This window comes from Bradysia coprophila (assembly GCF_014529535.1).
Source record: "Bradysia coprophila strain Holo2 chromosome X unlocalized genomic scaffold, BU_Bcop_v1 contig_20, whole genome shotgun sequence".
Taxonomy (NCBI): Eukaryota; Metazoa; Arthropoda; class Insecta; order Diptera; family Sciaridae; genus Bradysia; species Bradysia coprophila.
The window spans coordinates 5554640-5626728 of NW_023503307.1; the positions used below are offsets into that span (position 1 = coordinate 5554640).

The window sequence follows — 72089 nt, forward strand, 5'->3', positions numbered from 1 at the left end:
GTACTTCCGAGTAGCCAGATAAGAGCTCACTCCAAGAGACCTAGCTCACGCTCCGGAGAACATAATTTCATAAAAAAATTTTCCCTGATTGGTACGGTCAATACCTATCTAATAAAGCTAAAACAGACGAAATATGTTCAAATGTGCACGACCTACAAGCAAAAACTGCTTGCCGCCCTGTGCCTGTTACACACCAAGGGGTCTAACTCACGAGTCGGTCATCCGATTTCAATAAACTTTTTTTTTGTCGATCGGTATTGTAAATACCTTTTATTTGACGTATCACTTACAAGTTTAACGTTTAAATGTCCGGAGATATCTTCGAAAAACCGTAAAGCACTTATTGGGCCACAGCTCGGGAGGGGTCGATCCAAAATCACTCATCTTCGAACTTAGCCTGTCTTTTGACATTACCAAACGGGAAAAAAAAGAATTTTCAAAATCGGATGCGTTTTACTCAAGTTATCGTGCAGACGGACAGACGGACAGACGGACAGACGGACAGACAGACAGACGGACAGACGGACATTTTTTTTTCGCGGATTTGGCATCTCTAGACAACCACAATAGGTTTCCCCTTACTCAGGGAGTCCAATTCGACGTGTTACAAACGTATGCGTAAACCTATAAGACCTCAGTACTTCGTACGGGTCTAAAAATATGGAATTATCCAACTCACTTGAAAAAAATGCAAAAACTTCATACAATATAACGGCGGTCAAAATCTGTGGGTCCAGATACATCAGATCCTAAATAATACAAAAATGTGATAATTCCAAATTTTTTGAAATTACAAATCGATTGAATAAATCAAAAAAGTCTCAAATTAGCTGGAATTATCCGTATAGTGGCGAGGGGATATAAAATTTGTAAATTTTCACGTCAAACGTAATTTGTGAATGGCCTCATACCAATTTTCGTACATTTTCTTGGCCAAATATCTTCATTTTCTTAATTCCAAAACAAAACTGAAACTCAGAAACATGCACATTCCGGTGAGAAGAGCAACCGAACGAAGAACGAAATATTTGTGAATATTCCATGGACAAGGAAAAATGTATATTTACGAGATTTACTGTTTTTAAAGTTATATCGTTCTTATATTCCGAAAGAGGTTGTCGTCGATGTTGAATGACCACGAAGGGATGATTATACAATCTTTAACATATGAGGGCCCATCCATAAAGTACGTACGGTATTTAAGGTGGGAACTGGAACTGTCTGGGTTTTTAAAATGTTTTCCAACACATTTTTGTCTACGCATGGAGGGTCTACAAATTGCCGTTTTTAGCGTACGTAATTTTTAGATGTCCCCAAAAATGCTGTCTTAAAGCTGATGAAACAAAAATAATTCGTTATAGCCCACCAGAACAAGTAAGGTTTTGACGGAAGACGTTCTGCCGCTGAGCGCCGTTTTTCAGACGTGAAGCGAAACTGTTAATGATATGTATTCCGTATAATGAAATATACCACCGCCACATAAATAACGGTGTACTTCCTACCTTTCCGAATTTATAATTCAAATCTCATCGCTGTGTGCTGTTCTCATTTTTTTAAATATTTAATTAATGAAAATATTTTAAGAATTCATATTTCCCAAATATTTATCAAAAACAATGTTTATAGCCCCCGAACAGCTCCATATATGATAATATATGTACATTTTATCTAACCAAGAGAATTTCTACACGTACCCAACAGCAAACACGTAGCAAGGCTCTGGGTATGATAAAACACACTATATTGTATGTATCTGTATATATACTGTAATATGAACGGAGCATATAACAAATGTACATAACCATAAACATCCACTCTCATTCTTAATGCTTAAAATAAATTCCCTGCTTCCCAACACTTGGCCGTATATAAATTCTATGGATGCATATCATAAAGCACAACCCATATATTCATATATCAACATCCCCTTAACCTTACATCCGACGTTCTTTGTGCTAGTAATTATTAATTAACGCAGCTTTTATGATTTCATTCAGGAAGTCAGAGATCTGTGCATGTTAAAAAGGAAAACATAGCGACGAGATACACACACAAAAAAAATATGCAAAAAACTTGCTCTTTAAATGTTTCAAATTATTAGTAAAATGAGGGATGTTGTAGATGCCGACCAGAAAACCAAAAGAATGGGAAATGGTTTTCTATTATATGGTCTGGGTCGATATCGTATAATATAGAACCAGCTTCTACAAGAATTCCATGATAAAGGCGCAACAAAATTAAATTTTTTGTATTAAACTTTATACAGATTCTAATTAAAATCTCCTACCAAGCAGCTCCCATCTCCGTTTAGCTATAAAATATCCTCACAATTCTTATGTATATTTTCTCAACACACAAAGTGACAACATCTTATCTTTTTAACCATAAGGGTGCAGTTTTCATAATTGAATAACCTAAAACCACTTTCTTCGTCCTCCTTTTCGCATTGTTCCGTTGTGTCGGTATTAATGTGTACGTATGGCTGTATTTATTTGGAAAACACCAACATCGACTCAACCATCAAGAACGACACAGCCACCCTTATCATATTAAATTTTATGTACATTAAGATGCGAGGGCTGTTTTAATTGCGACCCCGAAAACAACCCAAAGTTGGCTTGGCCCAATTAACCACCGTCTTAATGAACACCTTATGAAACTACCCTCTCGTTAGTAACCCTCACCAGAAGGTAAAATTGAATGGTATATATCGTGCAGTGTATACGTTTATGTACTGTACAACAGTTTCCATTTCATTATTTTTCGGTATACTGTGTCGTCTTGTAGGTTAGACGCTTGTTCGTGTATAATTATAAAATATTTTTCTTTAGCTAACCTGCAAAGAAACAGCAGGTCTTTTTCATTTTGACTGGTGGGACCAAGTCTGATGGGAGACTGACTCTATTAATTTTTATGTTCGGCAAAAATTTCTGTCTAATTTTTATATTTCTTCTGCTTATGTGAATTTTCTAATTCGATTGAGAGAGAAAGAATAGCGACCGACGACCGAACAGAAAAATGTAGAAAATTTCTTTGTCTCATTCAAAAATGTTAAGGTTTACAGTTTTCGATTCAGTGCGTTATGTCTCGTTTATTAATTCAGTTAGACTTTATTAGGTGTAGCTAGCATCACGCAACGCAGAGTCTATTTGACTATTCACTATTTGAGTAGATTTTCGAATTCTTCTTCAATATAATATTGCACCCAGTGGGTTCTACGCACACCAATCACAAACACAACATATGAGGCATCAATGGAACGCTTAACTGGAAATACTTAACCGACAATTACTTAAATGTGCGTGCACCTTTTTTTATCGATATTGAAGTAACGTTGGGTGATGAAGACCAATTTTCTATTTGAAGCAGGTCTCCAGGAGTAATGGTAACTAATGTAGGCTTTGTACTCATGTTTTCCCTCTCCGCTGGGAGCATATGGCAACAACAAAATGTCGACATCGATCACGATTCTGTGGTTCCTTTGACCTCGTTGCGAGGCTTGGTTTCTACAACTATCGTCTTTTTCTCGGAATTTTGGACATCTTTCCTTTCTGTTTAACTGCGGGAAAACGGAAAATTTCAGAGTTTTAAAAGTCATGCATTAAAAGCTTTCCAGTCCATGCTATTGTGGAGGAAAATTTGAATTCGCTAATGCGTTCTTGGGAACATCGATGACATTTAAAACTCTTTAAAAACCGTTAAATGTGTTTTTTTTAGAATGAACCAACTGTAAATTTAAAAATGGATGTAAAAAAACAATACATTTGAATGAATGGATTAGGAGAGATAATACAGCAGGAAGTGTGAAAATGATCGATATTTTTTACCGCTCTATGAGAAGATTATGAGAAAATACCACACGAAATTCAGTCAGTCCCTTGATTATCATATGCGTTGTTGAGATTTTCACTCTAGTGAAAACAACTGTAGAGCGCAAATCTCAACATAAGTCAAGATCAAGACAATAATTTCTAGAACACGGAACATTTCCATGGATTCCTATACTGATGAAAGTTTGAAGAGATCCAGGGATTTTGGGCTACGACTTTTTGATTGTTAATTGTCTTGGGTTTAGTGAATGTATTGGGTAACGGCTATATTACTGTTTGCCGGTAAATAAAATTTTGGCCACCGTAGGCCATTATGAATGATCGAAATCTAACGAATTTAACTTCAAGATTACATTTTCCGCAAATTAAGGAATGACGTGTGTTGTCGATAGATCAATGCGTCAACTTATGCCATATCTATCGTCAAACTTAGGTATGGTTTTCACTCCACAAAAATTACTCTGTGTGAGAGCAAGCTGGCAAGTAAACAAAGCAAAAATTGAAAAAAATCAATTTTGTCCCCCGCACGGAGTACTTTTTTGGTAAATGGAAAGCAAGCATTAAGGCGGCCTCACAGTCATCCTTTTTCATTCCGATTTGCTCTATTTACAGTTATAGACAATGAAATTTCAGTATGAATTTGTTTCAGCTGATCCACACAAACAATCAAAACTGTTTATACGTCTTTACACGGTTTTACCACTACCACGCGCGTGCGTGTAGCAGTATCAACTGTATAAACAAGTATAAATAGTTTTGATTGTGTGTGGATCAGCTGAAAAGCATCTGAATCAAATTCACGCTGAAATTTCATTGAATCTGACTGTAATGAACCGATGGAAATTTTCATGAACCTCGTTGAACTTTAGACAAAGAAAATTTTTTGACTTCAGTCATTAAAAAGTTGACCATAGTTGACCAATTTCTATGCAAAATAGATTACCAGTAATTTACCGGTAAATTAAAACTAAAAAAATTCAGTTAAAATTTTATCGGTTCTCAAAAAGGAGACGGCAATTGCATCACTACTTGGGTTTCGTATCGATTTCAAACTTTTTCTAAAGAATACAGCAGCGTCTGGTTTTGATTCTTATTCTTAAAAATCCTATCCTGACATCATATAGTAGAAATTACAACCACCATTAATTTCCTTGTGTTGAAATTAAGCTCTCTACGATTTTGATTAATTGATCAACAAAATGTGACCTCGACAGCAAAATCCGTAACGGAATATAGATAATCTTCCACGAAGAGTTCGAAAAATTGACTGTATTTGGGTATTCAATTTAGTTATATGCATGAAGGCATCACGCAGCTAAATACTTAAACAGAAAGAAATGGCAAAGAAATACCTCGGAAATGTCGCAACAAAATAAATTGTTTCACGTGAAAAATCAATTTTACAGTAACATTACCATAATGACATCCGAAAAGCCAACTATAGAAAGAGATGGTATACATACACAATACCACGTTACACAGATCTATATATTTATGAAATGAACGTTCCCAAAAGAACGTTGCCCGTATCCAAAGCATGTATAACCTCTCTTCGCTCCGTTTCTCACCAAAAACCATGTCTTCTGAGTAAAACACCAATGCAAGATTTAATTAAAACCAAGACTTGATTTATTATCGTCGCAACGCCATGCTTTGTACCCTTTTTTCCCAATCTATGTTGTAAAATGAGAATATAAAAGAAGGGTATACACACAGCATACCATGTATTATTTCGCCCATGTTAAGTATACTTTTGGCTACAATTATGTATATTGCGCTCACATATAGCTCAGAAAATGTATACAATTTTGCCCAAACAGAACTGCAGCCAACTCTTCTATTATAGAGTAAAACGATGGGAATAAAATCTGAAAAACATTTTTAGTTTTCCTTTTCTGGGTGTAAAACAATATAAGGAAGACAACAATGTGGATTGGAACAATGTGCACGTTTGATTATAGGACATTAATGGTTTGTGATGTTTTGCTATTTGGTTTGGTGTAGAAAATTCAGGCAACCAGAAAGCCCTTTACGGTTCAAATATTATTGAACGAACGAATAAATGTGGGTTTAATATTGATAGTGTTTTGGCTGTGTTCATATTATCAAATAAATATCTGAATGCGGCATAAATGCAAAATACTTTTAATGATGTGGCCTAGTCTGTCTGTGTGTGCATTCGCCATCTCCATGTGTATGTAGAGCTTCTTCAGTGTACCAATTAATTTGATATTCATTAAGCGGTAGCAACTCTATTGCATCGGTTGAGGTGTCTGTCGTGCACAGTTGCAATGGAAATCATTTTTATAGTAACTGCTTGCATGGCAACCAATACGACACCGACGCTTCCCGAGGAGTTTAAACTTATATCGAGCTAGGAATCCGTGGGAAGATATAAATCTTCTAGTGTTACGAAACTCCTAAAGGTACGGAAACTAGAGAGTTACGCCTGGTTAAAGAAATTTACAAATTTATAAATTTTATGGAATTAAGAGAACATCGGTCTAAATTTCCTATTCAAATGCGGTTTCAGTTATAAGCTGCCCGACCAGATATCTTTTCTAATTACAGGGTCGGAAAAACCTAGTTGGAAAACGAATCAATATGAGAATTTTAACAATAAATGGAAATACGAATTTGGGGTTGCCCGATTTCACCATATGGTCAGTACGACCCTGCCTTATTACGTGTACTAGTACGGTCGAATATGTAAATCTACAATCATGCGCATCTTCTTGTAAGAATCACATTCAGATTTTTTCCAGACATGAAAGCAGTTGATGGTTAGAGCATCACCACGGCAAGGTGAAAATTGTGGGCTTGTGTCCCACCTGTGCATCAATTTTTCATTTTATATTACATGTCCACAAGCACACCACATACCACAACACTTACTCATATGATTCTCTGATGGTCCGTTGTCAAAGCGAATGTCCTATGATCACGTTTGCACATATCGACTGCACTATACTCAGTAGGAGAAAAAGCCATTGTGAACATTGCATGCAGCAGCATTTTAATTCTGTTTGATGAAATAATACCGTTGTACCTGATTCTTACCCTTTTTCACATTGCTACTGTACAATGATCGTCTCCTTGATTACCTTACGAAAATGATGAGAAAATTGGATTTTTTTTTCTGGTAATAATTATACGGCACCACATATTATTCACATGCATGTCAACTGAAAACACCAAAATATTGCAAATCTAATAGCATTGTGTGTACATTTGAAAACCCCCCATCCTCCTGTACGCAAGGTCTAGCACTCCTCCACATACAGAATGTGTTATGCCATACAACCTAGCTATACAAATTAAATTGCCTCCATACACAAAACGGAGTTTATATATCTATAATATAACCGTAGTACTGCTGGTTGTTATCTATGAACATACACATGTAGTTGGCGGGCTCTCTTGGCTTGTGTCAACATAATATTCCCGACCGGATTCAACGCCTAGAGGTGTTTGCTTGCATTATACACATATATTTGTATCCATCTCTCCGTATGCCTATACATACGCCATGGAGTTCATATATTATATGTTGTTTTCACATATAACCAGGGAGTATGGTATGTACCATATAAACTCGAATATTTGTTTAAATAAGTGCTTCTCTATAGTGGATACTTGAAATGCCTTTGTGTTTAAACATTTTGGGGAATATTTGTCATCAAAGTATGAAGGATTTAAAAGTTAAGCAATTATTTGTACAATAGGAGAATATAATTTTTAATTGCGCTTAGTCGAAGTGATTTATTAAGCACATTTTTTGTTGTTGGTTGTTAAACGATTGACACACTGCTCGGCTCGAGAGCGGTGCAGTGGTGTGCACAATATTAATAGTTGTAACCGTTTCAAAACGACCGACGACGATAGTAATATCACTTGAGAATTGAATTGAATTGAATTATATTATCAACACTTTGAGCTTCTGTCCCACACGGACACGACATGTTCTTCAGCGGAAGTGTCATATCGACGTACTGGCCAAATGATTTGCTGACCAATGTATACCGATTTAATAACTTCCTGTTACATTAAATGTTGGTCATTTTCAGTGCAAATATTGATATCCGATTGAAAGTCGAACCATAAAATGGCATTTAACGTCAATGGTAAAACCACGAAATTAATCACTTTTTGATGCAAGTAATTCTATCCATCGGAAAGTTGACAACAGGCATTTAACGAAAATTAAATGTCAGATGTTAGGGTCAACGCGGATCTGAAATTTTTACCCATTTTCCCACATTTCATTGTCTTGTGTCGTGACAAAGGGGTGTGTGACGAAAGTTTCTCTGCATACTTCCACATCAACTGACATCATATTCAAAAGTTGCGTCACAAGTGGCCTTCTTCCGTTTGAATGTAACACGATTTGAGTCAACGGCTACGTGGGAACCAACCATTTACCTCCATAATAATCCTAAATCTCCAGAAAGAACCCACAAGAATCTAGAAAAGTCAATGAAGATGCTGAAGTTCTAGAACTGGGTGGACCATGTGGAGTGATGAAATCGTACGAACCAACACGTCACCCCTAGCGATATCAGATATTTTAAAAATTTAGATATAAGGACTTGTGTCACCTACACCTTTTAAAGGTATTTTCGTATTTTGACATATATCTCATACCAGTTTTTAAAAGTACGGCTCGAAATCTCAAAAGTTTATAAAAAAAAATCAAGAAAAGTGATTCATCTGAATCTGAAGCAACCTACTATTACCTCAATAATCACAAAAATCCCGAAATGAAATATAATCTGAAAAATCCCTGAAAACCCTGAGTTCCAAACTGGGAAGATAGTGGTCTCTGTGAGTATGGAGTTGTAGGAACCAGCCTACTACCACCTCAATAATTAAAAACGAACCCAAAAAAGTCAGTCAAAGTTATAGAGTTTTATATTTGGAAGTGGTGAGGGAGGAAATATTTTTTCCCTTCAACGCGTACCAGAATGATGAGCTAGAAACCCATTCCCTTCGGTGTTCTCATCACAAACTGTAGATTTTACAGTGTAGAACACATACCTGGAAGAATTTCATCTGAAATATCAGAATTTTGGGGACAATCAAACTCCACGTTTCATAAGGTTCTTTATCTGAATCTGAAATAAAACATTTTTGAATCCTTCACTCTCCTTTCGCCACCCACCTCCTACCAATCGATACAGCTCATTACACTCTACCATTCCTATATCAATTTCTAACTGAAATTAATAGTAGCAGTAACAAACCACATAAAATCGACTACAGCCAACTCAAAGGTCCGACATACAAGTTAAGAAAGATAATAAACGAACGACCAGAAATATTTGTGACCTATGAAGAAAAGAAAAGAACAATCCAGAAAACCAGAAGGAAAAATCGAATAAGCATTGACGGACGAGCCTAAACGCCACTACTATGCAATTGTCAGAATCTGTGAGAAACTCGCATCACAATGAAGCACCATCATAAAACTGAGAGAAAATGGTAAACTGAACATCCCATATTGCCATTTCGATGGAACTAACACACTTCAAGCAAAAGTACTTCGAGTGTGCCAAATAAAGTACTACTTTATTTTCATATTTTCCATATCTTTTACAATGCCAAAGCTTGTTTGATACACTGTCCAGTTTTAGTACCTCTCATGCTTGCAGTGCGTTGAGAATAACGAAAAATTATTTACTCCTTAAAACACGCACATGAAACTTAAACTAAATCCTCGATGTATGCGCTGCAGCGCTTGCGCATCTAGACGATGGAAAAGCGAGTCAAAACGAACACCACTGACTCTTGCGACAGTTTAATTCCAATCAACTCACATTAAAGTCGTAGAACCAACGCACTTCAAGCATGAGTGGTACTCTCAATAGGGTACTAAGACTTGACAGTGTGTCAAACAACTGTATAACACTGTAAAAAATCATACAAAATAGTACTATATTTGGCAGCTGTCAACTATGATCACTTTTGCTTGAAGTGCGTTGGTAGAACAAATGTTTTTTTTATTGGATAGTGTAACAATATGGCACAGTTTTCAAGCCGTGGACTTATGAGGAACCCAATTTTCCGTGGGACAGTGGTCTGTAGCTTTTTAGAGATAAAATTTGAATACCGAGGGGGAAACTACGCTAGCAAACTCTGTTCCACCTATTTCCATTGGCATCTGTTGGTGTACTATTTCCTTCTATTGGTCACCGATAACAAAAAACACTCTCCCAGTATTTGTTCACGTAGCTTCCCCCTCAGATTATACATAGGATCACATCATCCGGAGGTCATTCTTTATATTTTTGATTTATAACAGATGACAATGGTAAAAGTCTGACATGTGAAGTTACTTACAATGCTGCCGTAATTTGGATAAAAACAATTTCCAGTGGAAATAACAAAAGGTTTTTCAATAATTCTTTTGTTATTTCATTGGAAATTGTTTTTCTTCTGAATTACGGCACTATGTATTGTGCAGCAAGAAGAAAACATTCCCCAATTTAAAACATTAACCATCTTCATTGACAAAAATCGACAAATAAAATAGCTGAAGAACAAAATCCTAATTTGTGTAACGTCGTATCACCGAAAGCAAAGGTTTCTAAACATAAAGCAACAATATGATTCGTGGGTAGTTTATGCGGTTCAATTGGGCGGAGTTTGCGGTTTATCTATTCTTAAATTGAGGGTGATATTTATTGTGTGGTAGCCAATCTCAACTGTTTGTTATATTGAATTTGTGAGGTGACGACTCGCTTTGTATGATTGTTCTTAAGGTTGTTTTAATTGGGTTGTGAATGAAATATTAATTATAGTTGATTAGTAAATAAGAAATTGATAATGCATAAGTGTCTTTGTTATATCGAGACTAATTTACTGAGGTTTTATGGGCTTATTAAAACGAAGAAATTTTTTTTGACAATGGCTAGCTAGACAATCAGCTCGGCTAATTGTAATGCGAAATTACCAAATTCAAATTATCCGACTTTTCTTCGTAAAAAAAGCTATGGTGATGCCGTCTACAAAAAGCTCAAAAACTTTATGAATTTCTCAGTCGAAATCCAATCCAAGACACTCGAAGAAAAAACATAACAAGAAAATGCAGAAAGAAAATTTTAAGAAAGTTTTCTTTTAAATGTTACGCAGTAGCAGTCACACAACATATATACTCGAACGTTTCCAACTTTCCCAGCAATATAACGTAGAAGGAAAGAAATGGAATGTGTCTCGCACACACATACAGTCACACCCGCGCTCACACACCACCCTCAATAAAAGTTCTTTCTTAGCTTTTTACCATTCTTATTCTTTGAAATATTTTTCTTCGCCAATGGGTTGGAGGGAAAAATGAAAAACATTTTATGATTTTAGCTTTTTTTACAAACTTTCTGTTTTGCAATAGATGTCACTGCCATGAACGATTTGAACGAATTTCAATTTTATATGTGATTTGAATTCAAAATAAAACCCGAAATTAATATACGAAACGATTGTTTTGTGAATGTTTACGACCTGCTTTTTTTGTTTTGCTTTGTGGACGTTCTGTTTTCACACATTGACAATGCATTACAGAGGGTAGGCAGGTAGGCTGTGATTTTTTCATTATTATATTCATTTTTGTTTTCGATGAAAAACATTTTAATGAAATTGATTGATAAAAACCATGGCATATAATTATGGCCAGGAGGTAATTTTTTTCATGAATTATATATTTTGCAGTCTAACAAAATGATTTTATTGACAAAATTTCTCCGAAAATATGAAGTACACAGTTTGGGACATTTAATTTGGTACTATCATTAAAATGACAATATACTGGAGCATTTTTGTGTGGTAAAAATTTTCATTTATTTTCGTTCTTTTCAATATAAATAGACAACCAATACCAAATTAGCTTTTAAAATATTTCACAACATTTAACTTGTATTGTTCTGGAATCTCTCGGTCCAGCTTCAACCATTTTCATGGCCTCGCAGCTAGCGGTTATTTTATTTCACTCAAAAAATCCAACATTTGTACACATTTTTACGGCACATGGGGGAGGGATGTTGCGGACAAATGGGTTCATTGGAAAGTTTGAGTAGATAGATTGGAAATCAGTTGGGAATCTGGTTCAGCTGATTTTGAGCAGCTGCACTCATACGAACAAAACTGCTTGTACGCCTCAATACAGTTTATACACGCACGTGTTCACGTCATTCGACACTCTGTGTTCAAATAACAACACATTTCTCTACTGCAATTTCTCACGTAGGGCAAATTACAGTGTTTGAATGGTTTGTCTATTCTCTTTAGCTCTCTGCCTCACTGTATAACCAAGTAAATGCTCTCATTGCATTGGTATAATTAATTTTGTTGCATGAGTGGACCAGCTGAACTAAATTCCTATGTAAATTTCACTGACGTTCGCTGTATGAGTTAACTACAATGCAGTGTGTCTAGGAAGAACAAATAAAAAATCGATGTACTTTGGAAGGATTTGCGGAGCTGATAGCATGCATGTCTTTAGCTTATGTACTACTCTGAATGCTCTGAATGTGGACCTGGACATTCTCAGCTTTACAGTCAGTTTCTTGTTTGATCGACTCTTTCACGTTATTGACAATCACCTGTTCTAAAATATATTTTATGACATCAAGCCACAGGCCATTTCCAAATTTTCCATCGTGATTAGATTAGAAAAATTAATCAAGGAAGATCTTCCCAAAATTCGACAATATCTTTTCACCAGAATCCTTTTTCAAAAATGATTTGGTTGCAGTAATTTGACTAACCCTTAGAAAAATCAGTAATTTCCCGAAATTTTCATAAGCTGTTGACTTTTCCCAGAGCTGTCTATCACAATCGGGGTCGTTATTGCGGCCGTACATTTAAAAAATGATTCTGATGAAAAGATATCATCAAAAATGAAATACGAGACACGCAAATGTGGGCTACAATTTTAGCTAAGTATCCGCGTTCCTCTTAAGAAGCGTGTAAACGTAAGTTATTATACGTAGACATGTACGAAGGTGCCTAGTAGGCTACACAGTGCCTCGAAGAAATCTTCGTTTGTCTGCAGAGGCGCCACAATTTTTTTCAGTACTCTTTTGCACTCTATCTAATGGTATAACTATGAAATTTCATAGCAGTAAAGTATGTTCAAAACGCTGACAGTAGACAGTAGAACTTTTATGACGAAATGTAATTAAATTGTGTTACGCGCGGAAATAATGGAATGATGAATAAATGATCTATTAAAAAAAAGCTTCAGTTACCAAACAGAATTTCCCTAGACCACTCAATTGCACGATAAGATATAAGATTTTGTTATGAATTAAATTTCATTCGCTACCTCAACGATATCTCTTTTTTATTGATAACATCGACCGCTTGATTATTTGTTGGTTAATAAAATGTTTGTTAAAATTCAATTATTTTACTAATGTTCGTTGCTGTGTGCTCACCTCTGTGTGTACTGTTATTGATTTGAATCAATTAATTTATGTGGCCGGAAATACATTACATGAAAATCTAATTAATTTTAATGCATATTAATTGCATATCGAAAATATGAGTGAGTAATGGACAGATTTGTGTATGCATTTTTGCCAGTTTATTAAGTAGCGGTAGCTAGGTACTTTATGGAAACGACGGCGTGTCCTGTGCACATTTAAATTGGCTGGAAATTGCGGGCCTGGGAATTACGATCAGCGGAAATTGCTTCTGTGAGAATTACAATTATCCGCGAAGAATAAAAACTACTCATTGGTTGCAGGCTGTTAATCAGACTCTTAAAAACAATGGGGTTCTATAAAAAACGACGTTTGGACTATCATGGTTTTGGATGTATTACCGGTTTAGATAAAATAATCCTCCAAAAGTCGATTTTTCTTAGGAACTGACGTACTAGCAGTCCAGTAGTAGTCAGTGGTAACGTACTAGCCTTCCAATAAGAATTCCAGGTTTCAATTCCAGGTGACGACAATTTTATATGAGATTTTCTCCAATGTTCAGCATAAAGGTGACGTCGATAAGCTTCATAATTTCTGTAGTTAAAGTATTCAGTCACGGCAGAGTAAAATAAACCAGGCACGAGCGGTTCATTTTCGAAACGTCAAATAATGGACCTAATACACTGGATGAAAATGAACTCTGTCGTGATTTAGTGCCTCCAACAAATTGTACACAGAAGAATGACATACATAACGTCACCCATATAAGATGAATTCTGTGTACGAAATATCTGAGTCTATCCTAGGGCGGAGAAATAAATTAGCACCGAAGATCTGATTTTTTTTATTTGGCTAGTTCGTAAGTAATGCCAGTAATTTCAGCCAGTTGGGCGAAAATCCCGTTGACGGTGTTGCATTGATAGCTGCTGTAGTTATATTATTAAACTGGCCTCTGGTGACCTCATACAAGTCATAAGTTTTGAAGTTATTCCAAAAACTGCTAAAACCTATATAATATTCCCAGTTTCTAGAACGAGAAAGACGTAGGACTACCAGGATAAGAAGAGTCTTCAAAACAGTTTTATCACACAAAAAACCTTTTATAAGAACATATTGAATTTTCCATCATGAAAATCATCAATTTCGTCAAAAAAAAACAGACCATTCTTTAATCTTTGAATAGGAATGAAGAAGATTTCACACCTGCGGAAGCAGGAAACACTTAACTAAGTATCTCAAAATCAAAACTATAATTGTTATTATTGACGTATGAAAAACTTTTAAAATCACCGTCAAGACATACATGAGTTTCCCAGGTTTTAACTCGGAAGAATAAGAAGTACATGAGTGAAGCTTTCCAAAAGTGTTGGACGGAAAAGTGCAAGACTTTGGGTCGAAAAATTCAACTTTAATGTCATTTTCACTGGCCATTTCCAATTTTCTAGAACCGAGCTGCAATTGGAAAGCTGCCTTTAAAATCTCTCTAGGGGAGCACTCATCATTTTTGACAAAATAACATAGAAATGAGCGCGGTTACACAATCTCTATGTCCTTCGGTCCGACATTAGACCATTACCTGTGTTATACATGCTACCAGCAACAACAACATGGAAAATGTTCAGACACACTACGTATTACTCTAAAAGTTCATTAAAAATCAAACATCCAATTCGTTTACTTGTAGCACTGACCACAAATACTATATTTTCTTAAAATGCACCCATGGGAACCCATTTTAAATGCGATGTTCAGTTCATTGCGAAATGGATGTTATTGAAACTGCAAGGTGTGTGTGTGTGTGTGTGTGTATAAGCAGGAAATGCCCGTTAAATTTAAATAATCATTTATTATGCAACAACATTAACAATTATTGCGCTCAAATGGAGTATCTACATAATTTTAGTACCCACAAAAACAGATAAAATTGAGACTGGAACAAATTGTTGCTATTTCGATTACGACAAGTGTATATTACCATGATACAAACAGTGAATGTGTTGCATTGGTTGATTAAATGTATGTTTGAATGTTGACTCTAGATCTCTTAATTCTTTTGCGTCACTTGTATTACATAAGAGAGCATTAAGCTAGTGTTCGCCCATTCCTTATTTTGGTCGTCGTTGTCGGCAACAGATATCTTTCATGAACATGAACAGGTCAATGATATTTCGACAAAGCTGGAATCAATTCCCTGTCAGACAATTTCACATAGAATTTTTCTAGCGATTATATCGCATGTAACGTACTAAAGTTCACTCAGCCTCCAAAATTTGGATAGTTGCAGTGTTTTTGGTGGCTACGACGATTCACTCACTGGCACAATGACTCGTATGATGTAACAGAAATACGATGAATTTGTGAGCATATGTCTAGCCTACATTTAGGCAAGATATGACTTTACTCAGATAGGCGTGGCTCAGAAGTACCAAAAGCAAAATAAAACTTTTAAAAAAATCTTTGGATTTTGAGAAAACATTTTTCGCCATGTGAGTCTTGTGTGAATGATGGACCTATTTTTTTAATGTGTTGTGGCTTTGGTTCTTCCGTGTGGCCTCGTAATATTTTAGTACAACTGATGGTAAATGAAACAAAAGAAAAGAGAAAATTGTGGCCAGCGATTCCTGCGGCACATATATATTCTGATGTGATAAAACGAACAGTAGCAGCACCAACCTAAAGTGCGTGTGTGAAAATAATTACTTGAATTAATAATCCCTTCAACCGCTTCTCGGCAACAATGAAATTTGCATAAAAACAATAAATTACAAACTTTTCACCAATTGAACTTTTATGCCCACGTCTCTACTCTACACACATATCCCTCACCAGCGATACGCTTTTACACTCTTCAAAACAAAAATTTGTAATCTACTCGTCTTAAGAAAATTAGTCTTCTTTATGATTTTCCATATTACCATTTACGAATGGCACACGTAAAATACAAAGTACGCGCGTAACTTTCACTGTATATGGTGTGGCTGTATATTCATCTCAAGCATGATCATCTCGAGAAATAATTAGAATATGGAGAGAAGTCGGCAATTTCAAATAATTATTGTTTGAATGTGAACACTGTACATACGCATGGTAAGGGATGTGTTTCAATTACTTAATTAATGGCATTCACCGTTGAATATGGTATCTGTATTTCGGTTGTATCCATAATTGTTATGTAGGTTTAAATATTTCGCATCGTAGCAAATAATTGGCGTCATAATTAGAGAGGTATGTTGAGTGGTAGATAAATAGGATGCACATTCAAAATTGAACATTGCAAACTACGAATGTATTCCTATTTTGGGAACTAAAGTGGAGAAACAACATGGTGAAAGTTTATTAAGAGTTATATATTAATTGAGAAAGATATTATCTGCAAATTAATTTCGAATTGGGTAGTGCAAATGACGTCAAGTGTTATAAATATATTAGTGAAAATGTTTCCTCGTTCTACAATATATATTTGATTCAGTGATAGACTGTCTGTTTGATTAAAAGTTATAAATGTCTTCTTATGAATTCCACATATGCTGATGATATAATGTAGAGCTGTACTTACCCAATTAATAATGCTACATTTGTTCTTCGTCTGTTGTATGCTACCACAAAAATTATTTTATCCCTAATTAGCGATGCCTGTTTAATAAATGGAGGCATGTCGTCGGCAAGATCTCCTCGAACAGGAATCGTAGACTGAGAATGCATGTGCGTATCCATAACGCAACAGTTTGATACCAATAGTATGAGGATGGGATGATTCAATTCATACTAGAAAATGATCCGTTTTCGATTCCAGTGACAGACATTGTCCATGGCGTTGTTCTGGAGAATATGTGTTTGTTTGAGTTTATTCGCCGATGATGCAGAAATTGTAGGGTATTTTTGTTGGATTCTAGCGGCGTTTCTAATTGAATAAAACTTCGTTTTGTTTTCGCTGTATTTCGGGCATTGTTTAGGCCCTTCTTCAGGCTTCTTAAAACAGTAAATTAAATCAGAATTGTCTTATTAGCACTTGTTTACAAACATATTTGTTATCTTCTTATTATGTTATTTCTGGAGATTATATCGCACTGACACGTACTGATAGCCTGCAAACTTCACACTCAACCTTCTAAATTTGGGCAGTTGCAGTGTGTTTGGTGCACGGCATAGTAAAGTAACCCAGGCAAGAGCAGTCGATTTTGACGAGGGACCTAAATTTATAAGTAGGTCTTTGATTTTGGTGCAAAACGCTTACTATAATACAAATGCATGAAACGAATACGTAAACGATTATAACGGGATTTAGGTCCCTCCATTGAATGTATTTTCGTCGTCTGCTCCTATCTGGTTTACTTTACTCTGTCGTGGTTTGGTGTCTACGACCATTGACACAAAATATTGTTTCTCTAGACGAAAATTGTTTCCTATGGCAATTCTTGGTTTAGTATGACTATTGGTCTGGCTACTAGAATTTCTCATTGCCAGCCTCAACACGATTACGAATTTAGGTTATCGTACTTGAAATTACTCACTTTATCTGGCAGATTCTACAAATAAAATGCCGTCGCGGCCGAGGTTTTTGTTCGACGGACACTGTTAGCCGCCGCTAAAAATTCAAATTACAAGTAAAAATAAAAAAGACAATCAGGGGATGGAACTCTGAAAATCGTATATATCTCGAGCGCATGTGACAAGGAGAGCCTTATTATACGAATGTATGCCTTCACATTTCAAACGCACGCAGACTGGTTTTTAAGAGCTAGTTAATGTACATTTTTAGTTTAGCCGCCGCAAGCGAGTGGCTTTCCACTCTGTGTCACTTGTAATTACATAAAAACCGTCAAATTTTGACATTTCACCCATACCCATTAGGGTCGGTCGATTTTTGAATATTTTCCATCCGAACTTCTGGACCTAGCTGATCCGACTCAGCGAAGTCTAAAGAAAATTTTAAGACCAAAAAAAATATTTTCAAAAATGTTCTATGCTTTGCCCAAGACGATTTTTTGAAAATCTTCTAGTTTTTCGAGATATCGACACTCTAAAAGCTTTCTTGTCTATACCAAAAAGTGAATTGTTGGTGAAACGGCCTTAGTATCAAATCTTATAAACAAACCCAAAACACACATCCTTTTTGTGAGGAAAATACTTTTTCCGGGTAAAAAGTTTCGCAGGTTTCTGATTTTTTTATTTGAGAGAGGTTTCTATTGCAGATTTTTCCACAAAATGAGTTTAAATTTTGTCGCACAATACCTTATTTTAAAGCTATGTTGACAGGGAACCAAGAAGTAAAAAGATTTTGAGAAAACTTTTAAATGCGGTCGAGTGATCGCTATGAGAGTGACTAAAAATTAGCCATTTTCAAAAAATCGTCTTGGGCAAAGCATAGAACATATTGGAAAATATTTTTTTTGGTCTTAAAATTTTCTTTAGACTTCGCTGAGTCGGATCAGCTAGGTCCAAAGGCTCGGATGGAAAATATTAAAAAATCGACCGACCCTAATAACCATAGTCAAGTGTAGATAACGAAATATTGTTACGAATTTCTTTTTTAAGTGTAATTCTTACCGTTTTATGCTACCGTTGCACGTTGAACAAACTTCTCGCAGCATATACTTTCAAATGAGCGTAGAAAAACGTGTCACGTACACCCACTAACCAATTTCTCTAATTAAAAATTTTGCACCAATGAGAAATCGAACCCTTGAATTGACCACTTGATTAAAGCATACTTCTGTTGGAATGCACTTGTCAGTAACTTGTGATGAGTAAGTAGTTTTATCTCATAGACGATGGATATATTGAAGTTATTATACATGATCATCTGTGCAACTAATGCTTTATGGTAAATTCGTGAAACAATTTTTTTTTGGAATGAGTTACGACATTGGATGCTAGGAATGTACAAGTCAAAGTCAATTTCTTTTTCAATTGATACGATCGAATTCATGTAATTTTTTAGAAACACCACCCAAGAAAATTCACCGGAAATTGTTAATGTTTCTGGATTTTCTCTGGAAAGTGACTGAGATGTAAGATTATGATTTTGGCCAGGAATTGCGAAATTGTTATCTGTTTCATAAAGAAAATAGGCAATTCCAACAAGGGCGAAGTTTTGCAGCCAAAGTGAAACAAAGGCCCTGAATCGGTCGAGTTGGAATTCCCTATTTTCTTCCATCGGTAAACAAAACGTTTTTTTTAACGGGTTGTGGTCATTAACCGTTTTTCTCCACGAAAGTAGCATCAATTTGTTACATCAGACATAACAGTTCGGTGAAGAAATTTTCAATTTCTCCTTGGTCAAAAAAGAGGGAAGAAAATAATCATTAATTAGTCATTAATAATCAGACAAAGTGTCAAACGTCATTTTCTCATGCTTTTTGAGTAAAGAAAATAAAGGTAATCACATCACACATATGAAATAGTTATTTGTTTACCTAAAACTGTTTTCACAAAGGCTACGGAAGTTTCAGATGAGACTATTTCTCGCCTGCGTGAAAAAATTATTGGGCGTTTCCGGGCCTACTATTATTTAGTGTGTAAAATGTCAGTGGTTTCTCTATTAGTTTTCCTAAATAATTATGCGAGCTGCAAGCGCATGTGACAAAATGATAGTTATATGAATTGACGTTTATGCCACTCAGCATCATAATCTGCAAAATTTGCAAACTTTAGACGCCTCTGTGGCGTAAAACGTTGTTCGAATCTCGGTGCGAAATACTTTATTAGGCTCACGATGTGTACTATTATGGCCTGCGGCCTCTATTCATAATTAAACATCTAAAGCCTAATAAAGTCCTCTACTTGAAATAACTATTTCAACACTGGAAAATCGTAGAACAAGTATGGAATGTTACATTTTTTAGTTTAACTGTTAACTTACTTTAAACAATTACTTTGTGCCTGTTACAGTCATGATTCTTATAGCTGCCACGCCAAACTACACCTTGTTAAAACACGGATTGGATTCACTTTCATTTATATTTTATTTAAATTAATTTTTACACTTTAAAAGTATTCGTTTAAACAAACTTCCACTTATATATTTACACTTAATACACTTTCAGCTAATAGAGACTTTACTTTTAATTGGAACTATTTTATAATTCATAATAATAAGTAAAATTAACGTTAGTTTTTTTTTTCGCTATAATCATCAAATGATTCGGTTTTTGACAATTTTTTTTAATCTTTCTTCCTTTGTCTTAAGTAATTAAGGTATAGTAACTGTAAATAATATTGCACATTTCTTCAATTTTGTTTTCTTAAAATTACCGTTTTTTCTTTTACTTTTTACAATTGTTGAGTAGGTCGCCATAATTTTTGTGATATGAAATATTAGTGTTAAGGAAATTTTCCGAAGTCTATTACTTTTTAGTTAATTTTTATTGCACCAAATTACGGTTTGGTACTGTCTGCCTGCATTTGTGTTAAATCGGAAGTTAGCTTTACGCGCCTACTTGTAAGTTATAATTTGTGTGGACCAACAGATTCCTCCGATAATTTTTCTGAAAAGAGATTTTTTTTTCTCTAAATTTTGCGTTATTGCCGCCACAGCAATTTTTGAGTAAGCATTTTTGGCATGTTGGGAATTCTTCAAACACTTCTCGGAGACCATTTGCGATGGGTAAGATGGTAAGGGACTATATACAAATTATATCAATAGCTCTATTGTTTGATTTTTGCATTCAAAAAAGGTATACACCGTGTGGGCTTTGTGGATTAAATTTAAAATTTTAAAACCGATCCACCCTAGTGAGTAACTAGCTAATATAACGCTAACACAAACAATAACATGTCGGTTAGCTGATCTAATTTAGGCATGTTCACTGAAAAATATCATTAATCGATGAAAAAATTTCCAAATAATCGATACAATATCAATCATATGTCTTAGCGATAATCGATAAATATCGACTGATAATCGAATTATCAGTTGAAATTTAACGATTATCAGTCGACATTTACCGATTATCAGTCAATGTTTATCGATTATCGATAAAACATTCGATTGATATTGACTTTTAAAAAATATCGATAATCGATTCTAAGGAAATAGTCGATATTTCATCAATCGAACATGCCTAATTTGATTATTCACTGTAAAAAATTTGACTGTTGCATTGTCAGTTTTGAATTTTGCAGTTTTTCTATGGCCTAGCAAACTGTCAAAAAAATAGCTCATTCATTGTCAGCAGTGCACCTGTTAGTTAAATTTATCGGTTCAAAAAAGTAATGTTGAAGCTACGATAGAGTTAAATTCCGTTAAATGCTGACGGGAATTTGGATAAAGTTTTACTAATGTATTTCATCCAAAAAGGAGATTTGCTGGTCGTTAAAAAAATCGTTGTTCACACCAGCCAGATCATTTGCTGAGAAAAAGGAATTTCTTATTAAAAAAAAGACTGCTCGCATTGACTGCGCCAGTAAAAACAAAGCATTATCACAACAATTTTCAACCTGGAAGTGACTTACTTATGACAAATATCCCGAATGAGTTTAAAGAATCTCAAAATACCAAACGTCTTTAGAGTATATGTATCATATCACTCTCTAGCAGCGAAAGAAAATATTAATATGTCAAATACAAGTAATACTGTGGCAACACTGTGACAAAAGCGAGAAGAACAGACGGGAGAAAGTTTTGTGACTTTTACCCCTCACGGCTTTTACAGTCAGAAGGCTTTATAATGTTAAATAAAAGTTTACTGTTATAGTGCGGACACAGATCGCTCTAGGTTCCAATGTTTTAAATGGAAATTCTAACGCTCAGCCTATCAAACGTTGAAATGGGCTCACAACTAAAAAGCATTAGCCTTCGAATTTGATTTAACAAAAATGACCATAAATGACAGCCAAATTGTGATCAGGGAAAGTCCTGAAACGTCATTTGCGGTCAGTTTTAAGGATAAAATTCATCCAATTAATTATAATTAACAAACATTTTATGTTACAAAATTTGGGTGGTGGAAACTTCTTCAAACGCTCCTCCCAACCTATTATATTATATGTATGTTACTTACTCTACTACGTAAACATCTTGTTATATTAGTTTGTGGTTTGAAATGCCTTTTATTTACATTAATATCAGAGGAAATAATCACCATGCTTCTTTTGTTTATTAATTTAGAATTAATAATACTTAAAAATATGTACAATGCGATTGGTACACAACCTAACTATGTACCTTGTGTGGCTCCTACATTTTCTTTTTCATTTTGGTTCATAAAGCTATTTTCTCTACAACTCAATATACCAAACACACATGAGACTATAATTTCAATTTGCACATTAATTACCTACAATCGGTACATTGTTTTGCTACCTTTGAACACAATTACTGAATTTACCAAATTTTCATTGTGTCAGCAGCTTATCGAGCAGCTTATATAGAAAACAACTAGCGGTTTCACGTTAAACAAAATATTTTTTTTAGAGAAAAAAGACAATACACATAGATGTCAGCTAGTAACCAGAAGCATATTGCCCGTTAACCCCTAGATGTATCTGCCACACAATGTTGCGTATGTGTTAACAATTCTCCATTCATGTTTTTTATCACTCAATTAGAATGTTCAATTGAAAAATATTCCACTAGAATTGTCAATTCGGGATCACACAATTGATTCATTAGACCATTGCAAATTGCAAGGGCTCACTTTATAAGTGAATCTGATGCAGAGCCTGTTGTTGGTAAATTTATTTACCGAATTCACTGAAATTTACCGAATATTTACTGAATTTATCGAAACATAAATCCGGTAAATTTTAGTCCATTATCGGTAAATAAATTTACCAATAATGGCTCATGGACCAACGTAACTAGGTATGGTTGAAAAACGAGCATCTATCATGGGTTATTAATAATGACTTCTGGAATAAACAAACAGCGCTGACTAATGCGGGTGATGTTGAAAAAATGAAGTAAAAGATTTTAAATCAATCTCATGAGAATACTAAGATCAAATGATGTAATAGAACGGCCTGAGTAAAATTGCTGATATGTTTACCGAGTTTTTCAAATGAGAAAACAATGTGACATAACCAATACCCATACTATGTTGAATGAGGGTATTGTACATAGCACTTCAGTGCGTCGGGCATTCATAATGACATGTAATTGAAAGCCTATTTTCTGAAAAAAAAATCTTGAAATTTTTCAATTTTCTTAAGAATTTTTTTCGAGAAAGTTTTCAGGTAGTTTCGAAAAAACCAAGATTCCAGAAAATTTAATGAAATTTTTTCTCTTTGTTAATGCTAGAAGCGCTAAAGTGCTATGAATATTTGCATGACTTCATGTGTGTCCACACTAAATATCGTCTTCAATTTTGGAAAGCAACTGCTTCTAGTGCTTCTATGAACGATTTAAACCACTACACTATACAGCAGCTAACAGCTTACTTTTATGTTACACATGTTTTGTGAATTTTGTCCTTCTAAAGAACCGCAGAAAAATAATTAATATTTTGTGCACATTAAGTCGTTTCAAGTGTTGACCTAAAATTTGTGAGATTTTAATTTAACAAAATAAAGCAGGCAAGAGTTGTCTTCCAAGGCGAGGCATAAGAGATCCTTACTTCATTTACAGTTACAACACATTACGGAAACGGGTCTCGCTTTAAATGCATTTTATACACGTTGGGGTGACATTTGAATCAAACTTTTTATATGTTGATCATTAAATAGCTTCATATAAAAAGTTTGCTTCAAATAATATTAATGTTGGCGTGGCTAGGCCATCATGGGTGCATTTTGTCACTGAATTTACCGACACAAACAGCTAGCGTATGTGTGTCGAAAAAATCGTCTGTAATTAACAAAATTATGGCACAAGCACTGAATGTACGCCATTATATTGTACACTTTAGTAATTCAAAGAATTCATACAGAGCTTTGGGGAAAAAATATGTTTACTCTAATATGGCCTCCATACCGAATTCCCATTATCACTATGATGCGGTGGTCGCTGTCCTGCCATTGCCACTTGTCTGTTTGCGCTCGCTTCTTCATTTCTAGCACTACTGCCACAATTACCGACATGCGACAAATCAGTCGTACCTGCCATTAGATTCTGTTGCCTTCCGCTGGAGATATGTTCCATAACACTTTGTAGCTCGCCGTGAACCGAATTTTGGCCATGCGATTGCAATGAATGCGAATGAAATCCATGCGTCTGATTAGCCGCTGTATATAACTGCGAATAAAGTAAACTGGCGGGAAGTACAGGATATAAGGAACCATTGCAACTGGCCGACGTTGAGCCGTACGAATTTTGGGATTGATTGACCACAATTCCAGTAAAATTTTGATTGGCTGAACCACCCAGATTTGGTGTATTTGATGTTAGTAAATCGTCCTGCACCGGCGATTCGGCTTGCGATGAGTCACTGAGTGAACGAGGCCCATTTTGGCTGGTGTGGACATAATCTGAATTCGAATTGCCAAGATAACGTGGAACATGCAGACCGCTTGTCCCATTCACGGACGTTGTTATCGACGATTGAGAACCGGCAAGTAGGGAGGGATGTGTCATTTGCGCCGTAGGTGTTGAACCAACTAAATTGCTCAGATGTTGGTCTAGATCTGTTGCTGTTGAGTCTGGAAGCACTTTAAACATAACGATAATGTGAGTGAAGTGCTTGCAAATTCTAAGCGCTGATTCCGTGGCTCTTTCAGCTTTACTTACTTGGTACGCAATCCCGTCCACCACCGGTAAAATCTTGAGTCGAATTTTGGTCGGATGTTGTGCAAGTAAAACCTAGTGCGGGATTGTTAAATTGGGCTGCAGTAGGAGTTGCACACGATGTTAAACTACTACTTGTTAAATATGGCGAATAACCTGCCGAACTATAACCCCAATGCGAATTAGCACCACCTAGGCCAAATTGACTCATATCTAAAACGTATGGAAGGGAAAAAATGGTTTTTTCAGATGAAAAGATCAAATTCTTCAGTTTCATTAATCTACTATTGCAGCCGCAGTGGCATCAACACCTAATACCAGCCCACATATCAAAACACTCAATGTAAATTGATATGAACCATATATACTGGCATTATACGGACACACGAACCCGTACATATATTAACATGTTTTAAAATTATACAAAATTTTCCCTTTTAATCACATAAAATGAATGGTTGGCTTGGCGGCGAGCCATTATAAATCAAAAGCATAAAAAAATCCTTTGAAAAACCAAAAACACTAGAATCAAATGGAATCGATGGACAACGGATATTAAAACCCCTGCTATCTAGGCATGTACACATTGTACAATTTGGTTGTGATGAGTTGTCTGTAGAGATTATATAACCATACACAGTGAAATACATACTTTCCATGAGGCTCTCCCATCATACACACAGCATAAGCATGCATGCAAAGTTATACAAATTACCATGCAGATTTAATGTGAAATAAATGGATAGGAGAGGGTGTTTCATATTTTCAATGATGGACTTTAATGAATGATTTTTTATACGATGTGTATATGCATTTGCGTATGGGATTTTTAAATTAAAAATTTTTATTGAAATATTGATTTAATTCTCTCTCGATGGCGGTATGTGTTATGTTGGAAAAATTAACTTCGCGCTACGTTTATGATCGTAATGAAATGTAGTGAATGATAGTGATCATACTGATTATGATGGTAACTTTTTTAAAGCTTTTCGTTTTAACATAATTGTTGCCCGTTGTTGCATCGTTTAAAAAAAAAAGTTTCATACTCTGAGGCCCTGCTTTATAATACTATTGTGTGAGTGCCGTTTCGTTTATTGATTTAAAACGAAACTTTCACACCCGTACTACTCTGTTCCACAATTACATTTATTTGTTCCACCAGTTGTTGACCTAGAAAAATTTACATTAGGACTAAATGGACTCGTGAGTGTTTTTTTTTCATCTACGTGATCTAGTACTTAAAGAGAACGGTCACAAAAGACATACGCGAGAGAGAAAGACCTACAGAACGGTAGAAAATGCAGTGATATTAAACATCCCATTTCATTCTGCAAAATTCTTTAAATTGAGAATGGTCAGTTCGATAAGTTATCTTGTATCAATAACGACGACGATTCGGGGTGAAGCATGTTCTAAGCAAAATATTAGTCTGTCTGTCTCTTAGTTCTGACAACTTTTTGTTTTTAATACCCTTTGAACTAAGGAAGTTACCTCTTTTGGCAGGTACCCCGACTGTATCAATCCTTATTTAAATGACAATTTTCTGTTCACACTGTTCATCGCTTATGCCGAAGATGAAATGTCCCATTTTAGAATCCGATGTATTGACGATATTAATTCAATCCATCCTAAACGTCTAAATGGCCAGGTCCGTCGACTAATATTTTTGAAATTCATCAACGTACTCCAAGCGTACTGACAGCTGCCAAATATTTTGTATGAAAATTTGTTTCATATTTTTTTACAGTGCCAAAATTTGTATAATACACTGCCCAGTTTCAGTACTCTAGTTGGAGTTCCATTCATGCTTGAAATGCGTTGAATTCTGTCAATTTAACTGGTCGATAAATGTCGACAGCAATACAATTTCTAGTGACCCGGTTACTTAATGTTAGGATTGAGCTACATTTGGCCACAGTCAAATTTTTGTCTGCTATTTTTGAATGAACTTTATCAAAATAGGTGAGCTTTAGAGGCATACCGTAGAACAATATTTTGCTTAGAAAAATGTTTAGCATCGAAATTATGGAAATACTCATGGACAATTTCAGTGATACAAATTTATTCAAGATGAGAATTTCTATTGGCTGAAATAAGCGCGCGAATTCCGCAATTCAAACCTTTAATAAACATGAAATGCAGTTAAATTTCCACTACGCCTGCCATTCGTTCAAATTTGTCACGCGATCAGTCATAATAGAAATTCTCATCAATTGTTGTTTTCCTCATTTTCCTCATTTCTCCTTAAACAATAAGCAATGCTTATTACGCATACATGCCACCTGACAGCGTGTGCAATATTACACTCAAGGCTCATTAACTTGTTCAAATATTTAAATGTTACAACAAAGCGCTACTTACTTTGACAGTTTCCAATCGGAGGCATTCGAAATCCCGACAATGGATCGGCTGGAAAATGGAACGGTCGTTGGCCGAAGGCAAAATGAAATTGTTGCTGCTGTCCTAGAAGTGATAGCACTATTGTAATTGTGACTTTCTGCCTCGAACCATATTTTTGAATTTCGTATGATTAATTAGTTTCAAACAAACTGATGTTACTGTGGCATAAGATACGACAGGGAGAGAGAGAGAGAGAGAAAGAGGGAGACAAATGAAACCGGAACTATGATAATAAACATTGAATCGTCTGCTATTCTGACAATAGACGTCGCACATAATTTTTCATTGTCAAATTGTCACAAAAGAAGTCTGTAATTAAAGTCCTTCCATTAAGTTTTAATCCCAATTATAAACGTAGACTATTTAACGTTCCATACACTATCTGAAAAAAGAACAAAAAACTAATAGTCTGACTGACATTTCCTTCAGCTTTTTCCTTCCCTCCATTCAAAAGGCTCCATTCTCCATGCATATATATATATACAACACAATATGCATGGTATATACGTCCTGTGTGCCATCATACATAATATTATATATAGTCTTACCAGAAACATTATAATGTGGGGTTAGAAAAGCTCTATTTCCTTTATTCTTGGCAGCATATAAAATACATTATAACTATGAGCCAAAGACATACACATAGTCTGGGTTAAAACTGGGTGGCAACTCTGAAAACGTGTTGGGCTATTTTCACTATAATATAGTGTGACCATCACAGCTGTCGCGGATCTGTGGTTTACGTCCCAAACCTACAGCAGTTTCTCTCATTTTCTGCTTTAGCCACCACTATAAGACTTTAGTTACAAAATTCCACCCTTAATGTAGTGTTTTAAGGGAATGGAAGAGAAAACTGCATTTGAGGACAAAGTCGATTTTATAATGTCGTATACAATTTGGGATTTAGGAACTCCATAAAATGCTCAACTTAAGTTACAGCGCATAGATACAATTAAATGTATTCTTCCGATTATGTTTACTTGTATATGCAATAGATATATAAAATGGATCCGATGTGAGTGTTCACCGAGATGGATATTGGGAGGGGGGAGGCTATGTGTATGTTTATATGTCTAATGTGTGAGACTTAGTGAATAGACACCCCAAATCCGTTTTCAGAACGATGGAAAAATAAGGGTTTAGGAATATAAGTTGTCGTAAACTTTCTGTTATTGATTAGGAGACAAAGTGAAATTAATGAATTATTCACGCCGAAAAGGTATTTTAATGAATTTTAGTTCCTTAAAATAGACGAACAGTTTCATTGGAATGAAGTTTTGAACTTAATTAAGTTATTTAAAATAATAAATTGGTTTCGACGGTTTCGTTTCTTTTCGGAACAGAAATTGTGTTTTAACTTGTTTGTTAAGAATCATCACTTGACCGAGTATCTTTTTTGAATATTACATTTGGTGACGGAGGACCAATCGCCAATATAATAGTCAGTGAACTAAGTCAGCTGTCAGCGACAACGACGACAAGATTAAACGTTGAAAATACTCTAAGATAATTTTATCCGAATACAGATTCAGTGTCATACAACACCTATCAGCGAAACATGTCACCAAAATATTTAGACCAAACATTTGTATTTAATGCGCCAAAGTAGGGCATCCAAGCAAAGAACCAAAATATGTTAGCATAGATGAGAGAGAGAAGGAAAAACAACTCGGACCAGCAATGTCATGATTAGACCGAACTGCAGTCACTGCTATGTTTGAGTAGCCGTTTGATGGTGTTGACAAAAGACATTTTTTTTTCTAAGATCACAGGAAGATACAATTAAAATATGAGGTATAGAAAAAATACAGAACTTGAGGGAGGAGAGTAAGATTAGTGTAAGAAACGGATGCCTTTAATCAACGCACTCCAAGCATGAATGATCGTAGTGGTAGCTGTCAAATATGAATATTGTATGAAAATCTGTTTCACATGCTTGAAGTGCGTTGCTTAAATGAAATACACCCTCCTAAAAAGTCTCGTCTGTGATCGTACAACAAACCAAGAATCAGGACAAATTTTTTTAGGTATAAGCTTAACACTGCTTCCAGCACGAACACTCATTTTCCTAACGTTTAAAAAGCTTCAAAATTTTCAAACATTATGCGTGTGTTCGTGTTGTGCGAAAGAAACTAAAGCCAATTTTGATTGCATAAGCCTCCGAATATTTCTTATGTTCATGCTAAAAGAGCTGTGGGATAAGTCAAATTTACTGTTTTTAGTAAAGAGACATATGAAATGCCCTTGTGCTGTCATCTGTCATCGACAGATTAAAAGTATAGTTTAACCTAAAGAAGTAAAAGATTCTGTATCGGCCACTTAGCGATATTTGAATCAAATGAAGTAACAGATTCATGATTCTAATAAGATGCAAATGTCGTTCTTTCTGTTATTGGATTATAATAAACCTCGGAACCTATCATTCCTTTAGCCGAAGTAGCACTAAATTTAAATTTCTACAATACGAAGACAATAATCAGCGAAAACCTTTTGAGTTTACCTTTGCACAAAAGAAATGTAAACAAGAGGAGATTGACGCGGCAGGCGCGTTAGCAATAGACTCGCACGTTCCGAAACTACAATTTTCGCAATATTTCCACACATTTAGTATAGTTGAGTGTAACTGCTATTACAATCACAGTAGTCCTTATTACATAAATTAAATTTCGAAAATGGTACAATTGTGAAATCACATAATATGAAGAGTACTTACTATTAATAGTTAAATATTGATAGTCAAATGTCGAACAACGTAGGCGCAAGCGGATCATACATTTTAATCAGTCAAGTCTTGACGCTCGCCTAGTTAACATCTCCGCTAAAACATTCTCTTTCAACTATCAACTATTGATAGTTGACTATCAATAGTTGAGGAAGAATGTTTTAGTGGAGATGTTAACTGGACGAGCGGATCATACATTTTAATCAGTCAATTCGTGACTCTTGTCCAGTTGACATCACCGTTAAACATTCTACCTATCCAATATTGATAGACAACTATCAATAGTTGATAGTTGAGGTAGAATTTTTTGGCGGAGATGTTAACTGGACGAGCGTCATATATTGACTGATTAAAATGTATGATCCGCTAGCTACTAGATTGTTCGACATTTGATAGTCAACTATTGAATGTCAACTATCACACCATTATGTGATTTCGCAATATTTCCATATATTGCGTAATTGAATTTATTACAGAAATTTACAGCAACACTACTGACAACTTTCAAATATAAATATTTGAGTTCTGATCGAAAAGGCTCACCCTTTATCACATATCAGACATACGTGAGAATGGTAGTTGGGCAGAGTGAATTCGATCGGGACTAAAAATCTGAATGGAGTGATGTGTGTCGTTGCGCGAGAAGCTGTGACCTATCAATTTTTGAGTTCTGATCAAAAAGTCTCACCCCTCTATCAATTTATCGGACTCAAGTGATAATTGTAGATGGGCAGATGGACCAAAAGTTTGGATAGTTTGAGTGTGTCGATTCAACAGTCGTTTCATATTTTTTTTAAAGTTACGACACACGGACAGACAGACGGACGGACGGACGGACGGTCGGACGGACGGACGGTCGGACGGACGGACGGACGGACGGACGGTCGGACGGACGGACGGACGGACGGACGGACGGTCGGACGGACGGACGGACGGACGGACATGGCTCAATCGTCTTATAATATCATACTGATAATAATTGCCCACTACAATATAGGCCGTTTTCGATTATTTCACTTACTTACACGATGGTGGGCAAAACATATAGACTCTCACGATTTACTTCGTATCGTGCGAGTCTAATTATGTATTTTAAATGTAAACAATCAAGCAAAAATGTTGCTCAATAAATTATTCACACAAAAATACATTTTATTTGTTAACAGTCAAATTCTAGGTATGGTTGATAGGTAGAATGTTTTAACGGTGATGTTAACTGGACGAGCGTCATGAATAGACTGATTAAAATGTATGATCCGCTAGCCTCTACATTGTTCGACATTTGATAGTCAACGATTGATAGTTTAACTATCACACCATTATGTGATTTCGCAATATTTCCATATATTGCGTAATTGAATTTATTACATAATATTACAAAAATTTACAGCAGCACTAGTCTATGCGCAGCGCTCGTTCGGTGAACATCTTTGTTGAAGCATCTTAAATATTTGAGTTCTCATCGAAAAGGCTCACCCTCTATCACATATCAGACATACGTGAGAATGGTAGTTGGGCAGAGTGAATTCGATTGGGACTAAAAATCTTAATGGAGTGATGTGTGTCGTTGCGCGAGACGCTGTGACCTATAAATTTTTGAGGTCTGATCGAAAAGGCTCACCCTTCATCAATATACCAGACTCAAGTGATAATTGTAGATGGGCAGAGTCAAAAAGATCGGGATCAAAAGTTTGGATAGTTTGAGCGTGTCGCTTCAACCGTCCTTTCATATTTTTCTAAAGTTACGACACACGGACAGACAGACGGACGGACGGACGGACGGACGGACGGACGGTCGGACGGACGGTCGGACGGACGGACGGACGGACGGACGGACGGACGGACAGACGGACGGACGGACGGACGGACGGACGGACGGACATGGCTCAATCGTCTTATAATATCATACTGATAATAATTGCCCACTACGATATAGGCCGTTTTCGATTATTTCACTTACTTACACGATGGTGGGCAAAACATAAAGACTCTCACGATTTACTTCGTATCGTGCGAGTCTAATGAACCGTCTAATTAGCTGTAATTCTTCGGAAAGATGTTTTACCAACACTTCTTTCACCACAAAAGTAAATTAACTTCGCTGAACCGATGATAAATAGGCAAAACAACGAATTTGATTTGATAATAATCGACGAAGCCTTACCTTGTCTGATTTGCTCTCAATAACAAACAATGGTTCAAAATATATATTCCGAAATTCACCGACCCAGCCAACGGGCATGAATTCATTCAACGTATTTTGCAACATTTTCAATTCATTTGTTATTCAAGATCCGTACCGAACGGACGTTAAAACCTTTTCAATTAATTAGATTGTTTCTCCAGTACTAAACTCAATTAGGATACATGCCAAGACAATCAACAAGAGACACTACAGAACATTCGAACTTTCGGTAGTAGGGTCTCGTCTTCAACTATGCTATGTTGAAAGTGTTTGATATCCGACATACATATTTATCATTTTATACAGCAATGCTGCAAGTGAGGTATTTGGTTTTCAACCCGTCAGTGTTGGCTGGATACATTGATATGCATATATTCGTAGAAAATGTGATGACTTATGTGCATTAGAAATTCCCAATGTATAAATAGGAAGAGGGCATGTTGTAATAAGTGACTTACTTGTCTTCGACCTGGGCTCTCGGGGGCCATCAACCGTTACTTTAATAGCTTTATTGTACGACGCCACTTGCGGAGGACTTGTTGATACTGTTATTGTCAATGTAAAGCTTTTACCTGCAATAGAAAGACAAAAAAAAAATGATTTTCGTTTATAATTCAACGAGTTTCGCTTAATATTATGAATGAGAAATGCGTTTCACCAACGAAACCCTACAAAACAATAAGACAATTTAAGACTGAAATGGTAAAATCACAAAATTCCATTTATACAATCTACTGTACAAAATGCAAGTGTTAAATTATTTTGCATTTCATCATAACATATTGCGTGATTCACCCGTTTTCTATGGTTCACCCCATAACCTCAAATCAAACCGATACCTTTACCAAACAACTTTACTGCCTATACCGTGATTATAACAAACCGAAAATCTACCCTCCACCTGTCATGATATCAATCATTATATGGTTTGTTTCATGCATAACGATCTTATGGTATTGATTTTGGATTTTCAGTTTGTTATTTTGCGATTTATGTGTTATACTACTCGGCTGTTATTCTTCACCTGGTTGAAAACGTTGAAACGTGGCAATTTGATGCAAACGGTTTACGGGGTTGTATAGTTGTAAAATTTCAGTTAAAATTATGTCAATCTATTTGTTTTTGCCGAACATGTAAACCGGTACATCAATATTAAATAAACTATTTTCGGTGTTTGATGGATATTATTTGCATGTATACCGGCATGTTCATCATCGTATGTGCAACATCTTCAATCACATATTATATGTGGAAAGTCATTTCCAATTTATTTTCCAACATTTCCAACATATTTTCAAAAAAAAACCTAAAGAGAGACCCGTACGAATGGGGTATGCAATAAGTAACGGCTTTTTATGCCCCCAAGTAATAAATACTTAATTTATGAATAAGATGTCTAAATAAAACTGTCACTCGATTCCGATGTTCGACACATCACGTACCTAAATACTATTTATCGTGTGACAAAAACAAGCCCATTTTATTTCGCTGCTTCTACATACAAGGTTTTATGGAATTCCAACACAAAATAGTGATTTATGCAACCGAATGATAAATACTTTCCTAGGCACACGATTTCAATTGTCACTAGATGCCGCATATTTCACTCGGTTGGATAATAGTAATTTATGCAACAAGTTGCGAAAAGAGGTTGGTTTCGTCACTAGATGTGATGTCATCAAACGAGCGGATCGAACCTGCGGCCTCGTGTCATAATTACTCATCTAGAGCCTAATAAAGTACTTTGCACCTCGATTGCATAAATAACTATTCCCTAACTAGTGTTAAAATATCGCGACTTTGTCGCTTATTTCCAACGGCGTTTAGGAAAAACGTTGTTCCTAACTTATACCGGCTCAAGCTGGAAACCTCTCATTAGCTAAAATAGTATTTTTCGTCACAAGTGACGAAAAGTAGAATTTTTCAGGACTAGTCTTAAGCTTGTCCTAACGAGGCGAAGCCGAGTATGACAAGCTTAAGACGTGTCCTGAAAAAATTCTGATTTCGTCACGAGTCACGAACTACGTTTTCCGTGCCGTAAGGATCATAATGAGACGAGAAACAAAACAAAAACATTGCAACAATTTCAGATTTTCTTAGCAATCACTTTTCGATCGTAGGTGCAGTGACGAAATACGTCGAATAATGATTCTAAGGCACAGAAAAGCATTTTAGCATGCGTTAGGAAAATAACTATAATATGCCTCTGAAATGAGCGTTAAAAATAATTAATTTTACCAATATTTTCGTCAAGTTAGAGTGTCGGCAGAGAGACATAGATTTTTTATGTTATTTGGTATCTTTCAGCAACCATAAAAGGTTTCCATTGACTCTATGTCGTGTTCAAACGTGACAATAAACTCGTAAGACCTCAGTTCTTCGTACGAGTTTAATAAAAACGAATAAACCTCAAGTATAAAGTGAGTTGTGCCAGGTAGATTACGAAAATCGTTTTTTATTGACATTGTCGAAAAGTCTTAGCAGAGAAATAAAAATACGTTCACACCATTATTGACATGATATATATTTACCATGAACATACATTCCGAATATAGCGTTTTCGTTTCATCAAGAGGGATATGTTTGTTTTTGTAACACTTTAATACATTGCGTTGTTATTTATTCATGAAATCTAAATTTAAGTACAGGCATTTAATAAAAGAAAAGAAAGAAAACGGGAAAAGAAAACACACACGAAAGGAAAACTTATATGCCACAATGACACGAAAATTGAAATTTATTATCGTTTAAAGCTCGGTTATGGGTGTGTTTCATGGGTTTTTGCAATTAACCGAACAAATATGGTTAAGACCTAATTTCACATGTCGAATGTGGAAAAGGGATGCGCTGTGTCACGATATAATAGTATTTGTTTTAATTGCACGGAAATTGTTAAAAGGCCAGAATGAGTAACGATAATAAATAGCTGGATTTGACGGTTGATATATTTAGCTCTTCTACAGACTGCGTCAAGGCTGCAAAGGGTTTATCAAGAAAAAGTTTGTGAGAGATTAATTTGTCAGCGTCGATAAATTCGGACGGGAATTGAGCTAATGTTTCTTTAAAATTTTGACCGTTAGGGTAATTGGCTTACATTTCTCTAATATTATGAACTTTTTTCAAATCTCAAATTCTAAAAATTTGTAAAAATTGACTCTCGGAGTTTCCGGTTTTCAAACAGGTTGATTTGACCAACGAACTTCAAGCAAAAGTAATCATAGTCGGCAACTGTCAAAGAGAGTACTATTTTGCATTCAATTGTTTTTTCAGTGTTGAACAGTTGTGTAACACATTGTCAAGTTTCAGTACCCCATTTAGAGTACCACTCATGATTGGAGTGCGTTGATTTGGCAGAAAGTGATCTTTCTGAGATCATCTTTGTGCGAAAATTCAAGGTCACGCATTAAGGAGATCTTCAAACTTTTAACTCCGTTGCAACTTGGAATTTTCGTGTCATTAGGCTCGTTAGGAAATTAGACCTAGCTCGTCGATGATACGAAGACGAGTCTTCCATTTATTCCCATACGATGTATTCCACTTTTATCGACAACAGCACAAACAGCATGGAACCATTCACAAATTTCGCACGCGCAAAATTTCGGCTTTCAGATCGCTCTGATCAAAAGAGTTTTTATACAAAATAGTATTCTATTTGGCTATTATTAGAGATAATGCTTAAAGAAATGTCAGGCATTTAATATGTTTCGCGCAATTATCGCGTTACTACGTTAACGTAGTACTCGAGAAATTAGCTCAAAAATTCATTTATTTTAAACAAAATTATTCATTTTACAATCGTCTTATTGAGCATTATAAGTATACATATGACGGTATGGTGTAATTTATAGTCGTTCACATGCTCATTCTCACATACTTAATCTTTTCATCTTCACAGATCTCTACGATTTCTATCCATTCACTGAAGAAAAGAATCTTCTTGTTCAAGTAAATTAAGACACTCTTGTCGTTAAACTTTGCTGAGGTATATTTATTTTCAAACATTCCACTCTTTTATTTCACTTGCTTATTCATTCAGTCATTCATTGCACCTGAGCTACATCAAACAAAATGACAAAAGACTAATTTATAAATATATATTCCAAACTAAGTGGCTGTACTCGATCATGATTACATTACATGAAGGAGATACACCATGAGTATAAAATTAAAATTTAATCCTTTCCATTCAGATAGGGGATCTTAATAAATATTTACTTTGGTTACCTAGCAATAAAGCATATGAAATTAAGAGACACACGTTACTGACATGCCGCACGATATAACTTATGCTTATACGTAATTACCATCACATTTCTCATATTTCTTCGTCTTCGAAAGATTATAGCTATCTGTGTGTATAAGTATATATGATGAGTATATCGTTCCATTGTAACTATAAATATACGTACAACGTCACAGATCTTATTCACTTGACTGAAAGTCAGGGTCTTACGGTTGAAATCAATCGAAAATGTTTGTCATAAAAGGTTCACTGTGATTAAAAATGCATGACCAAAAGCTTCAAATGAGATCGTAAAAAGTATTTTTTACCTGATTTAACTGTAGTTCTTTGGATAAAAAAATCTCATGCGAAGCGAGGGCCGTAACTCACACTAATTTCATTTTTTCAATAGCAATACATACGCCATCTTTTCAGCGTCTTGTAACAGACAATAGGACGTACGCATGAGCAATTTATGAGAAAGCAATACCATATTGAGAAAATCAGCCAGGCAAGGGACTTGACCCATCAAAAAGCTGGGGCCTCGTATATTTAGCATACAGTTAGACGTTAATTAAAAATTTTGAAAAACAAAGGCCTAAGTAATGAAGAATCGTGAAGAATTATGGCAATCAATATAGTACGAATCTGCTCAATATGACAGAACATTTAACAGTTGTCAATATATCCATAAATTGAAGTCTATACATATTTGATTCAATCAAAAATTGAAGTGTTGGCAGTGGTGTATTTTCATTAATTTCGGTCTTTCATATATGCCCAAGCATCCAAGTATTATTTATGCGGAAAAAGGAAGCGTAAACATCTAATAATATTGTTTACCAAGTTGAAGAATGTTTTGGTGTTCCCATTAAAATCTCCCTCACATTTATACAGCAGAGGCAAAAAAAAACACATTGCAAAACTGTATACTTGGTCGATTTACATATATTCATTTGATTTTCATTCCATTTTGCCCATCTATCACAAATAGTCATATGCAGCGAAAACCGTATTAGAAATGTAGTACGAAATTCCGAGTGTGTGGGGAGCGAGAGAGTTGAGAGGATCCAATACATAATGTTGTAGGGCAACTCATTTATATTAATTCCTGCAATTGAAAATTTTCACCCCTCATGTTTTTCGTATTCCGTTACATGTTTTCCGTTTGAAACTTTTGATTTATAGTTTGCACCAGGAAAAATGTTAAATAAGCAAAGGCGGCAAAAACGGACCGTTAGTGGTACTTAGGAATTTCTCCAGTCGGTTTTCCATTAATTAAATTCGCATAAAGTAGAGATGCCCTCCACTTTGAACATGTATAATATAATAGAAAATGAAAACAAAAACACACCGACACCATTTTCCACCACACACATCTACGTATCGCGCCATACGTGACACACATAAATTTTCAAAAACTTTTTTTTTAAATTCAGTTTCAGTTTACACTTCCACTGAAATGCATGAATATTTGCAAAACAACATAATTTGGACAATAACAAGCTGAAGCGGTAGACCAAAAACAACCGTACAAAAGCTTTTACCGTCCACCAATTTCAAAAACCCGTTCCACGATACGAATAAATTATATGCAATCCATAACGACTCTTTGGTGCGATTCTGTACCTATGAAACATTCCGGCTTTTATCTGTATTCGTATATATGTACATGACTCATATCTATATATAAATATATGTTATAGAGGCAGGGTAAATCTGCACACTGTATGCTCCACCATCAGCATACATTTATAGATATAACAGGGAAAAAAATGTTTTTGAATTCATTCGCTGTTGATTACATATGTATGTAGGCATAGACGGGATGTGTTATTGCTCAACGAGAATTGCATCTCCATGCACCGTGTCCATGCACTGCCGACCCATGGTCAGGTCATATTCAAATGTCTGCTTATAAATGGCAGTTAAAAATTATTATTTTTTTTCTAAAATTTGGTTCATTTGTTGGCATTGGGTGAAGCAAATTTGATTTTTATTTTATTTAAATTTTTTGTTGCTTCTGTAGCCACAAAAAAACCCCAACATGAAAAACCGCAATTCAAAAACTGGTATAGAGTTCAATTTTTTGTAAAAAAAATTTTTTTTTGCTCTTTTTTTTACCATCCTCTACACACAAAATATTATGCGCACTATTTTCTATGAATGCATGTCCTATATGTATAAATGCAATTTTCCATTGCATACAATGCAGTCGAAAGGATGTAAATTATGTACTTCGGAAAATGTGCACTCACAACTAATTTTCAATTCGATTATACAATAATTTCGTATTTTGTGATTTTCAGCGTTAGTTATGTTGGTCGGGGAGCATATATATATATGGACGACTGCGTTGAATTTTCCATTGTATTAAATATTTGTATACACACATTTCCAACATTGCTACAACAAAATAACATTATTTTCCGATTTTCTATACAGGAAAAACCATTCATGTTGAAATGAAATTGTATTGATCATTATCTATCATCATCCCAATTGTGAGTGTTGCTGCGTATGATGATATACATGCATACATAATATAGTCGATATATCAACTTTGCCTCATTATACGATACAATTTAACTTGAAAAGTGTATCAGTTTTTGAAACGAATTGCGCTCTTTGCTTTGTACATCCTATATGTGTATGTCTATTATGATGCACCGGATTTATTGTTAGATTTTTTCCATTTTCCAGTAAAAATAATTTTGCGGCTTTCTACTTTCGATCGATGAGTTTGTTATAGTAATTGTGTAAGTATTTCTATCATCGCTGATTTATATGGCTTCATTGATAATAACTACAGGCTAGGAAAATTAAGAAGTTAAAATTAAAATCCGGTTCTCTTTATTCAATCCACATGCATTACCAATGTTACGACATTTACGTATGTGCAGGTATTATAACATCAACATGTCTATCGCATCAAGAAGAATGAACAACTTCAATTGGATTGTATTCGTTGAAAATGTAACTTGTTTATTTTTTCGCACTGTATACGGTTAAATGAAGGCTTCAAAACCGACCATTTCGATATCATTAACACATGTGACTAACTCGACAAATATACATAGAAAAATCAATTTATAGAAGAATGTCGTAACTAATTAAACTCATAAATTTTGATCAAACAATAGAAGTAGCAGATTAAGGGAAAAACGCAGAGAACATCCCGCATTAACGTTTCCATTTCAATACTTGCAAATCGTACGAAATACGTAATGTAGTTCGTATCTTATACTCGTTTCACTGTTAATAATTTTCGTTAAATATCAGGGAACGTAGCATACATGGCATTTCGTTGCGTGAGGGCGTAATTCGCCATCTGCGTCAAAGACAAAATTCGTAACCGTCCTTAATGGATGAAATATTTTGCACGAAACGTTAAACGTTAAAATTATGCAATTACTCGCCATGTTGTGTTTAATAATAATCTATACAACTCAGCATCATAATGTGCAAAATCGTCAGTCTTTGTATGAAACTCGGTGCCGGCGGCCTCGTTTGACAATAACATATCTGTTGTAATTTGCATAAGAAAAAAGTGTTTCTTATGCGTATTATTTGTGGTCATTTCTCGGCGAGTTGGTTCTTTATAAAAATCGAGAAAAATTGCATAAGAAACAAGTGACCAATTTTCTCTGATCGAAAACGCATAAAAAACTATTTCTCGAAAAATGACAATAAATAATTCGCATGAGAAACTACCTTTATGTGAAAATTTATCCAAAATGTTTCCTAAGGTGAAAGCAAAATAAAATGATCGAGTCTGGTTTTTGACAATTGAAATTCAATTGTCAAAAACCAGAGTCGTTCATTTTATTTTGCTTTCATTTTATGAAAATTATTTGCAAGAAAAGTTTCTTTTGCAAATTATATATTGGCATTTTTGATCAATTAGTTTCTTATGAAACTTAATATTTCTAAAAAAAAAAAAATTACCGTTGAGTGTTCCTTATGCAAATTACTGCAGATATCTCGTATTAATAACGTTTGAAACAGGTCAGGTTGACTTAAAAACTGAAGCTCAAATTATTTTAATCTGATTAAAACTGAATTTTTACTTGGCCTGAATTTACCTGAAAATCAATAGAAATTCAGGTGAAACTGATCAGATGAGCTCCAGATTTTTTCGGGTTGCCTTGAATTTCAGTTTCACATCAACAGATACCTGATCTACTCCGAGTGTTACTAATAAAGCACTTTGCACTCGATATCAAAAATGTTTTTTTAGGAACAAGAAGGATAATAAGAATAATAAGAATAATTTTTTTTCTAAAAACCTGGTTTACATGTGAATTTGGCTATTTTTCAAATACTTCGGCCTTGAGCGACCCCTAAATCGATTCGGATCGAGTCGGTCCCATAGACACTTTTATCAGGGGACCGTATAGAATGATTTTCTGCCCTGCGCCCCAAACATTTTGGCACTTTAATTTTTCCATACAATTTCGGACACCTCTACCATGCACTCTTTTATCTAGATAACGATATTCTCGCCGTGAAAGTCTGAAAAATTCAAACGTTTCTTTTTCGCTTTATTGTGCAAATTGCATGCCTTCATGTACTTTGTAAACATTCGAAACGCTCCAAATATCTTAACAGTGTAGACGTATGTTGTGAAATAGACCTACTACTACACAAGCCCGTAATATTCCATTAAAAAAGCCGAAGCTTTCCTTTTATCATTATTACTAATTCAACGTACAGCATACGTTCATATGTATACTGAAAAGCTCATAATTGAAAATTTCATTAAGCGAAACAAAGCTAACAACAAAATAAAACAATAAAAATTCATTGGTTTAACCAAATTTTTACTAACAGTATAACCATGCGCTCATTCTTTATTTTTTGGTTTGAGGTATCACACAATCCATGCCTACCAAAATGCCCACAGACCGATAACAACGGGGACACCACACACTAGTCAACGATGGCTCAACGAAAGCTTTTCCACATCTATTTCCATATATAAAAAAAAATTGTGTGCATTACAACATTTCACATATTACACACATAGCCAAATGTGATTATAATATAAGCTTCAAATTCAGAATCTACCCCGAAAAAAAGTACCTATACCGTGGAAAGAGAGTGTAATATGGACTTTATAACTGTGTTGCGTTTGTTGTATTCACTCATTTTCAATGTTCCACACACGCGATTCACAATGCTATGTATGGGAAGTTTAACTAAAATCCCATGAGGGTTTTTCAATGTGTATACAAGCTCATCATCAGCTCCCATGCCGCAAAAGCTTTTATGGTTTGAGTTCGTTTTATTTGGTATGGCGTGCATGGAGTTTATTTTTCTATTTTCAATATAAAGCGCTGGTTTTTGGTAGTTTTTTTTTGCATTTTATATTTGAGTCGAGATAAACGAGTATCTGTCATTCTGTTTACACACAATGGTGAACCAAATTTGAGTTCAAAACAACACCACAATATAGTTGGGCATATTAATTTTCTATGTGTGCTTTTCACAATTTAGTTAAATAAATCGTTAAATTGGAGCTTGGAACTGTTGTTTTTTAGGGATTTTTTTTTTGTTTATTCTGAAATATCGTTATTGGATATTACATGAAGACATGGAGTGAAAGAACAAAATAATTCTGTTGAGCCTCTAGGAATTTATAGTATTTGACCCGTTGAAGAAGTCTGAGCTGAACAACCTACAGCATTTCTACACGACTTTCAAACGAATGAACGTGTTAAGCTATCCAATGGGATTTTCCAGTAATTTCCGATTATTTTTGAGTTGGAATAGATACCAAAGAAATGTTGGAACCTATGATAATGCTTCGTAGTGTGTGTTTGCCCTTCTAAATTACGTGGGCGATTTTTTTGCCTTTTTTTACTTTGCATAGTTTTCATTCGAAACGGCTGGGTTCGAGCGAGTTTCAAACCGACATGAAGTTGGAAGGTTGGGCACAGTTCGGGTGGGCTAGGAATCGGTCGGGGTTTCACTGAGTGTGTTCCAGAAATATTCAACCGGGTCGGGTTGTGACGCGATTCAAAAAAAGTCAACCCGCTCATCTCCAATGGATTATTGTATGTCACATCTCGTAAGTGTCGGAATAACATTTTCACGTACGAAGACTAGACATTAATTGGGCTCAGGCTTCCTAAAATTTCTGGAAGCGCTTACATTAAAAAAATGAAATATCGCAGAATTTGCGAAAATTATACCACACGAAAACAAAAGCTTTTTTCATTCAATTCCCCCAAGTGAAAGATAATGCAAAACATTCGTTCTTAAAGACTTAAAGCATGTTCTTCTTTTTAATACTGTGTGTAGCATTTGCATTAAGTTTGTTTTTCTTCTGCAATCGAACTAGTAACATTTGATGCGGTTTGATGTAGAGTACACAAAACTTCGATGGTGTTTTGCGCTGCCGAACGATTTTGTTAGAATTTTTCATTCAATACTTTTCTACGACGTTTTCATTTGTTACAAATGAATTAGTCATCAAGGGTACGTACACACATATTGCCCATATTGCGAACACCTGTGAATCTATTCTAAGTGCTCAGCGAAATCAGATAAGGCACGATAAATGCAAATGCTTAAAATTGTCGTCCTTGCAAATCGCTGCACAAGAAAATAAAAAAGAAATTGTTCCAGTCTCATTACGGAAAAAAGTTCTTTTCACTTTTCTTTACTAAAAATATTGTATTTGTCGGAATTATAAGAAGTAACAATTATAATCCAATCGACGCTGTTAATTCCACATGCCTTACCAACGTTACGACATTTACATATGTATATGTATTATAACGTGTGAATCGCATGTGGAATGAATAACGTCGATTGGATTGTAATTGTTGAAAATGTAAATTCTTATTATTCTTCCACCGTATCAATAGCAGAAAAATATTGGGTTAGAATTTCTGCAGATTCAATGCAAACTTGGGTCTGTGTCAATATAATGTTTGAACAATTTGATCGCATCGAACCAACGCATTCCAAAACAGGCTCAAGAACTGATTTAAAATGACTTGACGAAGTAGTCAGAATTTTTCAGATAAATTTAGTTTTTTATGTTGGTATAATAGCACTGCTGGGACCAAAATAAGAGGTTTTTTGACCGTTATAAAAATCCGTTCTTGTGTCTGTTCTTGGAGTGCGTTGATCGAGCTCACAACTGCCAAGCGATAGAAATTCATAGACCAAGAGTCTCATCTTTTCTCTGCAAATTTACAAATTCAAACCATCCAATGTACAAACTTCAAATTCTATAACAACGCAACATAGCCTATCGTTGTATAATTAAAATAATTAACTTAAATGTCACATTGGGTGTACAATGTGTCTACATTGGTGTTAAATTTGTACCTGACCTGCAGGTACAAAGTGAAGGACATTATACACAGAATGCAATTATCTACACAAACGAGGGGAACCGTTTTGAGATGCTGTGGCTATTTAATTGCCTCTCAACGGGTGACGAAAATTTTACATACAAATAGCCCATGTTTGCACAACTATGTAATACGTTCATTCGTATATATAATAATACGTTGAGGAGCAAAGATGGATAAACAGAAATATAGACCGTGATGAATATACTTGATACGAGAAGGAAACTGGGGCTATGTACAATTTAATCCATTTCGAAACTCATACCCTAAAAACTATGTCATCGTAGCAAGGATAAAACAGCTATTAACCCTTCTGTGGTTCTCAACATTTACCAATCCTGTCTGCATATAATAATTTCCTAGAACGATGTCACAGGTGACAGTAACAGGCAATGTTTGTGTAGGACAGTGTAATTAAGTGATTGAAAATGATTTCATAATGAACGAACGAAAAAAAACGACACCAAACTCATATTGCAAAACGTTTATTGATTGTGCTCACAATTAGATTCGCCGTTTAGCTGCACACATGTGTGCATGAAGTGTATTGCAACCCATGAAATGTACTTTGCACTGATTTTCGAACACATTCGACCACAAGTTTATACTCGTTTCGAACGTTTACCCTTTGGTCAGATATTATTTTGATGCCTCTTGAATTCATCATTCGGTTCCATAAAAGCGGCTACATAATCTGCCATAAAATCTTGTTATTAAAACAACTGAACTGTAGATTTGTAGTAATATATAATGGACGTCAATTGAAAATGAATTTCATTGCTCTCATGAGCATGGGAGTGAATTGTAATAACAACCTTGATTCGAGCCTTGATTAATGGCTTGGGGTCAGAGTCTTGCTTCAAACAATGGTGAAAAATTTAGACAGAAATGTATTTCAAAGCAGGCATGGTTGAAGGACAGTTCTCGAGTATAATTTGAGGTCTAGAATGTTTTCTTTTACCCGAGCTGCGGGAAACTTCATGAAAAATAAAGAATATTGGTAACTCTCTTAAAAATATTGCTAGCAGAGACTAGATGCTAATACGCTAGAGTCCCGTCCCCACGGCACATGTCAAATGGAATTGCCCACTGTTAAAAAAAGTGAACTCTTCTTTACAGTAACCAAAATACAACTTCTATCTGCTATCCGATTTAATTCATTCCGTCTCATAACGGTTGTATTGCATATTAACAAAAAAGTTGCGTTAACGTAGCAAGCATATCGAAAGGGCAATCGACGAATCTATTACTTGAAATGATTTAAATATTTACGACCGACTGAGATGAAGTATTTCGCTGCAAAATTTAGTCTACTGTAAGACGACCATATATGGAGATAAACGCCGATTGTCAAACCCGTCAAATAATTGCAGAAATTTATCAACACAACATATTTTCGAATTTATCGTTGTGATATTCGTTGCAGCACTAGTGCTGAAAAGCTGCCATGTAAAGAAATAAAAAAAAAATCAAATTCAAAATTCAATTATTAGATGTAGGTACAATTCTTCTAAATTAGCAGTTTTAATTGGCATAAACCATACAAAATTACAAAATTCACAAAATGTAAGGGAAATGAAGAGAAAAGTTAATAATTGAAATTGAAATTTGAATGACGCTTCAATAAACAAATCTGCAGAAAAAAACTTTTATTTTTTGAAAAAAAAAAAGTTTGAAATTCAAATTCTAATTGGATTACTGCAGAAAAAGTATAAAACATTAATCTAGACCAAATTAGGCAGCGACACAATTTCTACTTTCTTTGTCAAATTGAAAGAGGTAAGTTGATAACGGAGTTTTTCAATTTACGGACATATGTTGACACATTTTAAAGGCTGACACAGCGGTCTAGTCTAGAATAAAGTCCGTAACATTCTGTGAACAATAACATCGTTATTTAACAAGATATGTTTTCCATTTTGATCTTCTAATGTTTCATGTTAGATTTTTTCCGTCTGTGTATAATAATGCAGGCAAGTTATAGGTCCGTTCAAAGGTTATTTTAGATGCCAAAACTTCCATAGAAAATAGCAAAAAATTATGGTTAACGAAATGTTAATAAAATTGCTCAAACAAATTGTTTTTACGTGCTACATGCGTCGAAAATCGTACTTTTCATGTTTCGAGCACTTACGATGCCCTCAGCATATAATACACACTTGTCACGAAGAAGTCGAGGCTTGCCGAGACTGATAGTGACAAGTGTGTACTCTATTTTATCACATAAGCGAAAACGAGACAGCAACATAGACCTGAAGTGTAATTTTTCAATTAAACTTCTAGTTGAGTAATTTTGACATCCGAACACCGCGCGTATGTGATAAAATACATTACATAACTCGGTATAAAAATGAAAAGTCTCGCTTTCGTGTGTATATTAACCTCGGAACAACAAAATTCACACAAAAATTCTTCTTTTCATCTTTTTACTATTATGTAAAATACTATTGTAGGACGATGGAACAGACATATACAGTAAAATATGTGTCGAAACAAATGAAGTACAAGATTTTGTTTCAATCTATTCTGAGATCAAAAGAAATACCAATTCTCATAGTACGTAACAGGACAGAGAATGCTTTCCATGCACGTTTAAGAGTCGTATACTCCGCCCAGCAAATCATCCAAGAATCACTTTCTCCTAATGCTTCACATGACAAACGTGAATTTCACTTTCGATACAAGAAGCAAGGTAAAACCATGCATTCAGCCTCAATAAAAGCTAATTACAAATGGGTCGTTACAAAACATATGTTGCATAATCATGAAAACAATTTTCGAATGAAATTTGATGGCGGGCGATGTTTCGATTAATTGAACGGCAGGTATTATAAGTAGGTGCATGTTGAAAACTAAACAACTCAATTGATTTTCGGTAAAACAAAATTCTTATTTAAATAAAGAAGGCTGCCAAAATGAACTGTCGATTGCAGCTGTAAAGAGCGGGGAAGCGTATGGATTATTAGTTATCCAAAGAATGATAAATTTTCTTTAAGATCCTTTAACATTTTTACTAATGGTTGTTGTATTTGAATCAGTCTGATATTGCAGCCAGCTTATAACTTTCTCTCGTTTTTTTTTGTTCCTTACAAATGTGCCATTCATTAATCAAATTACTCTCTACACATTCTCTATGCCATACACAGCCCATATACGTACAGAATCCTCACACCATTCCATAAATAGTTATTTTATTTTGTTTTACATAATAATCAATAATTTTAATATGCCTCGATAATTTAATTAAATTCAAAATATTCCCTGCAATTTGTCAAATTTTCATATATAGCGAAATATATTATGCCAATGTCACGACTTGCGATATAACCATTCCACACATAAGTATGCAAATATAATATAACGAATGTTATATGGAAATCCATTTTTAACCCTTTATTACGAACGTAGAAACCAACAGCCCGCATATATGAATGTGGATAAAGTTTATAAAATATTCAAAATAATATAGGATTTCCATCTACGTACATATATCCTATATCTGTATGCCACTGTACACGGTGTATGTATATATATATATATATATACCACATTGTATAAATACAGCATAATATATCGTGTCTATGTATGAATGTAACACTATACGGTTTTATATCGGTTTATAAATAAAGTGAGTTTCGATATATATTTGAAAGTAAACCCCTCTGCTCTGTGTGTTACAAAATCAGCGCACCATACACACACTAGAGTTTATATGGATGGATATATTAGAAAATATTACAAACGCGAAAATTCTATACGCAAAAGTTTTAAACGTAACAATATATAAATCTATCTAGCCGGAGAGATAGATATAGATCCACCATAAATATTATAACTATCTGTCGTATAATATATGCAAAACCCAGTTTGTTTTAATTCAAAATGGACCAAACACTTGCCAATGTGAAATTTGACACAAAGTTCTCTTTTCAAAATGTGAATTGTTCTATATAAATTTCAAATTGCTGATTTCACGAATCTGTTGTTCTTCACATCCACCAATTTTCCGAAAGCCAAAAACATGCAAGTACGAAATTCATACACAACACATTCTGTGTGTGTCTGTCTATATGGAGCCGGTGTAGAGTATGTGTATAATAGTATGGTTGGGCATGGGGTAGTAAGTATAACAGAGAATTTTAGTCGCGATGTTTTAGTTGTTAATTTGAAAATATACACATCGTTACATGTAACTCTGCCATCATATAGACATAGGCAAAATAAATTTCTGAATTGTTAATCCATTATCCTCTTTACATACATCACAATAAGATAATAGAAAAGAGACTGACTAGTGAAAGGACTTAGGATTTTGTGTAGATTTGTATAAGAGCTTTGTTAAATTTATTTTCATGAGGTGATTTACTGTTCTGTCTACAATCGTAGATACATAGGCTGACGGCTTTTGTTTACATTGAAATCTTGTATTGTGATTTAATAGACTCTATACAGTTGGAATAAGGAAGTGCTAATCTTATATAATGTGTTCTAGAACATTTATAAGTTTTTGAATAAACGTAACTCTTTCTCTTCGGATGGTCTTTGTGAAAATTTCGGAATAAAATTTTAAAGAAGGGTTGCAGCTAATTGAAAGCTGTGTGCGTGGTTCATATTGTGCAGTACAATGAGATTTTCTTTTTAGAATCTTTTTTTCTCTATGTTAGCTTTGACTATGGAAATGCTAGTAACTCTCTCTCGAATGAAAAGTATTTCTTGAATAGTTCGGTTGAATTGTTGAATAGTCTGAATGAAATGGTTCGCCTCAAGAAGCCAAAGAATATGCTTTCAAATTTAAAGAATCTTAAAGTCCTTTTCTATTTAGGATTCGCTTCAGAAGCTTACAGAAACTTTGATCATCTAAAATGATAGATTGAGCCTCTTGTGAAAACTTTTGTTTACTTTCAGATTTAAAAAATTTATTTTGCGATATAAACGTAACGTATGAATGCATTGACTAATGTGAGACTCATAGCTGCAAACATCTCTATGTATTTAAAACAAAAATCGCTCATCCCTCTCCCATCTAAATTATTATTTTTTATTTAAAAAAAAAATGCGGGACGATTTGGACATGACAGCAACAGGTGAACTGCTGATTTTCCTTTGAAAATGAATATATTTACTACAGCCACCTGGTTCGTAGAAAATTAAAAGTTTCCAATCATGTGTTGTCAACAACGACAACAGTAATAAGCGATTAGCTCTGGACAGTATTATCTTATCAAGCAAAATGTAAATATTGAAGTAAAAGATTTTGTAATAAACAAGTGTCTTCTACAATAGATACTTAACAACAATGACGTAACATTCTGCTAATAAAAATAGTAAGTTCGGGTACGAATCTTAAAATTCATTTTCTACATTTACCAGCAGAATAAAAACATATCGAAATACATTTTGGCTTTGAACAATAAAAGCGGTTTTGTTTGTATGAGTGAAACGCTGAAACGAATCCCTATCTAAATTTCTCTGACGTCCACTGTATGTGTACCGGATAAAAAAAAATCATACGAAGCTTGTTGGTAATATAAAAAATTGTTGAGCAATGCCTCCAATTATGCTTTCATAATTTACGTAACCGCCCCAGCACAATTTAACTCGAAACGAATAGTTATTGCTTCAAAAATTTAGTAATTTAATTCCGTTTATCGTTTACCGCTTGCACTCGTGTCAAAGCGGAGCGCGGTTTTTTCTATTAAGCGTTGGTTTTATTTTATGACTGCTTGTGTGTATCGACATTTTTACATTCAATATTGGATTTACAGTGAAACCAACGTTGGTTAACTCGCACAAAATACGTCCAACGAATTTTATATCCGACTGCAGAGCTTTTTTTGTCGGTTATTTGAATTTGGTGGAATATAATTTTTTTACCATCAAGCAATCCACATGAACAGAAAATTTAGAGATAAAACAACATAAACCTTGTTGGTCGCGTTCGTCAAACTTCATTGATGTGTGTCTGAGTTAGGCCTGTTCACTTTACATGAAGAGTCTAAAATTCATCTAGAATGGAGTTTATCTGGTCTGGAAGGCTAAAAAATTGGACCCGTATTTTTTTAGAATTAGTTTTAGTTTAGATTTAGGGAGCTAGGCATTTATTTAAATGTACGAATGCGTTGGTTAGAAGAGTAAAAAAAGATATACACTATCATTCTCCTCGCTTCTAACCAACGCTTTCGTATATTTGAACAAATGCCTAGCTCCCCACATATAAACTATTTTTAATATTCTACAAAACTAAGGGAACAATTTCCAAAATATTATTTAATCTGTCACAGACGGCAAGCATATTAACAGTTTAACTATCTGATCTATTACTTTATTTGAGCGAAGATTTTGACAGATTGATTTCAGAAATCTTTTACTTCATTTGTTTTGAACATGCTTTTTGCTATGTAAGACCTCTTTAGTCAGAAAAGCAAGGATGTTTCATTAATTTCAGCACTTGTGTCGAAAGAGATCAGTTGATCTATTCAGTTGAGATCCATATTTCGTAAATAAATTTGAAAAAAGCTTTTCTTTGTTGACTGAATTTTATTTGCCTTCATGAAATGTCCTTTTCGAAATGTAAAAGTCATTATCGATGGTTACATGGCATCGACATAATATATATGCACCGAGTGGCTCAGTGGTTTCGTACTGGCCTTCCACCAAAATGATCCTGATTCACTCAAGCTTACTAATTTGGACAGTTGTGTTTGGCGGCTACAACGATGTACACACTAAATGACTCCTATGACGTAACCTAACATTTAGACGAGATATTAATTAACACCTAACTTTCATCAGAGAGTAGTTGCTTCGAGGCGAGGTCCGGAAGTCACGTTAAGCCGGTGGTCCAGACTGCACTTGTTATTGGCCGTAAAAGGCTGTTAGTGAACACTATAACCGAGCAAATCAGATCAAATAAATAAACGCTCACGCCAATTAGGCGACCATAACAATCAGTCTCATAATTCCATCGCATTTTACCCCAAAACACAACCAAATGATGTCCTTTTCAAACAAGAAAGTAAATTCACCGTAATATAAGTATATTCTACTTAAAAACTTGGTTATTTGCGCAAAAGACATCATTGAGTTCAGCCAAAAAAAAAAAATTACCAATGAATTTTACACATAAATTAAGTAACCTCTGAAAATCTCTGTCTACCAAAACTTATGTATCGATAAATAAATAAATGAGTGGCTTTATTCAACGGAAATTGAGGGTGAAACTTTCACCTACTACCGTGTACACACAATATATTATTATTTTTTTCCCATGTTTATTTCACTCCCCCATTATACTTTATTTTCTCGTTAGACATAACATCTTCTTTACAAATTTATTTTCCGCCTTTTAAATTTTTCTTGTAGAAAATGCGTTCTATTATCCCTCATATATAATACACCGGCAAACTTGAGGTAGTCTTTTTGAGAAAAACTTTTTCTCAACAAGTGCCGCATGTCTTTCTTTACACTGTGGAAATATATATATATTGTATAGAGAAAGTATTTATGAAAGAAAATTTTCTGTGTCGGTGTAGGATGAGCGAAAGATTAGACAGCCCAAGGAAGTGTATAATATTCGAGATGTTAACGTTCGTCGTAGCAGATACGTATACATATATATTTGTATATTTGTGTAAAAGCTATGGAAAAAATATGGTTAACGCAACAGGATGTTTGTCACAATTTTCGGTTAAAGAAGATAAGTATTGAAAAGAATTACGGGAAAGATGATGTTTACAGAATGAATAAGGGGTTAAGTGGGTTTTCCGCAATGAATTATCAGTAATCTTCTAACAGATTTATTTTTCCGCAATTTGTGTGATTTATGGTTACTGGTACATTTGATTAATTTAGGGATCACAAAAAATTATCGAAAAGTGAAATCTGTGAAAGTTTTATCATTGACTTACCCCGACCACTGCGTCCAACAAATCGTAGATCATTGAATTTTGCTACCTGGTTCTTCATCACAGCCGTACAATTGCGTAATTCTGCACAGTAATTTTCGTCGTTTCCCGCTTTAACCGTCACCATTGTACCGTCACCGATGTCTCCCAATGCAACCACTTTGAATGCTACGGGTAAGGTCTTATTGGAACGCCAATGTGGTGGTAACACTGTACATACAAACAATGGGCTACCAGTTCGTATCAGTTCACCGGGATGTTCCGATAAGAAGTCGCCTAGTGTCCGTTCCGCTAATATGTCCGAGGTCATTTTTGTGTATGCATCGTTTAAGAGACTAGCTGCTGATGGCGTTGTTGTATTCTCGGATGTATTTGATGTATTACCACTTGACGCATTCGTCGAAGTGTTGTTGGGAGTAGTTGTATTCCCAGTTAAATGCATTGTTTTTCTTCTATTTTATTTTGGAGTAATTTCTTTAAGTTTCTCTTACTGCACATAGATCATCGTCACTTAAATATTAAAATTTCCTCTTTACGTACACTTAGCAACTTCATTCACTGTTTTCTTTTATAAAATTACGTTCACATTTTTGAATTAAAACACTCCACATTCATATATCGGAGGATGTTGATCATAGTAATGTTTATCCAATTCAAGCCTGTCCTGTGGTTAGAACGAATTTTAATTATTGTTACTAAAGACATTATACATTGGAGACGTCCAGATGTTTTTCAGCTTCATCGACTTTACCTCCGTCGATATGAATAGCTGAATTCCTGAACCCCCAAAACAGACTGCGTTTAAAGACTAAAATGAATTGTTATATGCAGGAACGGGACATGCCACTTTAGCGAAATATAACAATATTAATCTTCACTTGTTAAGCTTCGCTTCAAATATGCTGACAATGTTCGAAACAGAGCTAAAAAAATAAAATTTCATTTTTCTTATATTATCATGCATGCCCAATTTTTCTGTGTGTAGTCTCTATTTATCTGTTGTAAATGTGGTACGCTCCACTTAAGGTTTCGAGGGAAGCGATTGGTTTTGCAAATCTAAGCACTAAATGAGTTGTGTTTCTCTAATTGACGAAACTACTAGATATTTACCATTTCAAAGGTGGCATATCCTCAGAGACCTGTCTGTCTCCCCCGTAAGCACACTCGTATTTTATGGGCAGACCTTAAATACAATGAATCTCGATAAAATATGAATAATGAAAAGTCTCTGCCCAGCCCAATTATAATAATTAAGTCGAAAAAAGCAACCCTTCCAGACATGAATTGTGGACAAGTTAATCACCGAACAATAATAACAATTATGCCATCAACATTGCTGGTTGGTCACGTTGATTTTCGAACGAATCTTCCGCATTTTCTATTTATTCTTCAAAGTCTGTGAAATCTGTGAAATTGAAAATAAATCAAACGCACACTACACACGTTTTACAATATACATCATATGCGTGTTGTCCAGGAAACCTCGAAACAAGTGACAAGTAAACCAAACCAGATATACCCAAAAACCCCGGCGTGCGACATTTGTGGTACACAAAAGCAACCAAACGACATCATGGCGTGGTGTTTGAATAGGTATTTGTTAGGTTTAAAGCCTTGTTTTCGATATGATGTCTTTCCTCTTTGTTATGTCAGCTTTCGGGGGCTATACACATATATAGAAAATAATAGTTGGCTACATTCACTCAACCTCCCACTCACATTTCATTACCCACACATGGTCATTATTATGAAACTTGATTTTCTAAACTATGGAAAGTCAAACTAGAAATTTGTCTACGAGAGTTTATATACCTAACTGCATGCATGTAATGTTGAAATTGTGTTTCGGTTAAATAAATATACCCGAGCTAGGATGGATAAATTTAATGGGAAATAATACACATGTTTTGTGCTGCCACCGAATCACACTTCGCTAAATTTATTGAATGGCAAAAACAATGAGACTAAATGCCACTATTTCAAATTTTACGAACAAGAAAGGAAAAATTGATAATTTTATCGGTACCATGTACTGAGAATGCATGATCTGATTGGCCGTTAACAATGTTGCGAAGCTACAGTTAATAGTTAATATTCAATAAAGAATGATTTTGATTTTAAGATTAGAAGCCGCAAATGTCGAACTAAGATATTAATATCTTGCCGTCTCTATGTAAACGAAGAACATTTGAATTTTTGAATCATGACAAGCACGCTAATATTTCATTTTTCAATTACATTCGTCATTTAACCGGATACTTTGATTTTGTCCACAGTCTGGAATTTTTAAATGCACTAGGACTACATTGGTAGAACAAATTATCGTAACGGGTTCCACAGATTTCAAACCGATCAATGTGCATGAGCTTTCCTGTTTTCCCTAAAACTGTTTTTGGAAATATATGTAAAAATTTGAGAAATTTTTTCCTGGTATGAGAGCAACCTTAAAACTAAATTTTAAAGAGTTTTTTTTTGTCACATTTTTGTGATTTGGAAAGTGTAATTGCCGTAAAGTATACTAGACGAGAAATTTGGTCAACAAAGGATTTTCGGAAATCTTCTGAGAATTTTCAATGATTTTCTGAATATTTTCAGTTTCATTTACGTTTTGTAGATTTTCTACACACACGGAATTTTGAAAACCGACAAATTTTCTGTTTTGTGGTTTACTGGCTTCTTGTGAATTTTGCATGTATTTTTATGTGGAGAAATCGAAAACTCAAGTAAAACACAAAAACAGAAAATGTGTCGGTTTTCAAAATTCCGTGTGTGTAGGATTGCCAAGTTAGTTTGTAAAGTTTCTGATGATTTTTTTGAGGATGTACTTCGATTTTGAGAATTTTACCATTAAACAATTTTCTAGTTTTCGAAAATTTTCCTAGGATTTTTCTTCGTTGAGAAAGGATATTCTATGTTTATCTGCTCTTAGCGATACAAGATGTTTTCCATTTTCATTTCATTTTCTTTATGGAATACCACATATGCACACATGTTTTGACTAACTTCCAACAGTGCTTGATGATAAAAAAAGCTACTTGCTCCATACATGACAGCGATTAAATGATTATTCCAAGTTGCAATTGAAAAAATTATTTATGTACAGATATGAGCCGATGGCGAGTTTCACAAAACATCCTTTCCAGTGAGCAAGATAATTTTAATTTTTTAATGATTATGTTAGGTATTAGTCAAAACAACTTTCACATTCCGTTTGGGAAATAATGTCGAAATGGAGCCATGTCGCAACCATAACAAACAAGTAGTCTTTCGAATTTCGGTCGTAGCGGACTCTATGCAATAGTTCACAGAAGGAAAAAAAGAAGTTAATTTCATTTCGAAGGTGTACGCTACGCTCTGTACACAAGTCACCCGAGAAAACGAAATTTTGTTCTTTTTTTTGAAGAGGTCAACACAACGTTTTTCACAACAAAGCCTACCGGAGTTCACAATGACTCTTTTCCTGCCTGTTTGTAACATTTGTAATTTTTTGTATGAAAGAGGACGACGAATTACATAATATCGTATTTTCCCTGCGGTAACCTTTCACAAATGGCACATTAACCAGACGTTAATAGACCATTGTCTATTGTCTAATTTTGCTTAGCATTAGAATTTCTGCAGCCAGAAATAATTTTTGGTGGATGGTTAAAACTTTGTGTATGCCTGTGGATTCGCTAGATGAATAACTTCCTACTCAGTGAAATGTTTTACTTATCATCATAAAAGACAAGTTGATATTACGTACACTCGAAGACATATTTGGGAGCTGTAGCGCACATTCTTAGGTTTTGTCATTTTGTACCGAGAAATGCAATTAGAAATTAAAAATCGAATACTTCTGTTGTTTAACAAAACATAGGTGGAGTTTTATTTTATTTACCCCCCTTGCCTTTGAATCATTAGGTTGCATGGGTCCAGAAACAAGGAAATTTATTGACAAGTTGGGATCGTTGATGAAGAGAGCATCAGGGGAGCCACGTTCCAAAGATTATCTGTTGCAGAAAATTTCTATTGCTATACAAAGAGGCAATGCGGCATGTATTCTTGGAACTTTAGGAAGTAATAGAGCGGATGATTTTTATTTATTGTAATATTTGTTGATTGAAAAGATCGTTTTTTTATTGACTGCGCCGTATGCGAGCAGTATTTTTTTTCGCTTTGAATAAATAAATGAATGTAACTTTTAGGTGGAGTCATGTGGTATTTCCAATTTTTTTTTTTTGCATATTGCGATGTGTGATTAACAGTTTTTCTCCACGAATCTAAAAAATCAATATGCCACACATATCTTCGAAAAAAGAACAAATGTTACAGTTCAGAAGAGAAAGTATAAATTTTCTCACCTGTCAAAACAAGAGGGAAGAACGTTCTCTCATCAATCAAAGCGTTAACAAAACGTCATTTTCTTTTGTCATTTTAAGTGGAGAAAATAAGGTTGATCATACCGCACGTATGAAAATGTTATTTCCAGAGTTAATGTCACACAAAATTTACTTCTATTTTGAAGTACTAAAGTTGGCATTTTGGTTACAATTTTATTTAAATTTTCTAATTTTTGTCGAAACTTTAATCCTACTTCCTGGCTATCCTAACTGAATGACATCCTAAAGTCCATTTCAGTTTTTTCCTCTAGCATTTTACCCATACAGCACAGAAATTCTTGTTCTATTCATCATTTTCAATCGTTCAGCTATTTACGGAGCTTTTTTTTCATTACATCCGGTCAATGTACCTCAGGTCATCTTGTTGCAGTTGTAGCCGTTTCGCTACGGATATACAATGTCCATCAATGAAATTTTACTTGATTAATTGCTCGGGTATAAATAAAACGAATGATGTTTGCCCATCACTGTAAATTGTTGTCATATATGCGATCATTTAGTGGCTTAATGAAGATATACGCGAGAATTATGTTTCACAATTTATAATCCATTGGTATTTGATTTGAATATTTACTTGTTGGTGTACTTGACCAGAGAAGACGGTCAACGATTAAGACATTCGTTTAGTTGTGAAAAATGTATTGTCATTGTTGGGTCTTTTACGGTATTTTACTGAAATAATCTAGTTAGAGTGAGCAATATCACTTGATTCTGGAATAGAAACCTATTCTTTTCACTAAATTATTGAGCAATTATTTCGGATCCACTCCAGTGTTTAAACAGAAGTTTACGTAGCTAAGCCGTCACAAAAGAGTGAAATAATGGATTTTCATATAATCACGATTTCACTACGGTGTGTAGTCGGCCTCGGCTTCGCCTCGGATTGACAATTTAACATTTTCTTGCAATAAAACCTCATGCACCATATTACATAATAGTATATCGTGCACCATATTGCACAAAGTTGATTGTCGAAGTTTGTAACAACACAGATAAAAATATGGGATTACAGTTTTTAGGTCCGAGGGGATTACTTTCAAAAAGTAATTCTTTCGGGATTAGATTTTTAATCTTCGCCAGAAATTGAAAAAATGTAATTCTTTCAGGGATTAAAAGTAGGACTAAACAATAATATTGAGGATTGAATGATGATACTGCTGCTTAGAATTTTCCGTCTATAATTTAATCGTCTTGAAATCACACTTTTGTGTTAATTTAGTTCGAACACGATTTACGAACAAGATATGGTTATGTGAGAAAAATTAATTGAAACGGACATTTATTTGTTGTTAAAATGTTTCAATGGTACTACCGATGGTTTTTTCTGCCTTACAATACCAGGCTCAGAATAGAAATTTTAAGTTGGTTTTCTAAAGATACTACCAGTTAATTTGGATATGGTTAAAGATAGTATAGGGAAATTCTAGATTGAAAATGGCAGTAAGGCCAATTTTAGCAGCGAACTATTTCACATTACTATGGGAAAACAGACATTTTTGAATTTAAATGGTTAAATACTTGTATAGAATGGTAAGGAAACTACAGAAGAATATAAAAATGAAAATCATGAAAAAATATCGAGGTTTAAAGTGACGATCTTGCCATCTGGCAATTTGCATTTTAATCCCAATTTTAATCCCACGAGGAATTAGTTTCTTTGAAACAACGGTTCACAATTAGCCACGTTGGTATTAAGAACAATTTGCAGCAGTGGTAAGATCGTAGACTGAAGTTCAGGAGGTCCCGGGTTCAAATCTCGTCAGGTAAATAAAAAAAAAATCTGTTTAATAAAAACATTTCTCATTCCAGAGTCACAAAAAAGCTTCTTCTCATATCAGACGTTTAGATAAAAACTGTAGTATCACACAATATCCGATTAAAAAAAATCTTTTTTTTTCTGAAGTGAAAGTAGGTTAGATTTTTTTTATTGCACTATAAATAACATTTTGATCAGATTAAAATGAGATTTTCGTTTCAACGGATAGTAAACAAGCATCAAACGTTAGGGCCTCAAAGATTAAAATTTAATTCCTCTAGGGATTAATTATTTGAGGATAAGTTCAAGTAATCCCTGAGGGGATCAAATTTAAATTCTAAAAAAGATTCGGTCGCGTACTGTTAATCCCAAAAAGATTTAGATCTAGGTCCATATTTTTATCTGCGAACTATTCTAATTAGTACGTGTGCTACTTAAATCAGGGCCGCAGCTAGCCGGCTTTCTCAGGGTGAGCAAGTGTGGTGGGCAATTATATGGTTAAATTCAAATTAAAGCAAACCGAGTTTTTCGCCTTTATCGAAATAAATAAACAGATCATTTCCACCAACAATTGAAGTTTGTACGAGAAACTACGAACTTGAATACACTGAAAAAAAGGTGACATTTTTTTCGGTCTAGACCATAGAAAGTCCACATTTTGTTAATACACTTCGTCGGTCACAAAGGGCAGGTAATCATGTAAAATCCTTGTCAAAAAAATCCTCAAAATCGTTAATAATCCTAAACAAATTCCTGTAAATTTTAAGAAAACCACTAGCCCCGCATGTGGCATCAAATGGGGTGATGAAATGATATGAAAAGTTAAACACATAAGATCTTCGACCGATTTATACACGATCAAACTTTGCGATGAAAGGTTACTTTCACTTTATTTATGATTCACTAGACTTGTTCATACAAAATAGTATGACCTACTCCATAGAGGTTGGTCATCTTTTTGCCACTGTCGTCATAGCCTGATAAGATGTGGTTTATTCTTGAACAGCATTATTAAATGCAAAGCATCTCACAGAAACAAATCTTTTTGAAATCAAAGAAAATCCTTAGAAATCAAAAGAAAATCATTTGAAGAGGTTCTTTTAAGAAATTCAGTTGCACTCAAAATACACGGTTATCTGCCTCTCGGTTTTCCTAAAAGTTAGAAAATTAGGGCGTAAGTTTTAAAAATCGACCTGTGCTACGAGATGCTCGCTATACTCCTTGCGCCTACAAGAGACAATCACAGATTTTTTTTTTTAAACATGAGATGAGACAATAAGTTTATTTTGATACCCAAAAATTTTTCCCAATTTTTTGTGGGTTTTTGGCAAATTCACTTTTAAGGTTACATATTGAAAAACTTGTGGATTCTTTAGTTGTTTCTGATCTTCTGTAAGCCTAAATCCTGGCCTAAATACAATTTAGGGATTTTTGGGAATTTCGGGAAATTTTCGGGTTTTCGGCTCGTATGTCACAGTCTCATATTTCCTCACAAAAAAAAAGTAATTCCTCCCACATTCACCAAAGCTTGCAGTTTTTGCAATGCTCAAAATAAAGCGTTAGAAGCTTTACTCCTGTCCGCAAGCCAATTGTCTTCCGAAATTTCCCTAGTTTGTACAATTCAATTGTTCCAGTTGTAGAGTTGGTTTTTAAGGTAGATTAAAATGGGCTAATGGTCGCACGGATCGTGTCACAGTTATCATAGATCGTGTTAGCGTTAGCAGTATCATATTATCCAATTGGACGACTCGAACGATGGAAAATTTAATTCCGCAGTAAACTAACCGAAGAGACTAAGTAAAATCAAACAAGCGTATTATTCGGTTCACATAAATCTTTTTCGATAGAATTTCAAAACTTTTCCTGCTGCAAACAGATACTGTGTCAATTCCGTGTAAAATAAAAAAGGCTTGACATAAATTAATATCTGAAAATCCAGCGATGCAGTTCATTGCCTGGTACACGATTATATTTATCTGGTGTATTAACCATCCCTCACATTCAAGCGAGTTGAGTTCTTTTGTCAAGTTTAAAAAGTCACTGTTTTCAGTGTGGCGTATTTCGAAATATATTTCAAATTGGAAAATGTTACAAGAATGAAAAAGCAATGCTTTGCGCCACATGTAGTCGAATGCAGTGTTCTGTGAAATGCATTTGGTTATTTTGATTATTAGCGAACTAACAGCACCGTTTGATTATGTTGAACTTTTTGATAGTGTAGCGATGTGAGTATGCTTCAAATAAATCAGTTTCGAGGAACCTGCCCAATTACTGCTGCTTCGAGAAACGTTTTGATGTTTAGTTGAACATATTAACTGACAGAATTTTGCACTCTTTTGTTTGTAATATTCACACGGCTTTTATTATTACACTACACACAGCGAGCAGTTCATCCAATTTCCGTTACAATTCAATTGTATAATTCACAAAAATTTAATTAAAAGTTTTTGTTTAATGACAAAAAACATACCGTCGGATTACGATTGGTAGTTAAACATAACATTGGCATTACCACTGGTCGGGAGAAAAACAACGAATTTTGAATTTAGAAATTCAAAAACAGAAACAAAAAATATCCAAAAAAGAATCGAAAAAATCCCTTTTAACCGTCACCGAAACACTGAAATTGAATGGAAAATGCGCGGAAAAATATTAAAAACCGAAAAATCTTATTTGATTGAACGACAAACACTCTGGTTTTGTTGTTCAAATAAAATGAACTTGTTCTTTGGGTTCTTTATGGTGTTGTATTTTGTTTTTAATCCAATGGGGTATTGTGAATAGCAACACACGCGATGTGCTCTGAAATTATTTTAGTACACCACTAATACTACCCAACTACTATCATGGTACTACCACACCATTAACTATTATCATACATAGCGTTTCATACATAGAATCATATCATATATGTAACATTATATGCGCATGAGTTTTCTATGTATTACCCGAAGATTTTTGGTCTAATAGTATTCGCTGTTGGTGTGGATTTTCCTTTTGATTCGGATTTTCGTTATTTCCCTTTGGTTTTTCGGAGATTGTGTGTTGTATGCTCTTTCGTCTTTAAATAATGAATTTTCTGTGTGAAGTACACACAGAGAGGATATATACGTATACAGACAGATAGGTACAGATGTAATATACATACGAACATATATGTCGAATTACATGAGAAAGCCCGATGTCCTCTTTGAACGTATGATTAAGCCACAAATTTTAAAAATATTTGTTTTTGTGAGAGATGGGTTTTTTATAGTAAGTAAATTGGTTATCACCACACCAGCAAATGAAGCTTCTTCGACAACATTTCTTTTTCTTAAAAAAAAAAATAATTCATTGCTGAAAGAATTAGCAAACCACTTTGTATACAGTAAATTGATTATATTGCACATTTTCTTACAATCGTCTGGACAGGAAATGCAAAATCAAGTAGTTTTTTAAGTGTCGAAATGACCAATTTTATACCATTCAACCTATCGTATCCCGATCAACATATATAAATTCTCTCCACACACATTGGCTGCCGATTCTCCTTATGTGTGTGGTTCAAGTGTGTGTGGGTATATGTGCGCGGATTAAATTAAACAAAAATTATAATTATCATTACCTCAACGATAAATGTTTATAAAATGGATCATTTTCGACTCGAATGCGTCTATTAACTTCCATACACACAATTTTTTTTATACAATTAATTAATGAATGGAAATGGAAAAATCGAGTTATAAGATCGCATATGTGTGTGGCCCCGCGATGGACCACACACGGTTCGTAATTAAAAACGAATTTTATTGGATACTTTCCTTCTACTAAAATAATATTTTTAGATGTTTTTGTACACCCGAAACACGAAAAATTATCATTTTTTATTTTGTTTATACACAGGAAATTATATCTCATAATAATTCTCATTGCTTCATTGCCTGTATGAAAATATAATATTTTCTTAATATTGAAATGACTCTCTATTTAAATTTGCACAAGACTCGTTTCATTAAGTCCTCTGGGTTTCTAATACTTTGCCGTTACGGTTGTATGAACATCGGACAATAAGATTGTGGACAACTTTATGAGATTAAACATGTGACTAAGATTCAATCAACAACCCCTCATTCTCACGTTTCCTATTTTTCAAAGGGACTTTCACGTTTCATCGATACATGATGACCATACACACCATTCATGTGGTTACAGTGACTTCATTACCTTGCTTCACCAATCAATGTTCGATGCAGATTTCCCAGATCGCAAATGTATGCCTCGTTGTGCAAGCTGTGCATTTTGGGTTGTGAATGTGCAAATTCGAGAGTATGCTTTTCGTTAAGTTAATTTTTTACTTCTGGTCGAAAAATTAGGTCAAAATTTAATTAGCATTTCGGTTTAGAAAGTTCATAGGGGCCAAAAGACCGCATTGAAATCAGATAAAGGTAAAAGACGGTACGGGTCTCTGTATGATGCCATATGGGTAATTATTTCGTGCTATTTGCTTGAAACACTGATGTTCTAATGTTATAATTAGATTTATTACCTTCAGCTTTTTACATTTCTGTTTACAACGATAGTGTTGAGTAACTGAACCACACAAAGGATATAATTATGAAGACTTAAATTTAATGGTCTACTTGTAAGCAAAAAAAGAGAGAATTGTATCATCTAAATAGAAACGAATCAAAATTTGAATTTGAAATGTTTGGACTAGAAATTAAAAAAAAAAAGTTCGAAATTAAGAGCTTAAAGGGTTTTGATACAATATGTTGACGAGTGAGGTTCTTTCTATTAATTCGGTTCAAACAATGTTTTATTTGCTAGTGAAAAAAACAGATTGGTAATGGCTCCAATAGTATTGGACCAATACCCATCGGTTTTTAGGTAGGTTAACTGGTTTTTCGGAAACTCAGATAAAATTTGGTGCCTACCTGCTTCGAAAGGCACGCAGGATTATAACCCTTGCCCTTGCCCTTGCCCTATGTTATAGAGCACGGAGAGCAATTTATGATCAGTCAATTTTATCTAACATGTGGGTCACACGTCAAAATGAAGAGAACTGTACAAAAATTTAAACTGGTCTGACCCCACAGATCAGTTAGATTTAACTGGGTTTCGCTGTTTGTAAACAATCTAACAATTAGAAACTCGCAGAAACCCAAATCTTAACTTTGCTTTCGAACAACCACTCATTCAAGCCGGATAGGTCTACAAACACAATAGCAAAGCCTATTTGAACTAATTGTCATTAATAAGTTCCCAAAAAATTTTCATTGTTTTCTTTGTTTGTTCATAGTTTTTAAACGTTATTGAACTTTTCCTGATGTTTTATTGCGAGCATTTAATTACAAAAATGCAAAGAATTTTTTTTTTTGAATTTTAGAATTATTAGATCGAATCTTGTGACGGATTTTGACTGAACTGAACAGAATCAAAGATTAATGGCATTCAAAGTATATATAAATGAATAGAGTAACGTATGGAGTACAGCGCCATATTTCGATGGATATTTCTGAAACGGAGAACAAACCAAAATGCATCGACTATTTTTGGGAAATCAAGTTCCCATATTTTCATGGGTTTTCCCATATTTTCCTCAATTTTCCCAAAAAATATTTCAGTAGAAATAGTAGGGATGTTTTCTTTGTGTGAGTTAAACTACACACACAATTTTGTATGCATGTTAAGAGCAAATTGTCAAACTTTGTTATAAGGGAGATTGAGATGTTTACGCAAAATTATAAGTTGACGTAAGACTTAAAAATTTCTAGTTGATATTCCATTCCATATTAGCGAGTTTGCGCAAATGACGCATAATTTATAAGTCAACTTATAAGTTAGAAATTATAAGTCACATCTTCATACAAGCAGTTCTGTAAGGTCACTTATAATTTCCAACAAATAAGTTGACTTATAAATTATAAGTTGACTTTCCATTGACATTGTTTGTATAATTTTCATATTTTACGTTAACTTATTATTGATGAAAACGTCAATATCCATTGTATATAGGCCATTTGAGATTTTTAACATTATGCTCCGTAAGTTTATGTAAATGTAAATTTTAGGAATCTAAGTTATGAGTTTATTATATTTCTAATTTAATTAATTCACTTGGGATTGAATTTATTGTTCTTCGAGGTCTCCAACTTAATTTCAGATACAACTATAAAAGATTATTATTGTAAAGACTCTATTTTCTATAAGTATTACTAAGATTGTAAGCGTTCGGCCCGAAAGAACCACCGTTTTACATCACAATTAAAATATTTTCCCAAGTTTTTTTTCCTAGAATAAAAGTTGAAAAAATTAGAAAAAAAAAATAGAAAAATTTAGCAAATATTGAGAATATTATGAGAAACCGTTTTCCCAAAAATTGTACTTGCATTTCACTTATGATTGGGATGAACAACCATCACGTATCTGCGGGAAATTTTATTTTTCTTTAAGAGAAAATCTTGTCTGCGATCAGTTTAATAAGTTTGACGGTGTTATATAACGGGTCGGTCCATCGAAGACATTCTTAGTATTTTAGCATTCAAAACAAATGGTAAATGGTTTGAAGCGAAGCTGAGGTCAAGAGCTACATTCGCGGAAAAGTTAAATGTGACATATTTTCTGATTTGGAAGTTGTTGTGGCATGTAACTGTTTCTATAAAAATGTCGTTTAACAAATGAATATCTAGGTTTTTATTTTTTGTCTTTTTCCTAAATACGCAACTTGCACCAAAATACTGAAGTACATCTATCCTTTAATTGGTTAGACGAAATTTTTGCCGAAACAATCGCAAACCACTATCAATATGTCATGTTTCACTTTTCCGGAAAATTTCGAATAACTTTTTTAATATCTTATGATTTATAAAGTTATCTGTTATCGACAACGGCGATAGAAATAATTGATGATCATTGACCAGAATTCTTTTCAATAGAAATTTTTTGTTTTGTTCACACGATTGAAGTAAAAGATTTGACAAAAAGCACTTACTTTCAACAAATGAAATGATTGATTCATATCATGATGTTTATCGTTTTTGAAGATAAGAATTGTAGTCGTTGCGGTTAAAAAAACGAATAACAATTGAGCGAAAATTTAAAACCTTGTCTGGCTAATTTAAAAAAAAAATCCTTTTTCACCTCCAATTCTGTTCAGTTCACCTCCAATTCAAGCATTTAGACTACCTCTAAGTCTTAATTTGGAAATGATTAGATTCTTTTAGTAGATTCTAATCCCTAGCGGCTATTCCTATGGTAACCACACACAAACAATAAATAGAACCAATCTCTTGGATCAAAACAAGATTTTTTTCAATAAATTTGAATCAAAATTCAATAAATCAGAAACCAGTTGTGTCAAAATCTACAAGTTCTGTTATCTAATTATTGAAAAAATGTTTGTCATCACCAGGAGTTTCAGTTCCGATTAGTAACTTAGTAACTTTAAAAACACCTAAGAACCTATGGAACCCGTTCAGTGGGTATTTGTTAGATCCTCTAGTTCATCATTTAGAATGACGATTTTAGTAAATATTCATAAATATTCTACGACTCAAAACCGATATAGTCTGATTGTAAGATATGGATTTATTAAAGAGAAGGTTTGATGGATTTTTTGGGCTCTTGTTGAAATAAAAATTTTGAAAAATTGAAATTGAAATCCAGTGAAATCAAGTCGAAGGTTTTCCTTGAATTCATTAACATTGTTTAAAAACTAGGATTTTCATTTATAAATTGCTGATCTTCACTTTACCGGTTGCTTATTTATTCCTTTTCTTTTTGTCACCACACCGAGCCAAGTTCACACAAATTGTCTTCAAAACAAAACAAAAAATTCTGTCTGTCTCATTGGCTCAATAACACGATTGACATTTATTCAGTTTTTTTCCGCAAATAAAACACACGGTTGATATTCAACAACCAACAAAAATAAACCTTCAAATTACCAAACCATAAAAAATTAAACCAAATAAGTATAATCCAATTAAAATTCACTCATGTCACAGCGTTTTACACACCGAAAAAAAACGGCTAAAAAAGATTTTCCATGCACAACACAGACTATATGAATGGCCTTTGAATTCAATTACACACATTCGCGGTTTATTTTTACACACACTGTGTTCAGTTTTTTTTCCACTGTTAACAACAACTAGTTTGTCTGCATTTTTCATAAATTCGGTGAACAGAGCTTTTATTTTTGTTTTTCGCGATGCTAAACAATTGTTGTTTTTCCAACCAAAAAAAAATAATTTTTTAACACACTTGATATTGTACTAAGTACGGAAAGCTTTTAAGTGAAAATCGTTGGATATTAGGTGGAGAGGTTTTTGATTACTAACTAAGCATACGATGGTTATAGATATGATATGGTCACCCATTTCATTCTGCTGCTGCTGCTGCTGCTACTCCTGTGTGTATAAATACATATATTTGAATATTCACCAAAAGAGTTTATATGTGTGGTATGTGCGGAGGTCGGATGAGGCTAGCACATACGTGTATGTATAGCACATATATAAACATAAACGTATATCGGTTAATATAGGAAAACAGATTTTCAAATATGTACACGGTTTGATGTTGTTCCTGTGTGTTGTACTTGCCATGTTATCAACGACATGCCGTTGTTGAAAATCCCATGCAGGGAAAACCCAGGAGCATATAATAAGAGTATACTTCAATGAATAAACGCCGGTAATTTTCATTCAAAAACTCTCAATTATGCAACTCACTCGAAATAGTGTAAGGGAAAAAAGGGTTATACACCGGGACATTTATTCTCTGTATTGTGTTTTTTGGGTTGTTGTGAGTGTGATTTGGAAAATGTTCTCAATTTTCGCCTGATATTCAATGTGTTTAGCAGAAAAAACACGGACAGGAATAAAAAAAGACAAACTGAAAATTATCGCTTAACAACATTTTCCTCACCTTCGGTATTTTTCAAAAGTTATTTGGAATGCCATAGAAATTTTGATCGGATGTACATGCAATGCATTCACATACACTTTGTTCGATCGTTTAGTTGAGCATTTTTTATATTCCAACTGAAGACATTTACTCTGTGCAATTAATGTAGAGTTATTTAAACGAAATTGGAAAACAGTCTGCAGTCAAAAATTTAAATATTTTTTCCCCTTTTAACCATTTGGGATTTTAACATCTCAGTAATTTAATTAGCGAATAAATTACTTTATTTGCTGCATAAAAATCCATTTTCTTTTATCTCCACCAAGAGCTTTACCGTCAAAACCGATAAAGCATGTTCGGGCAATTGCTACAAAATACAATAAAATCTAAAAAAAAACAACAACAACAAAACGACGAAGATAAATCGTATATTTTAAGTACACATATTGCGCACTTGTTTTTAAACATTAAACCTAATATAATACAAGGAATTTGCTATGCGGTTAAAATGGGTTGGGTTATTGCTTCAGTGATAATGGAATAGAGATGAATACAAGCGCGAGTAAACGGTAACGTCGAGCCCAATGTGCAAGAAAGTGACGAAAAACACGTGGTCGGGCGGAGCTGATCGCAATACACCACGTTGTGTTGTACCATCGTGCACACTACATGCGCTTTGCGGCCACTATCTCGTTTCACCCAAGTGGAATATTATTAAATATTGTGTGCAAACAATGAATGTACTGGCAAGTATATGTTGTGGATGAGATATAATATTAATACAAAACCAGACCATAGTTAGGTCTTATCGTGGTCCATTTAGTGGCTCGTGGCTCTAACAGTACCAACCATACATATTACTTATTTCGCTTGCTCCAATCGGAGAGAAAATAAAATTTAACAAAAAAATATATATAATTTTTGGTGTATTATATCTCCTGTGTGTGCATTCAACATTTCCAAGAAGGAGACGTATTTAAAATTGTTATAATTCAATTGTATAGTCGGATATGTAATTTTCAAGTAGCTAGGAATTTCCACTTAATTCCGATTCAACCGCATCTTATTACTTCTCAACCTCGAAAAGTCATGGAATTATATCTATAATATTCCAATTGGTATGCTAAGTTTATTTGCATGGTATGCAATTGTATACTGGGCGCTTTATATCTCATTGGATTCCATGTTATTTTCGAGAAAACAGTAATTCTAATTGGGATCTATTTTGAATTTAAAATTGCTTGGATATACCCAAAGTGATGCCAATATTCTATTTGAATTTTAGTCTATTTTCTTGTTGGATTTTTTTTTTTAATATCTTTTCTGTGGGATCATGTGGTCTGACAAGAAATTTAATTTGAATTGTGGTTTGTGTTCTCAATATTCGGTTGCTTTTAATCTTATTGGATCTTATATGCGTAGCTATTGAATCAGGAAATAGGATGAAACGGGACAATACCAATTGGATTTTGTGACAATACCCTCCACTACAAATTTAGACTCATTCAAAAGCATGGAAGATAAAAGCAAGTCAACAAAATACTTCAGCAAAAACAATTTTAAAAAAATTGGACAAAAAATAATGATAAGCTACTGAACTGCAAAAACAAATCCTCTCGGCTTAGAGAGTCCTTACCATAAACGGAAACAGACCAATCAAAATCACCTGTCGACGAACTCCACGCTGACTTTGATTGAAAATGCGTTTCGTTGATCGTAATATTTTCCTTTCTAACACGCGATTTCTTTCCAATTGAGCTGATGATGCGATTGATGGGTTGGCCCAGATCGGAGAAGCGTAGAATCGGTCTTATTATTGTCTTGTATTAAATAGTTCACTGGTTCATGTCGGGATCTCGTACCTGATGCATTAATACAAGACAGGTCGTGTCTGCCAAACTTGTCGCTAGTTTCAAATTTTTGGCAGTTGTCAAACGTACTATAGCTGCATATATTAGCAGCTCTTTTTGCGGTATAAAAATTAATTATTCTGATTTACATAATTGTTTTTATAAATAAAATATTTCCTTCAAATTCTTGGATAGAGGTATTGATCCCATGATTGACGCCGCATTACCTTTTTGGATGGCTACACTTAAACGTTGTATAAGATATGACGTTGAACGTTTTTCATTTGTGACCTCTGCAATTTTGCTGCCAATTTGTTTAATGAATCTCAAACCAATATCACCAAACACTCCAGACGTTTCAGTGGCGACAGGAATAAAAATAAAATGATCTGCTCGGTCACTGTTGTGGTCAATTTTCTTTGTTTCTGCTTGATTCGCTGCATGACCCGCTTGTTGTGACGTTTTGTTCAAATACGATTGTGCGAAAGTGTCACGACAGGTGAAATCCTGACAGTGCTTATTTGCCTCTCGCCCAAGGAATTAACGTCATTCCGTCAGGTTTTTTCCGTCTGGTATTGAACAACCCGGTGGTTCTCGGACTGCAAGGATTTCCGCAGATTTTAATGCCCTTTGGATAATTTCGTTGCCCGATGTATGTCTCGGATTGTTCCAGTCGCCTTTGAACAGGATAAACCATGTCGTCCGTACTTATCTACAGTGTCGCCACAAACACACGTATGGCGTTGAACGATCGGTGATCCTATGCGTAAGGCCAATACGACTCGAAACTCATCGTTTGTCAAATGGGTACCAAGCTGTGGAGATGAAAGGGCTTGCAACCAGGCTCCTGATTCGCGAACTGAATTGGCAAGGATTCTAGCCTTATCTACTGGATTTTCTAATGCATTTTTAATTGAATCGATTTTAATGTTTCTGTGATCATTCTAGTAATTTTTACGCACTATATGGGAATGGAGTTGAATTAAATTCTACTTTACACACATTAAATTGTTGCTTTTGTTATTTAATGTACAACACTTATTCTACAAAACCAATTAAGAGTTTTTTTTTTGTTTTCGTTGCTTTTCGGATGCACAGTATCCATAAGAAGTTCGCCGAGGTAGTCACATTTTTACCCCCACTTTCAACTGCTCATAACTGAGTGTGATAGAATTTTAACACCAACAAGACCCAATCTTTGACTTCCAGGCACAAATCAAAAAATCCACTAGAAAATGCGTTCGATTTCGGCAGGCTGTTTTTCAAAAGAATCACTCAAATCGAAATAATAATATCAACTCCAGTTACTGTAGACAGGACTGAATTTTTTGTATTGTCTAATAATGAAGGTGATGAATTTTACGCAATGAAAAGCTTTCGTACGAAGTGCGGCTACTCTTCAATTTATATCGTTTTGTGTGGTGAGCCAGTGCCGTAAATAAATGATGTTATGATAAAATTGGGAATTAGTAACCCTTTTTTGTCATGCTAAATCACATTTTGATGTCACCACACTATAATTACGTCACATTTTAGTATACCAAATCGGGAAATAGGCGAAATTTTGTGAAACTTTGACAATGTTTGTGAAACGTTTGACAAATATAAGCCCTGTGAATATTATTGGACTGGACGAAATTGAATTGGACCAGATCTTAATCTTTTAGGTATTAACAGCATGCGACCGATTTTTTAGAATTAAAATATAATTCCCTCTCGAACTACTATCATTTATTTACTCACAAATCATCAGGTTCTAGAGGGATTACATTTTTATCTTTCGAAACCTTAGTTCAAAATCCCACGAGAATTACTTACTGTAAGTAATTCTTCCCTGGATTACAATTACTTATAGAAAAAATCGGTTCATCTTAGAGGCATGTCGTAGATCAGTTTTTGATCAGAATTAAAAAATAACTTCTTTGGATTTCTAGCCTAACTAATACTACATCTCTAGCACTTTTCATAGCTAATCCATTCTCACTTATGCGCGTCATCTTTACCTCGAAAAGACCAGCAAAGGACAAAGAACACATGTAATCAGCAAGAACCACACCTGTTTTTTTCTTATGATTGTAATACAACAAGATCGTCAGGAAGGCGGTTGTCCTAATCTTTATTTGAGTTGAACATTATTTTCCAGGGGGTAGATAAAACTCAGGCCAGAATTGTCGATGTTTCGGTGGCTGTTCGGTTGGCTTTTGCGTTGGTGCTTCTGTTTCCACTGCACCAAGCGAACCTTAGATTGGTCGAATATGTTAAATTGTCTGGTTAATAAGTGTATTAGCGAAATGAATTAATACGAACTTATGCTCAACACGGTGACTAGTATCAGAGCCAGCCAAAACGTAACTGCTAACACATTCATTTTAACTTTGTTTAAGACGATATACTAATAGTTCTAGCTAAAGTGTGGCTTATTATACCGATTGCAATTTTAAATGTGACCAATTTTAACCGAGTGTGTAACAATTGAGAATTGAAACGACGATAAATTTGATTTAATTTCAAACCCTAATCGATAAAATTTAATTGAAAAATTTGGCAAAACAAATCTAGGTTGCAGCGTGAAAACAATTATGAAAATAAATTTCTTATGAACAATCTACATCTTAGTTCTTTAGTTCGGCAGTCACAGTGAACGATTTAAACAGCCTTTAGTATGTGCATAATCTTAGAGATGTTTCAGCTGTTTCTGACTAACAAACAAGATCTGGCATCGATTTCATAAAAGGAAACTTCAGGAAAACAACTGGGAAGAAGAAAATGTACGTTGCGTGCATATTTGTTGATTTGAAACGTGCATTCGACACGGTGGATCCTAAAAGGCTGTAACGAAAGATCCGTCAAATTGGGTTATCACAGCCTGCATCCGAATTCGTCCTGAGCTATGTCGAAAATGTTCATCATGTACTTAAACGACATTGTTCAGTTAGATTTCATTGGCAAAATATTGTTGTACACGGATGACACAGTTCTTTACTATGCAACCACGACAAAATAAAGTTAAAGCAATGCTTTATTTTACTCTGCCGTGATGCAGCTGATTCACCAACTACTTTGGAACAAATTATGCAACGCGACGATAGGCTACTGCATAAATGGCTAAATCAACACTAAATCTAAATCTAAATGAACATTGGGAAGACATGTTATACGACTTTTGGACGAGCCAGCTCACTGCCTTATTTTAACATTACGATCGACAATGAAAACATAAAACGGGTTCGCACCTACAAGAACCTCGACAAGAACTTATCTTAGACGAAAAGCTGACATTCGATTGTCTAATCGAGCACGTTAAAAAGATTGTTCGTCCGTTCCGCTGATGTGGAGAAATACATTCCGGCCGGTTAAAGAAATCAACTGTATCATGCGTACGTTCGGAGTCACATCATTTACATGCTACCGATCTACAGTCGGGGCAACAAAACAAAAATGGATGAACTGCAAACAATGCAAAATAAGTGCCTAAAAGCGTAGTACCGACTTCCC

The 72089-nt window shown here is 34.6% G+C and overlaps 1 protein-coding gene and 3 long non-coding RNA genes across 5 annotated transcripts; all 4 read right to left on the reverse strand.

Moving 5' to 3' along the window:
- Positions 1-9074: 9074 nt before the first annotated feature.
- LOC119068960 lies at positions 9075-18313 on the reverse strand. Its single transcript, XR_005086252.1, has 3 exons — positions 18094-18313; positions 15570-15574; positions 9075-9086 (listed from the first exon to the last, which is right to left on the reverse strand). It is a non-coding gene; the product is annotated as an uncharacterized LOC119068960 (long non-coding RNA).
- Positions 18314-21264: 2951 nt separating this feature from the next.
- LOC119068959 (runt-related transcription factor 3) lies at positions 21265-52383 on the reverse strand. 2 transcript variants are annotated; one of them, XM_037172828.1, is made up of 5 exons: positions 51718-52383; positions 32677-32790; positions 27273-27374; positions 24915-25124; positions 21265-24835 (listed from the first exon to the last, which is right to left on the reverse strand). In XM_037172828.1, the coding sequence occupies exons 1-5, from the start codon at positions 52154-52156 to the stop codon at positions 24144-24146; spliced, it is 1557 nt and encodes a 518-aa protein (XP_037028723.1). In that variant the 5' UTR covers positions 52157-52383; the 3' UTR covers positions 21265-24143. The 2 variants fall into 2 exon arrangements, with proteins under 2 accessions (XP_037028723.1, XP_037028722.1); XM_037172827.1 differs by having other exon boundaries at positions 27273-27389.
- A 5733-nt stretch (positions 52384-58116) lies between these two features.
- Positions 58117-60690, reverse strand: LOC119068961. Its single transcript, XR_005086253.1, has 3 exons — positions 60678-60690; positions 59046-59050; positions 58117-58254 (listed from the first exon to the last, which is right to left on the reverse strand). It is a non-coding gene; the product is annotated as an uncharacterized LOC119068961 (long non-coding RNA).
- A 9412-nt stretch (positions 60691-70102) lies between these two features.
- On the reverse strand, positions 70103-71025 carry LOC119068962. Its single transcript, XR_005086254.1, has 2 exons — positions 70902-71025; positions 70103-70833 (listed from the first exon to the last, which is right to left on the reverse strand). It is a non-coding gene; the product is annotated as an uncharacterized LOC119068962 (long non-coding RNA).
- Positions 71026-72089: the final 1064 nt, after the last annotated feature.

Excerpts from the sequence above, each read along its gene's own strand:
- LOC119068959 (XM_037172827.1), bottom strand. The coding sequence starts at position 52,156 with ATGCATTTAACTGGGAATACAACTACTCCCAACAACACTTCGACGAAT. Across the intron at positions 32,791-51,717 it reads TGTTGGACGCAGTGGTCGGG|GTAAAAGCTTTACATTGACA; the intron begins GTAAGTCAATGA and ends TTTCTATTGCAG. Across the intron at positions 25,125-27,272 it reads TCCGATTGGAAACTGTCAAA|ATATGAGTCAATTTGGCCTA; the intron begins GTAAGTAGCGCT and ends CATACGTTTTAG.